This window comes from Vigna unguiculata, chromosome 9, assembly GCF_037176805.1.
Source record: "Vigna unguiculata cultivar grain cowpea cultivar isolate G323 ecotype 2 chromosome 9, ASM3717680v1, whole genome shotgun sequence".
In the NCBI taxonomy this organism is placed as follows: Eukaryota; Viridiplantae; Streptophyta; class Magnoliopsida; order Fabales; family Fabaceae; genus Vigna; species Vigna unguiculata.
The window spans coordinates 30,824,830-30,896,918 of NC_140800.1; the positions used below are offsets into that span (position 1 = coordinate 30,824,830).

The 72,089-nt window shown below is 30.5% G+C and overlaps 3 protein-coding genes and 1 pseudogene across 3 annotated transcripts; 2 read left to right on the forward strand and 2 right to left on the reverse strand.

Annotated features, from left to right (window-relative positions):
- Positions 1–6,529: 6,529 nt before the first annotated feature.
- LOC146883887 (uncharacterized) lies at positions 6,530–10,417 on the reverse strand (annotated as a pseudogene).
- A 10,275-nt stretch (positions 10,418–20,692) lies between these two features.
- On the forward strand, positions 20,693–21,642 carry LOC114162845 (RING-H2 finger protein ATL78-like). The gene has a single exon (XM_028046825.2). It carries the CDS (start codon positions 20,797–20,799, stop codon positions 21,475–21,477), a length of 681 nt encoding a protein of 226 aa, XP_027902626.1. The 5' UTR covers positions 20,693–20,796; the 3' UTR covers positions 21,478–21,642.
- A 7,367-nt stretch (positions 21,643–29,009) lies between these two features.
- On the reverse strand, positions 29,010–31,833 carry LOC114195887 (carbamoyl phosphate synthase small chain, chloroplastic). Its single transcript, XM_028086315.2, has 10 exons — positions 31,583–31,833; positions 31,239–31,371; positions 31,056–31,144; positions 30,905–30,965; positions 30,743–30,810; positions 30,507–30,635; positions 30,324–30,433; positions 29,888–30,235; positions 29,520–29,685; positions 29,010–29,359 (listed from the first exon to the last, which is right to left on the reverse strand). The coding sequence occupies exons 1-10, from the start codon at positions 31,701–31,703 to the stop codon at positions 29,271–29,273; spliced, it is 1,314 nt and encodes a 437-aa protein (XP_027942116.2). The 5' UTR covers positions 31,704–31,833; the 3' UTR covers positions 29,010–29,270.
- Positions 31,834–55,122: 23,289 nt separating this feature from the next.
- Positions 55,123–57,595, forward strand: LOC114163834 (trihelix transcription factor GT-2-like). Its single transcript, XM_028048187.2, has 2 exons — positions 55,123–55,623; positions 55,811–57,595. Exons 1-2 carry the CDS (start codon positions 55,394–55,396, stop codon positions 57,090–57,092), a joined length of 1,512 nt encoding a protein of 503 aa, XP_027903988.2. The 5' UTR covers positions 55,123–55,393; the 3' UTR covers positions 57,093–57,595.
- The last annotated feature ends 14,494 nt before the right edge of the window (positions 57,596–72,089 follow it).

The following is a 72,089-nucleotide window of genomic DNA, read 5'->3' on the forward strand; positions in this document are numbered from 1 at the left end:
TATATTGATACTTTAATCTTTAACTATAATCTTTATAATAAATTACCAAAGCAACCGTCTTATAAACAAAATTTCTAAATTAACATGACAAATATGTGTAGTTTTTTAATTTATATTTTGTTGAATAGCATGACAGAAAATGTGTAATATTACCCATGTTTTCTTGGACCATATGGACAATTGGAAACAATACATCATATATTGGTGGTGAGCATGATGAATACATTAGTTCTTAATTTTACTGTGATTGTCTTGTCATCTCATGGACTATTTAAAAAATTATTTACTTAAAAATAAATAAATAAATAGATTTTTTTGTGGGTTGGTGAGTCAACCCACTTAACCCATCAACCTGTGGTTACAAAATTTCTGGTTCACCATAAAGTGAACCGGATTGGATTCACTCATTTTTAACCCGACTCGTAGTGAGCCAACCCGTGTGAGCCAGATTAACTCACTTTGACATCTTTAATCAATACATAGCCAGACATCCAAAAGAAAATCATCATTCAAGAATTTAAAAGTTTGCTTCCCTCACCGGTGAAAAGTAGAATCCTAACTCTGACTTTATAGCTCTTTAGTCTCAACACTCTAAGAAGATCTAAAACACAAAAATTTCAACTAGTATTAGAAATCAAAATGCATTATTAAATTAACTATAGGTTGAGAACCCTAGAAAAACTAGGGGTGGCAATGCAGGCCGGCTCGCTCGCCCCGCACACTTTATGCGGGCTGAAAACACTGACCCGCCTCGCATACTCCTTGGCTTGCGGGCCCGCGAGCCGACCCGTTTTTTTTTTTAATTTTTATGATAAAACTTTCAATGTTTAAAAATTGGAAAACTTTAAGAAGTTCACAAAATTAAGTAAAGACGTTGGGGAATTAGATGATAAATTAATAATTCAACATTTTCATCATATTCATATTACGACATACACAATGTATTCTTTAAATTTTAGCACATTAAAAAGTACATAATACTTGTCTTTTTCAGTTATACAAGAATTTGAAACGTTAATACAAGACTCCATAAAAGATGTAATTAATATACACAAGTGCAATTTTTTTTAATTTTATGCGGGCTTGCGGGCCAGCCCACACAGACTGCGGGCCTGCGAGCTCACTATCCTAGCCCGCCCCCATTTTTCCCGCGGGCCTGCGGGTCGGCCCGACAAGCTAGGCCCTAATTGCCACCCCTAAGAACAACCCCAAGAACACATGCAGAGTCCATAAACTTCACATGCATGGGAAGACTCTTGACTCAATAAATGAGTCGAAAGAGAACTTACACTTTTGAAGGAAACTTGGTGAGGATGAAGCTCTCTCTATCTCTCTGGTGTAGGGTTGTAGGAAGCTGGTGGAAGAAAAATAGCAGGAGGGTGGCTTATGCTTGAAGAAGGTGGGAGAGGGAGATTAGAAAAAGAAAGGGAGAGAAAGGAGATAATTAGGTAAGGGAGGGGGTGGGTAGGTTTACAAATTTATTTGGAAAACAAAAATTTAACAAAAGGAAATCTTAAATTGAAAGTAAACCAAAAAAAAAAAAAACAAGATAAACAAATAAAACGATAATAAAAAATTGAAGTTGTGCATTAAAATATAATTTTTATAAGAAAAAAAAACAATTTTAAAATATGTTTCTTTTTCATTAAAATTCATGTTTGAAAAGTATGATTTCTTTATTTTAAAGTTGTATTTTTTAAACATGATTTACCATTTGTTTATATAATTTTTACAATTTGTTTTTTTGGAAAATCAAATAAAAAACTCCACTGGTTTAAATAAAAGACCTTCAAATACCAGAACCAAAAAATATAAAGTGATAGCCAAATTAATTTTTTCTAAAATTGTATGTAGTTGCATAAAACAATATTGGTGGAGGATGAAATAGCCCACCATAATTAAGTTAACCAAAAACATTACTATAACTTTTCCCAATTCAGGTCCAATATTCCTAGTAAATCACATGTATATAAATTCATAGTTAATTTTGGTGTTGAGGGATTTGGTTTTTCTACATTGTAGAGTTTAAATTAAAAAAAAAGTGTAAATTGTATTAACTAATCAAATTTAATCTTGTTTGCACAAAGTATAGGAGATTGGTGATTTAGTGGGTGGTCATATCCCAACCCAACCATTAACCAAGGTGTTGAGCGATGTTGTACCTTATATAATGTAAACCATAGAAATATAATGATGATTAATGAGTGAAACTTGCATTATTGTTGAAGCTATTAGGGTGGTAGAATATGCAAAATTATCATTGCAAACAAAATTACACGCATCTTAGTGAGGTTTATGGATGGGATTTTGGTATATGCTCCATTACAATTACCATTCATCCATCAATCAATAAGCATAATTGCTTCTCAATCTCTAACTTCATCAACTATTATTATTATTATTATTCATTTACTGTAAAAAAAAGAAATATATATATATATATATATATATATATATATATATATATATATTATCTGATCTTAGGAATACTCAATCTATCGTAAAATTATATATAATCAATTTGTAATTACTGTTCTTTTGAATTGTAATCAATTTTCTTTATAAGAAAATCAATCAAGTTATTGTAGTCTTTTACTTGAGATTCAAATCATTTTTATAAAGAATTGACTCCCATTGCATTAGTCACTACAATTTCTTTTATATAGGTTTTTCAAAGGTTAAAGGTTAAATATGTTTGTAGATCTAAACTTGGATGCAAAATTAAAATTTGTCAGTCTCATATAGTAATGTCAATAAGGCAGGTAGGGTACGAGTAGTAGTTTCCTGTATCCTATCCACTAGATAAATATTAGTCTCGTACCCGTACTTATATTCGTGCGTGTATCCATTATACAGGTACCTACATATTTTTTAATATCCAGGAGGTACCCACGAATATTTACAAAAGAAAAAATTAATATTTAAGAACATATTTAAACCATAAATTCAAATAAAAATACAATGTATAACATTCATAAATTTCAAACAAAATGCAAATAATCCATTTAAATAGTGTTGAATAAAAATTTACAAATAAATGAATATTTTTTTAAAATCAATTGATAAAAAATAACACATTCAAAATCGATATGTTAATATTTTAATAATGTTTTTTTTAATTTTTTAATTTAAATTAGAGTACAGCGGCTACGGGTATTCATGGGTACGAATAATATGATACCCGTACCCACTTCGTTAATATGCGGGTATAAAAAATACTCGTATCCATTACCAGCGGGTATCTATTTACAATATCTATTTCCTACCCGTTATAGATTTATTCCGCAGATACCCGCGTATATGAATTTTTTTGACATCTCTAGTTTCATATACTTTAATACATTTTGGTTCCCAAAATTTAAAAATGAATGGATATAGTCCTTGTAACTCAATGTCGTTAATATTTTTTACATGTTATTTGCATTCCAAGCTAGCATTTGAGTTGAAACGTGTCAAATAATATAAAGAGCTTAAATGTCTATTTATTTAAAGTTTGGGATCAAATTGTATGTTAAAGTTTAAGGACTACATATGTATTTAACCACTAATGGTTTAAACGAATCAATAAACTCACAGTGTAAAAGGAGTTTTATATATTAATTTAAGTTGTATTGGGTAAACTAAATTTTAATTTTTCATAAATGTAGAACCTTGTCTATATTTTTACTTATTTGTCTTCACGTGTTAAGAAAATTCTAAGTTTTTTGGAATTAATATAAAATAATATTACGGTTAATGTAAAATAATAAGTGTTTTTTTTGTTTTTATTTTATATTAATCATAAAATATAAAAATAATACCTAGGTTACTATGTGTAACAAGAATTAAATGATGGGTTTGGTGAACAATTAATGTAACTTTTAACTCTAACCAACATTTTAGTTCTTAAGGATCCTTATAAAACTTGATATCGATGATATATGTATTTATGTGAACAAATTATATCCTTTTGATTTTAGAGAACAAGAGAAGATTAACTTAAAATTTCAACTTCATCATTTTATTGTTGATGTTTCTAATTATCTAAATTTTAAGAATTTATCAATCATGCTTAAATTGTGTCAATCTATACCAAGATCAAAGAAGTCAAACCTTTTACTTGATTGATCACTTAATTTGTCTTATTTTAACTCTTCTTGTTTCTATCTATAACAGAAAAATTATTTTCTATAATGAAAATTATCAAAATAAGGTCACAAAATAAAATAAAAGATGAATTCCTTATCGACAATATGATTATTTACATTTAAAAGAAATAGTTGAGAATTTTATATCTAATTCAATTAATGATGAGTCAAATATTTAAAAAAACTATATATGTATATCAATCAGACAAACTTTACTTTTGTCTTACAATTTTTATTATGCTCTTATAATTCTTTACTTCTTAAAAAAAAAAGATTTAGTCAGTTCTTAAGTAGTAAGAAGAATAATAAATTTAAAATTTACTAAATGGAAATGAACAAAATAATTTAAAAATGTTATGAATTAATTATCGTTCATTGATTTGATATTGTTACTCATATGATTGGTTAATTTGTGATTTGTATCCTTTATGGATTACATTATATATATATATATATATATATATATATATATATATATAACTCTTTCTATCAATAATAAGACATACAGTAAAGTTATTCTACATTTTCTTTTCTTTATTTCCTTTTTCTCTTTATTATTAATTGTATTTTGTAACATGTTATCACCACAATGGTCAAGCCAACTGAGCATTAGTGGGAGCATTTTCTCTATAAGGACAGTGCTTTGTGTATCTCAATCGAGGTTCTTTCTAATCCTTTCTTCATTTAAAATTTTATCCTATATTCTTATTTTTGTGATAAGAATTGTTTGACTTTATCAATTTTCGTCTGTCTTATTATTATTTTTATTATGATAATTCTGATTATTATTATTATTACTATTATAATTATCATTTATATTTGATTTTTTTATAAAATTTAATATTTTTATATTAATTCATGAAATATGATTATTATTATTATTATTATTATTATTATTATTTTATGTGTTAGTTCTAAACATGTCAAATCTTGCAAATTTTGAATTTGTGGCTCTTGATATTATGAGGAAGAATTACTTATATTGGATATTAAATGGTGAAATACATTTAGATACAATGGGTCTTGGTGGGGCCATTAAAGAAATTAATAAAACATTTAAGAAATTAATTTGCTATTGCAACAATAATATCGTGAAAAGAGATTTCATAGATATTTTGAATTTATTCCATGTCTTCTTGTGGCTAAAAAAACAATGAGCTTTTGATGAAAAATCATGAGACCTGCCTAACTGGTTATGCTTCATTCCCATAAGTGAATGAACCGATATCTAGTTCATATTTTCATGATCATGGTGGTGACCTTGGTCGTCATCATGGTCGTACTAGTGATGATTGTGGACATGTCATAAAGAAAATTTTAAAGAGATGTTTTATCATCAAAAGTGGAACAATAATGTGAAAAAGATGAAAATAATGGCAAATAAGATGAAAATATAAGTTCTCATTGCAGTGGTAAAGGTCATTTGAGTCGTACTTGTCGTATACCAAAGCATCTTAAAAAAATTAAGGACTAGAACTTAGAAATACATTTTACTTATGGAGATGGTGATTTTTCTTATGTCCATATGGTTGTCACTCATCTTGATATTGTTGTTTCTTTCCTAAACCAGATGGAAGCATTTATCACCTCATCGGTTATGGGAGTGTTAAGAAATAATTTTTTATGTTTTTTTTGTTTTATATAAAATGGCATGAGAAGTCTCTACGTGATGAAGTTTTTAATAATTCAATTTAAAGTAAATTATATATATATATATATATATATATATATATATATATATATATATATTGGTTTAAAATATGCATGTCTAATGTTTGTATTATGTATAGAAATAAGAATCAATTTTACTTATGTATTATATAGAATGTATGTGTGAAATGGGTGTATGATGAATATTTATTATTATATAGATTTTATATAGTAATTGTTATAGAAGTGTGAATGGAGATATTCAATTACCAATATTATACATTTTACATATATTACAAATGAATATGCTTTAAGTTAATGATATATTAAAATATACATATTATGTGTAAAAATGTGAAATAAGAGTTTTGATATGGATTTGTAGTTTTAATTTTGTTATATTATACATATACATATATAAGGGTTCAAAGTTTTTCGGAGATGATGTTTTATACTTAGTTTTATTTGATTTTATATGATTATATATGTCTTACGGAGTTGATTAATTTTGGGTGGTACTTACAACCAGTGGCGGAACTTGACCAAAAATTTTAGGGGGGCCAAATTATATTTGTTATATATAAATTATCTTTTTTAATTAAAAAATAATAATTTTTTTACATCATTTTTTTATTCAAAATTAGCACTCATGACAATAGAATCCAAACAATATAACAATAATATATATGAAAGAGTAACATAAAGTTTATCATCAACAATAATATATAATAAAAAACAAAAGTTACGTTTAGTCAGAGTGCTCCTCTACGCTCTTTCAATGACTTAAAATCTTCAATAATTGAATCAGAACTGGAGCTAGTTGCAATATCCCTTTCAATATAGATTATCATAGTGCTTGCTAAAAATTCAGTCTCCATCTTATTTCTCAACTTGTTCTTGATTATTTTCATTGCAGAAAAAGATCTTACAGTTGTAGCTATAGAAACTGGAAGATTCATGATAAGACGAAGTAATCTATCAATCAAGTAGTAAACTCCAGACTTTTTTGTTGTTTCCAAACATGTACATAACTCTTGCATTGTTGATAAATTCTTCAAATTTGAATCTTGATGAGCATCAATAATGAAATGTTGAAGTTGAAAATTCAAACTAATCTTCTCTTGCTCATTGAAATCCATGGGATAATATTTGTTCACAAGAGTGCAAATTTTATCAATATTAAAAGCTTTATAAGCATCCTTAGGATCCAAAGCAAAGCTTAGAATTAATAACTCCATTGCTTGGTCATTAAATCTACAATTTAACTCTTGTAATTGCTTATCAATGGTAACAAAGAATATTTCAACTCTGAAATAATGCTCCACTGTAATATGATCTTTTTGGTGACGAGGTCCTTGCCTTGCTACATAAGAAGCCCCAAAATTAGGCACCTCAATGTCATGTTTTTCACAAAAAGAGCTCACATTTTTTAATAACTTATTGATAATGTTAATTTTTACCATTATCCAAGCTATATTTCATTAGCAAAATCATCTCTTCCAAAGCTTTTAACCTACTTAATCCTCAATTTTACCTTACTTTTGTAAATAAATACATTGTGAGTTGCATTGATCCAAATATACCACTAATCCCCATTTTTTTGTATCCTTTTTGTAGATTGGAAGCTTTGCTCCAAAAGTCCAGATAAATGAGTGACCCGGAATAGCAAGGAGAAGAGCAAAAATATCAACAGGAAGCGCCCGGCGACAGAAATACAACGCCAGGCGCAACAGGCCGCCAGCGCCAGGCGCCAGACAAGCGCCAGCCAGGCGCCACTGCTGGTCACCGCCTGGCGGCACCTGGCCACCGCCGGGCGGTAGATGAGGAATTTGCCCATTGTTTGATTGCTAGCGCCTAGCGGTGAGACCCTTCCGCCAGGCGCCCGTTTTCGCTGATGTGGCAAGTTGGCTCTTTTTCTTCTGTTTTCGCGAGGGGAAACCTATCTTGGACATTTTGGAGCTCGAGCAACGCGATTTGGAGAGCTTGGAGGAGTGCTAGGGCTTGTGGGAACAACTCCATCTTCCTCTTTGTATCTCTTTCTCTTCCATTTTCCATTTTGTAAGCTTGAGCTCCCCATGACAATGGAGAGCTAAACCCATTTTTGTTGGGGTTAGATGTAGCCACTGAACTCTTATGTATTTTCGAATGGTTTGAATATATATATGCTTCTTCCATTGATTTCTAGTATCTTTGTTTATGCATTTAAAGCTTGCTTTATTTTACCCATTCATTGCATGATATTTGGGTCATTAGGTATTGGAAAATATCTCTTGAAACCTTGAATTGGAACAAGATACCTAATGGAACTTGTATCTAGGAATGGAACTTGACCCATTAGTTGTCTTAAACCCTAATTTGTAAAGCGAGTATGTTTATTTAGGGATTCAAGGAATTGACTCTAAATAAGGAAACCTAGGCTCATTCAACTAAGGGATTAGAGTTTGAGTAAACTTGTGGGTTGACATTAGTAATTAATGGAGAAAAGTTTTATTGCTTAATATACATGAGAGTGAAGTAGGTGAAGTCTAACTCCAACAATATCAATCCATTGCATTTCTAGCCTTTACCATTTTCTAGAGTCTTCAAATATCCAAGTTCAATTTTAATTGTTTATGAAATATTTACTTTCTTGCATATAAAAACCCAAATCATGAATATATTCATTAGTTTAAATTAATCACTAATTACACAATTATTTAGTATACACGAGTCTCTTGGAAAACGATATCCCGGTCTTACCGGTTACTACTTGCGCGACTTGGTACACTTGCCAAAGTCATAACACTTATCCCAACCATTTTCTCTCAAGTTTTGAATAAGTCCTTTGTAGAACAAACTATACGCATAACATTAACTATATCCTGAGATTGTTGTTGTAATGCTTGACAAAGAACATATGTTATCCTCATAATTTCTCTCATAAAAAACAAGATCAGTATAAACTCAAATGAGGTCAAGCTTTTGTAAGCATTATCAACATCACCATGTTGTGAATAAGTAGATCCATCAACAGTAATTTTTTCTAGAACTAAACAAGTTGCATCATACATATTGATCAAGCTACAAATAGAAAAGAAATGAGAGCTCCAACGGGTATCCCCAAATAGTTTTAAAGTACCAATTTGATTTACCCCTTTACCCTTTTCAAGCTCATCAATTTCTAACAAATATGCAATTTCATCTAACTTGGCAGTATGTAACTCATCATGACGTTTACTAGAAGAGCAAACAATATTGACAATAAAAGTCAATTTTGAAAAGAATTGGTGAATTGGAATAACTTCTCTTGATGCAGCAACCAAGGCAAGTTGTAACCGATGAGCAAAACAATGAACATAATATGCATAAGGACAATCAGTCAAAAATAATGCTTGTAATCCATTCCATTCTCCTCTCATATTGCTAGCACCATCATACCCTTGACCACAAATATTAGAAACATTAAGATTATGTCGAGATAGTACAACACACAATTCATTCTTCAAAGTTATTGCTGAAGTGTCTTTAACATGCATAATATCAAAAAATTGCTTTTGAATAAAACCATTTTTATCAATGAATCTCAAAACAAGAGCCATTTTCTCTTTTTTTTTATTCATCACAAGCTTCATCGACAACTATACAAAACTTGGAATCCCCAATTTCCTCACGAATATGATTTTTCACTTTACTAGAAAGAATATTCAATAACTCCTTTTGAATTTTAGGTGAAGTATATTTGGAATTGAATGGAGCATTTTCCAACACAACTTTTGCAACTTCATCATTGTATGATGCTATGAGTTTTATCATCTCAAGAAAATTACCTTGGTTCCTCGATTCAGTACTTTCATCATGACCTCTAAAAGCACAAGCTTGAAGTGATAAAAAAAACGAATTGTGTCAATTGAAGTCTTGAGACATAACCAGTTCTTCATAATTTGATTTGAGCTTTGCACTTCCAAAACATTCCTAATGTGACAATTTTGATTTAACAAGTCTTGACAAGCAGACACTGCAATATTGTGTGGTGAACAAGGATCCTTCCCAATGTGTTTAAGGAAAGCACAATTTTTTCCATTATTAACTTTCCTCCAACTTTTAAAACCTATAAAAAACATTCAAAAAGTTCAAACATGTTGATGACAATCAACTTATTGGCAATTAGAATTCAATGAAAATAAACTCAATTACTTGTAACAATGAAAACATCTGAGCCAGGTCGTTCACTTGATTTTTTACTAAAAAGATAGCATGGTAAGCAATATGCAACATCTTTTAATGGTGAATACTCTAACCATGAAGGAAATAAACTAAACCATGTGTACTGAAATCTTCTTGGATGATCATCTTTACCAGACAACGGATAATTTTCTAGATGCATTTGATATGGACCCCATTTTAGATTAAGCCCTTCGTACCTAACCAATTTTATTTGGTGGGTATTGCCAAATTGGAAGACGCTTTCCCGGATCACTTTCTAAAGTATTTTCAAATTCATTATATGTAACTTTAGGAACCTTAGAAAGTTGTTTTTCGTTTTCTTCAATATTTGGGTTCTCATGAAGTTTCTCAATTTTAGATGACGTAGATGCATTTTTTTCATCTTCATCACAAGTCTTCCTTTTGAAAAAAGAATCAATTCTTTTACTCTTTATCATAATTTTTCTAATATAAATTTGTCACCTCTCACCTATTTACAAAAAGATAAAATTATGAATACCCCAAATTAAATCTTAAAAGCAATCAATATTTTAAGAAAACTAATAACTTATAAATGATTAGCTTCCTTACCTTAGAGTAGATTCCTAATCTTGTTCTTCTCTTACACAACTTCAAAGCCTAAAATAGCTCTATCTACACAAAGAAGATTTTGATCAACAATTAAAGCATAATTTTATGATCTCTAACACATAGAGATATTCTAGAGCGTAGAAAAGCCACATACAAGAGGGAAACAATTTGCTTAAAAAAAGGGAAAAATGAACTTACTCAAAAGAAGAAATTGTTTGGTCAAAAATATTTCTTAACTCTTCAATTTTGTCGTAGTGCAATTTGATTTTGAAAATAATAAGAAATTAATAGTGAAAAATGAGATGAAAATAAAACGAGAGAAAGAGATGGAGGCACGGAAGAGAGAAACTAAATAAAAGAGTATAAGAAATTATAATATTCGGAAAAAAGATTTTCCAAACTAAATTAATATAAATAAAATAATAATATATAAATAATGTAATAATATATAAATAAAGTAATAATATATAAATATTTTTTTTTAAATATATAGAAAATAAAATAAAATAGAAATTAATTAATATAAATAAAATAATAATATATAAATATTATTTTTTAAATAAATAAAAAACAAAGTAAAAAAAATGGTTGGAGGAGTCGTGGCTCCCCAGTCATAAGCATCTTCTGCCCTTACCTACAACTAGTTAAGGTTATTGAGTACATTAAAAGTTAATTATATATATATATATATATATATATATATATATAATCATTTTATCTGCAGTAGTGTTGTATAAACTAATAAATATATTGTCATTTTTTTATATATTTTAACAGCTCGTACAATTCTCAAGTGTAATAATATTCTTTTTTTTCTTGTTTTGTTATGCGAGAAGTCAATATTAACATGATCTCTAGTACTACAACTATATTTAAAGGCTCTAAAAGAGCAATTATATATAACAATATATAAAGAAGATTCTCTCTTTTGTGTCCGTATTTCACAATACTAGTTTTACCCTTAATTATCTTAAAAAATAATTATTTTATAAATTATTTACTTTTAACCGTTATTCAAAAACCTTTTTTTTCTTAAACCATTATTTAAAAAAAATTGTACATATCTTTTTTTTTTTAATTTTACATTTAACAACTATTTTAAAAATTAATTATATATTTATTATTGATCTTAACTTAAATTTCTTGAAAAATATATAAAGAGGATTCTCTCTTTTATGTCCGCATTTCATAATACTAGTTTTACCCTTAATTATCTTAAAAATTAATTATTTTATAAATTATTTACTTTTAACCGTTATTATAAAAACCTTTTTTGTCTTAAACCATTATTTAAATAAAATTGTACATTTTTTTTTAATTTTACATTTAACAACTATTTTAAAAATTAATTATATATTTATAGATCTTAACTTCAATTTCTTGAAAATTAAAAAAATGTGAACACACAGGTGCGCTAGAATAAGTTTTAATAGAAGTTTAATAGATACTTAATAAGTTTCAAGGATATTTGTCTAAACGATATCATATTGAGATATGAAATATTTTTATATCACTAGAATAGAGTTGAATAAAAAAAATGTGTATTGGAAAATTATCATCCTTATCTTATGGCTTGTACAACACATAAATTAATACAATTGAAATGCATGTCATTATAAGCTAGAAGCTTACGAATAAAAATGAATTCCTAGTTTGACATGATAAGTTGGGTCATCCTGGATCTATTATAATGCGAAAAATAATTGAAAAACTCATGTGGACACCCATTTAAGAGTAAAAAATTTCTTCAGTCCAATGATTTCTCATACTGCACGTTCACAAAGGAAAGTTGATAATAAGACTATCACCAAAAAAATTAGAAATGAGTCAATCTCATTTTTAGAACGAATACAGGGTGATCTTTATGGTTCAATACACCCATCATGTGGATCATTTAGATATTTCATGATTTTAATTTATGCATCAACTAGATTGTCACATATTTGTTTATTATCAACTTGCAATCAGACATTTGCAATTATTAGCACAGTTAAGAGCTCACTTCCCAAATTATCTTATTATGAAAATTCGTCTTGATAATGTTGGTGAATTTACATCTCATGCTTTTCAAGAGTATTGTATATCAATTGAAATTGAAGTTGAACACCAGTAGCACATGTTCATACTCAAACTGGACTTGCAGAATCATTAATAAAACATCTAAAACTGGCTGCAAGATCATTACTTATGAGAGCTAACCTTCCAATGGCTACTTGGGGATATGAAATTTTTCATGTTGGAGTATTGATTCACATCAAGCCGACAAGTTATCACAAATACTCTTATACAGTTAGCTTTTGGTTAGTAACATAATATTTCTCATTTAAGAATTTTTGGTTGGTGTACATGTTCCAATTTCCCCACCAAAAGGGACTATGATGGGTTCTTATAGATGGTTGAAAATATATGTTGGATATGATTCTACATCAATTATAAAAGATCTTGAACTATCAACATAAGACTTATTTACAGCTTGATTTGTAGACTGACATTTTGATGAATAAGTTATTCCAACATCAGGGGGAGAAAGAAAATAATTGAAAAAAATATATATCAGTTGGAATGAATTATTATTATCTCATATTGATCCTCGTATAAAAAGAATGTGAACTGGAAATTCAAAGGATAATTCATTTACAAAATGAGTTAGTTAATTACCAGATGCTTTTACTGACAAAAAAAGGGTAACTAATGCTCCAAGTAGAATTGATATTAATTCATAACACGTCTGAAGCGTGGTAGGCCTATGGGTTCCAAAGATACGCTTGAAGCATGGTAGGTTTATTGGTTCCAAAGATAAAAACTCTCGACTGAGATAATGAGCTAAAATGCAAGATGACCTAATCGAAAAGCTGGAAATTCCAAAAGATTTATTTGACATAATTAATTATTCGGTTCCAGAAAAATCTCATGTACATGAAATTGTTGAAAATGATGAGATCTCCATAAATTATGTCATGAACAAGATAATATGGAACAAAAAATGAAGTCAACATTGACGAGACTTTTGTATATAAATATAGCGATGAATGTTATGAGTAATAATGATCATCAAGAACTAATGATCATTGAAGATTTTCGACAAAGAAATGATTGGCCAAAATGATTCGCACACCTGATGGTGTAAAACACGTTGAGTACAAATGGATTTTTGCGCAAAAATAAAATAAGAAAGGTGAAATTGTTAGATACAAAGTACAATTAGTTGCTCAAGGTTTTTCACGAAAACATGATATTGATTTGTGAAAATACATATTCACTAGTATTGGATGCAACGATATTTCGATATTTGACTTTCCTAATTGCACAAAAAAGTTTGCATTTACATTTAATGAATGATGTTACAACCTATTTGTATGATTCTTTTGAGAATCATATTTATATGAAAATCCTTAAAGGATTTAATTTTCCCAACAAAACAAATTTTGAAGAAGATTACTCAATAAAATTGAACAAATCTCTTTGTTGATTATAGCAATCAGAACGTATGTGGCATAACCGTCTTAGTGAGTACTTGTTAAAATAAGGGTATAAGAACGATCCTATTTGTCCTTGTATTTATATTAGAAAATGAATTTTCCATAATTGTTATTTATATAAATAACATAAACATCATTGGAACTCCTAATGAGCTCGCAAAGGTAATTGCTTAAAGAAATAATTTAAGATGAATAATCTTGGAAGGACAAAGTTTTGTTTGAGATTAGAAATTGAGTATTTAAATAAAGGTGTTTTGTAGATCCAGAGGCTTATATAATGAAGGTGCTTTAAAGGTTCTAAATGGACAAGTCACATCCATTATGCACTCTATTCATTGTGAGGTCGTTAGATGTTTATAAAGACGTTTTTAGATCTTAAGAAAATAATGAAGAATTTTTTGGTTCAGAAGTCCAATATCTTAGCATTATAGGAGCACTAAATGTATCTTGCTAATTATACACAACTTGATATTGGATTTGTTGTAAATTTGTTAAGCAAGATATAGTTCTTCACCTACAAGAAGACATTGGATTGGAGGAAAACATGTACATTGTTACTTTAAGGGTACAATGAATATGGGTTTATTTTATCCAAATGATTCAAAATTAGATCTAATGGATTATGCTGATGCATGTTATTTATCAGATCCTCACAATATCACAATGGTTGACTACATACAGAATATTTGTTTCCATGTGGTAGCACAATGATTTCATATCGGTCTATGAAACAAACCATAACAATAACATCGTCAAATCATACGGAATTGTAACATTACATCAGGTAAGTTGTAAATGTGTTTAGTTAAGGTCTATAAATCAACATGTGCAACAAACTTTTGGTCTATCATAGGCAAAAATGGAATCAACAACCATATATGAAGACAATAGTGCATTGTTCAAATTGAAAGAATGATATAGAGATCTAAAAGATTTGTTTATGTGAAAATTTGAAAATTTTATTTACAAATTCTTTACCAAAACGAACTTTTGAGCAATTAGTTTATGAGATTGGACTTCGCCATCTTAATGATACGAGTTTAATATGGGATGGAAATAAAATATGCGATGAAAAATATTCTTTAATGTTGTACTATTTTTCCTTCACTAGGCTTTCATCCCAAATGATTTTTCATAGTAAGGTTTTAACAAGACAGATTCTCAATGGATACCCAAGGGGAGTATTATGAATTAATGGTCGTCCACTGAATTAATACAGTTACTCATATGATCAATTTGCTATAATTGCTCATATGATTAATTACTCTTTATGATGTTCAAATATGTGTACTAACTATTTAATTTGTATCATGTATGGATTACATTTTGTATATATAAATAAGACTTTTCCTATCAATAATAAAACACCCACAAATATTTCCTTTCATTCTCTTTTCTTCCTTTTCTTCTTTTATGAAACCCCTTTTGTTTAAATACTCACACTTCAATAAAGAGAAAACCAGTCTCCCTTTTCTCCACTAAACCTTTCCTTCCATCGTCTCCCATTTTCCCTCTCTACCTTTCCCTAACTCTCAGACCACTAATCTTTTGCTTCTCGTCTACATCTTCCATCCTTTTTGCAACAGAGACTGGATTTGAGACCACTACGGAGCTCTCCTCTTTCTTACCGAACGTCATTCCTCTCCAAAATCCTTAGGTTGAGTTTTGGGGTTCCTATGCCCTATTCAATTTAGGGTTTTCCTTTCTCAGAGTTGGTAGTTGTTTAAAGGTAAGGGAAGCTAGAACTCCTTCTTTTTCTTTGAAATTGATTGTACTTATTTTCATTTTGGAATGTGCTGAGTATGTCTGATTGATTATTGCACTGAATGGGGATGAATTTCACGTTTAGGTATCTATAGGTAAGAGAAATTTAGGGGTTTTGTTGAATGCATGTGATTAAAGATAAATTTGATGAAAATTATAATTGTAACATGAAATTGGAAATGTTTCTGACTTACATGGGGCTTAAAATTGGTTTTAGGTTCCTTTGACGTTGTCAAAATGCAGAATTCATGTTTCTACATTATGCAGACCTGTTAGACGAGTTGAGCTTTCCAACTCTGACTTATCTCGTGAAATTTTGAATTTCTGCTTCGTTAACCATCGGATCAAGCTGCAATTTTTACAGCATGTCCTAAACATATGATGCTTTGTTTTGACCGTTGTGATCTTTGTTTGGAAGTTTATAGTAAGAGCAGTTTTTTTTTCTCTTAAAAGGTTCCCTTAGATTAGGTTGTTGGTAGCTTTTGTAACGTCCCTACGAGAAATTACTTAATTAAATAAATAAATAAAATATAGAAAACCAATCGACATAATTTTATTATTCCCAAACGCGGGAAAATTCAAATTATTTTTCAACGCGCCATAATTAAAACATAACGAAATAATAATCTTTTAACAAGTCTTTAAAATCCAACAAAATGAGATCACATCACAAAAAAAAAGTCCCTATCTCAAGAGCCCCCAAGCTAGCCCTCTCTCCGTCTCTATCACCAGCATCACCTGTAGCATTATCTGCTCCTGTGTAAAGAATTACACGATCATCGCCAATCACAACAAAAAGGGTGAGCTTATAAATAAAAATAACATATAATGAAATAGAATAAAATCAATACACACATATGATTTATCCTAGTTAATTCTTTGCCAAGATCTTAATCCCCAAGGCTTTTCAACCTTCACAACACACAAACAATTAGCCTTGGATTCAGGATTTATGATGCTCACACAAACCTGCCCGTTCGTGGTCCTACCTCTACGAACCTCCCTGCTCGTAGTCCTGCTCTACGGATCCAACACACGTGATTCACCAGCTACGTACCTCCCCGAGAGACTTTCTCGCCTGAGCAAGATGACTTGTCGCCCAAAGCAGGGCTCTCCGCCTGAGCGAGATGCTCGAGCAGAACCACACAATCCTCACGATTTCTTACTTAGGCGAGACTCGCTCGCCTGAGCGAGATGACCTGCCGCCCAAAACAAGGGCTGTTTTAAGATTACCAAGAGCCTCCCTTTGGCTACTCTCCACAGTTCGGCTCTCACACATCTAAGACTCACACAATTGTTATGTAAAACCCTCTTCCCAGCCCTCACAAAAATGCAATCTCAATTCCTCTCCTCTCCCCAATTCAATATCTCTTAATTATCCCTTAAAAAGGTCTAATGGTCCAAAAACGAAAATTAATATTAATCATGTGGTTAATTGCTATTCAAGTCCATTATGGCTATGGTCTAGCTCTTTTGGCTACCACTATTTGCAACTAGGGTTTTCTCTACCCTTTCATATTCAGGCCACAATTATTTTAGCAAAAATAAAGAAGTTAATTTCATTCTTAGCAAGGTTTGAACACATAATCACTCAATGATAAAGTCAATACACAACCAATTCAACCAATTCATGTCTCGTGATAATTCTTATAATTTTAGGATTACATTATCACTATTCCCATTCAATCATAACCTTAAAATAATGCACAAAATAAAATATTATTCCCATTCAATCGAACCCAAATTCTCTCACACAATCAAGTACTCTCAACCATTTAAGCTAGTACTTTTTCTTGTCACAACAATTAACATTAAATGCCATAAAGGCTTCTACTACCTGCATTTATTAAATAATTATTAATTTAATTATTTAAATTTTTCGGGTCTTACAACTTTGACCTTTGTCACTTGTTTAGTGCATAACTTTTTTTATAGGTAGCCAATCAAATTGATTCCTTTTGCATCGAGTTCTTGATTCAATTATCTTTAATTTGAATGTAAATACAAAATTTTTGGAGCTTTACACAAGCTATAATTTTATTTTTAAAATTCCAAATTGTTTGCGTAATGTGTTGTTAAGTTAGATTGGATAAAAATGATAAGAATTAGTTATTTTCCAAGAGAGACATATGTTGTAAGGTTTCTAATATGTGTTTTCAAATGCTTGTGTAAGAATATAGGAGATTCCATGGGAGAAATCTTATTTGATTTAATTAGTAGTGTGTTCATTGATGTAAGGAGTCAGTACTGGATGTTTATCCTGATACTTTAATGCTCATTCAAAACTCATGTAGAGCTGAATGAGTCATGTGGTGAGAGGGACAAGAGGTCTTGTCTTTAAGAACAAGCCGAGAGTTCTTATGAAGATTAAATGGGCTAACCTTGTGTGGTATGATGAAACTCACTGACAATTTGCAGGTAGTAGAGGCCACCACAAGTGCAAAAACCACCAAGAATCATACATCAATGTATAGATCTGGATAATTGAGTTTAGAGTGTCATCATGTGTGATGGGTTAGTTGATATTGCTTAGCTTGGTGTAATTGGTGCATTGTTCTGTAATTCTTTTGAGTGTTATATATATATATATATATATATATATATATATATATATATGTGTGTGTGTGTGTGTGTGTGTGTGTGTGTGTGTGTGTGTGTGTGTGTGTGTTTCTTTTTCTTTTTGCAATTAGCTTACTATTTTCTCTCTATGTATGTTTCCTATATGGTTTTCCTTTTTGCAATGATCACCAAATTTTGGTGTGAGTAGATGTGGAGATTCATGGACATCGTTCTGATGGTTTTGGTTTTGATGTCGTTGTTTAGACTAGGTGGTAGTTATTATTCTTTGGAGTACCCTTTTGAAGAAAAGTTTTAATTATAATTCTCTGCTATGTTGAGCAATCCTTTTGCCATACTATTTCTTGTTTATGTGTCTATGGTACTCTTGCTTTGATATATTTTGGATAACTGTAGAAAGTTGATTTTCATATACTTTTTATGCGTGTTTTACTTTATATTATAATATGGAATGTCTTATCTCAATAGTTTTATACTACTGAAATGAATGATACATCTTCTTTCTATTATTACCTTTATTTTTTATATATAATATAAAATGATTATCTCATATCCTGATCCTAATCCTGATTGATGAGAAAGCACTCGTGTATGACATTTACTCGTTATTTTAATGCAAGAAAATCAACAATTTAATCACTCTTGAATCCTTGCTCATGTCATGGTTGTAAATAGATACTGTTTTTACTGATGAAGTTACATCTCTTTTTGCCCTTATCTTATTCTTTCTTAAGTGGGTCCACAACAAACCATGATCACACCGAGATCCAACCCACTAACATATTCATCCAGGTAAGTGGTACTTCGACCACTGCAAGAGCCAAAATGCAATACCTCACACCATTCAACTTTTTTCTGCTTATCTGCTATCAAACTCTACTGTTAGTAAAAATATTACCTTTACTTTTTACTTGGGTAATCATCATTAATTGAATATGTGGAAAAGTATGTTTGCATTCTAAAACACGTAAATCTTTATTTAATCATGTATTAATCGGTTTTATCATGGGACTAACTTCCGTACCATTAATGACTACAGAATCTAGACTCATATTTTATCCTGAGGAAGCAAAGGTGAGGAAAAGATAAAATAAGAAAAAGGGTAGAACAAAGGTATGACCTTTGTTCACCACTTTTATAATACCACATCGCTTAATGCAATTACTTTCCGCCTTTAATACGTGGGGTTTAAGCCAAAAAGTTTAGTCAGAGACAAACTAAATCAGATCCAGATCAGTTTTGGCTTATACATTTGCCCAATCACTTCATCAATTCATATCGTTATGGATGCTGCTTTTATCACAAACCACTACTTGTTGCCATATCTAACCACTAGCACACCATGTAAAGATTGTAAAACAAACTTCTGACAACGCAGAAACACACGGGACCATTTTCGATGTAAACGTCTCACGCTCTGATTCTGATAGATGGAGATACATCACTACTACCAGACACACAAACTGTACACAATTCACAATGTCAGATTCCAAATACAATAAATCATGCTCATACTTGTATTTCAATTTCCTTTTCTTGATCTTGTCTTTTGTTATGTTCATGTTCAGAACCTCCAATTTGTGGTGGCATTGCAACATGTACAGTAGCTCTAGGTTGTTACATTGAAGCATGATCAAAAAGCTAGGTGGAAAGAAAAGACGATAGATATCCTTCATCTGAACTCTTTCCTTTGGGCAAGTACGGATAAAACAAAAGCAATTGGCTCATCCTTTTTTATTTTGGGGCCCAAAAGATGGGACATAAATCAACATTTGAAGCTCATCCTTTTAGTTGGGACCCAAAAAGATGGGACATAAATGAACCTTGGAATCAAAAGCATAATTTTTTTCTTTTCAATTTTGAACTCATCTCCATCAGGAAGCTTCCCAATTCCTTCATGTGCTGGTGGGTCCCTGGGGGAACAGCATGATACAGTATATGAAAACATAAAAAGAAAAGCCTCATTGTGTTTAAGTTTAATAAAGGTAAACTATCCTTAGTTTAGTGAGCTAAATTTAAGAAAACCCTCCTTCCTCGTATGTATAATACGAAACTAAAGTGGCAGGTGGCAAATCGTGCTGCGTGTAAGGTGGGATTGAAATTGAATGGGACCATGTTGATTGTGAAAGCCAATCACAAAAGGTTCACAGTGAGTGGAGGATCCTTGTGCTAAGACATCTATCTATCTGCAAGAGGCAACAACAACTGATTAAAGACAAAGATAAAAACCCTTTCAACCTGACCACAACCCTTGGGAATATTCTAATTTACCATTCTCCAAAAAAACAATACTTTCACATTCCAATCAATGGTAGGCACCAAAATCTAACCATGTGAACTTACTTCCCTATATATAATTCCCTTAACCAACCAACCCCAAGAACCTCTAATACCACACCACACCAGAAACAACACCTTCAACTAAAATGTATTCTGCTGCTGCTACTTTCTTTCTCCATGACCTTCAGAACTTCCACTCAAGAAGGTTGCTTCTTCACTCCCCACTCAACCAATCAGCCAAGCCCCCAGCAACCCCTCACGATTCCACAGAAACATATCTCGGAGATGGAAACTTCGATGCAAATGTTGTGATGGTACTCTCAGTCCTACTCTGTGCACTCATCTGCTCCTTGGGTTTGAACTCCATCATCAGGTGTGCACTGAGATGTTCCAATTTCGTAGTGAGTGACTCAGTGGCGACCAACACCCCTCCAGCGAGAGTTGCCAACACCGGAGTGAAGAAAAAAGCCCTCAAAACTTTCCCCACAGTGATTTACTCAGCTGAGCTGAACCTCCCGAGTTTGGACTCCGAGTGTGTGATATGTTTGTCAGAGTTCACAAGTGGTGAAAAGGTGCGCATTTTGCCAAAGTGCAACCACGGTTTCCACGTACGCTGCATTGACATGTGGCTCAGTTCACACTCTTCATGCCCCAAATGCAGACACTGCCTCATTGAGACTTGCCAAAAGATTGTTGGGTGCACTCAGCAAGCTAGCTCCTCTCAACAACAACAACAACAACAACCCGTGTTGCAGGTGCCAGAAACCATTCTCACCATTACGCCACTGGAGCCAGAAGGTTTGGTGCGTAACTATAGGGAACTTTAGTGCTTATTGCTTAATGACATAACAGTTGCAGTGGATTGGATTGGATTGGATTGGACCCTGGTCAGCCATAATTGGTTAAGACCAGTCACCCACCACCACTCCATCATAATTAATGTAGTGCTTAATCATTAATGTATATAATTAATCTCCTTTCACCTCTTTCAATTTTACCCTCCCCTTCCCACCTCACCTAACTGTACATTCTTAACCTGTTTTCTGTATTCAGTAAGAACAGTCCTTCAAAGTTCTGATCAAGTTAAAAGTTTTAATATTTGAAAATTGTTTGTACAAAGTTATCATTTTTAAGATTATATAGGAGAGAGTAAAACCTGTGGAACTATATTTTGAGTTGATTGGCTACAAAATTTGATCTGCTTGGTAATTGAAGCAAGAGGGTGAGGAGGCAAGCACCATATTTCATGCCTTTTAAGGAAATTAAGTGTGTGATTGTTTTTGTGATGAAATAAATACAACTTTTTCTAGATTTTATCAGAAAATAAAAACAATTCTCCAAATAACAAGTTAATGCAAAGACGTGTAAGTTACTTTTTGGTTTTATGATGTGCCACTGCACTACCCTGAGTAATTCTAACCACATGTATTATTAGTAACAATAATACCTTCCTTATACTATATGTAATTCCAACCACATGTATTTGGCTCTGCTCTTCGCATAACATACCATTCTGCTGAAAATGCACAGTTTTATTAACTACTCAATTCTGCACCAATCATGCCACACCTTTTGTTTAATAAAATTAATGTCTTTTCCAAAAACAAGTCCACCGTTTTCTTTAATTAACGAGAAGAGCCTCATCAGATAAATAAATCTGTTTAAAATTCGCTTCCCCATTTCTCATAATTAAGTAGTGTTTTACTTATGCTTCCAAGAGATACCATTTTTTATGTATTTTGTTTGACCAGAGCCTCAAGTGTCATTATTTATATAAGCTTAAAGCTAATATGAAATCTAGCTGTGTTCCGACATCAGAAACATGATCCAGTATAATAAGTAATACGATGATAATTAATTTCTGTAACCAAGTTCATGCACGACCACGAAGTTGTGGGATAAGTATTTCAAAATTTGTATACCATACATACAACTTAACAGCAATATAATATCACTAGATAATTAATAAATGGTTTCTAACACACCCTCTAGTATAATATTACTTAAAATGATTTAATAATACAAGATTTATTAGAAACAAAAAAAATATGATTTGGTGGTGTCTTGATATGTCTCCATATGGATTAATATGTCTCCATATTCCATATTCTGGGAAAAAAAAAATAATGAAAAAAGAAAGAAGATTGAAAGTGGTGTACTTTATACAGTCAATGGAGCATATAATGAATGGAGGATGAGGGTGAAAGCACTAATGAAGTAACAAATGAAAGAAGTGTACAAAAAGTGAGGGGTTGTAGCATATAGTAGTAGCTGACAAAGAGTGTTTGGTTTCATTGCTAACACTGACTAACCACACTATCCCCAACGGTTGAAACTTGATTTGCTATAAAGCTCAACGCATTACTCATGCTAAATGTGTGTGCCTATAGGACGCCCATAGCATTATCGTTAAAGCAATTTCTGAGGATATTATTCTACCAATACTGCAAAAACAATTCCCAGAGAGAAAGGGAACCACCAAAGCCTCTCAGATAACAACATAAATAAATAACACTCCTGCATATTAACTTCTACATTCTAGGAGTATACAAATAAGATATGATGTGAGTGGATTACAAGTAATTTACATAACAAAACATTACATCACATTTAACTCAAAGACTTTCATAAGGATATTACAAGTAAATTTTATAAAACAAAATATTATATCACATTTAACTCACAACTTTAATACTTTTGTTGAGACAAAGAAAATCGAGAGAGATAAAATATATTGTTTGAATAGAATTTTCAAAAAAATAAAATTCTAAAAACTCAAGTAATTTGATTGTTTAAAAATAAAATTTAAAATTTTACTCTCAAAATAATAATTTGAAATTTTATATTATTTTTCATCTAACATTTATGTTTTTTTCTTTTTACATTTTCTTATTCTCTTGGTCTTAACATTGTCAAATCAGCATCAATCAATAATCTCTTGATAGAGCTGTCAAAATGGACTATCCAGCCCAGTTTCACCCGACCCACCACGGGTTGGTGGGTTAAATGGGTTGACTCACTAACCCACCTAATTAAAATAAAATATATTTTTTTTAAGTCATAAAATTATAATTCAAATTAAAATTTTAATAAACTTCAATACAATCTAAATACAATCCAAAATGATGTTAAACTCCAATACAAAGCAAAAAAACAAAACAAATTACTATCTAAGATCAAAACATTCTTGTCACTTATCCAACTATAATATTAGAGTCTTGAATGGATAAATCCACAACATTTTCATCTCTTGAAACATATCCTTTATCCCCATCTATTTGGAGTTGAAGCTAGGTTTCCATTTGTCAACCCACTAATGTGTTTAGTTTAAAAAACAGCCTATCATTGCAAAGTCCCACATAATGTGAGACCATACGGGTTGGTAGACCAATCTAGCTCACCACAAGTTCAACCCGGGTGAGCCGGGTCAAAAATTGACCTGTACTAACATTTGTAAAAAAATTATTTCAACCCAATCCGATCAAAATTCGTGGTAGGCCGGATTGACCCACGAGTTCTGACCCACTTTGATGGCTCTATCTCTTGACTTCGTCTTGATCAGAAAATAATCATTTCTCAACCTTGATTCACATATTGATTAAAAGATCATTAACTCAATCTCAATCAAAATATTGTTAGATCGCTCAAGAAGTCATCAATTGTACATTAATTTTGTTATATTCAACTCAAACTTAACATAAGTGTCATTAGTTTGACAATTTTTTTTCTAATATTATTTGATTATTATTTATATTGAGGTAGATCAAATATATATATTTATTGACTAATATGATTTCTCAACCAATATATATAATGCTTTTTTAACATCGTTGGTTTTTTTGTCAATGTCTAATACAATATTTTAAATACAAGAAAAAACATTTTTTCTCATTTATATATCGTTCAATTCCATATTTTGAAGGCAGGCTTTAACTGGTTGTTTAGATAAAAGCATATTAAAAATTCACCACTAGTTCATGACTGTGGTTAACTTCTTCTATTTTATTAGTAGAATATCAAGCTTCCTCGGTTAATACCGGGCAAAAAGGAAGGCTAATAACTTTTTTAAACCAAAAACATATTAATTGCTTAAACTTTAGAGGGTAAAATGAATTATGAATTATCTACTTTTGAGAGTACCTAAGTGAGATAGGGTGGAGTAATGGCGGCAGGATCTAGCTTATGATAAACCCTTCTATGAATAGATTCAAGTACATCGGAATAAAACCTCACACCACATTCCCTTTTCCCTTCTTTTTTTTTCACTTTTTACATGTCAAAATCATCATAACTTAATCACATATACCATTCATACATGTTTAAAACTATAATTAATAAAAAGGATACTAGGGTAGGGAATCATATGTAATGTGGATGAGATGACTCACACCTAACTCTGATCTATGTACTAGCACATAGAAAAAGGATCTCTTTATAATACAAATAATAGGGTAAATGGATTAGGAAACTAAATGCACAACAAAATACAAAGCTAATTAATAAAAGTAAAAGGTTTAAATATATTTTTGTTACTCAAATTTCAAAGTTAATTAGAAAAAGGATTAAATATGCTTTTATTCCTTATGTTTAAGTGAATTTTGAAATTAGTTCATTTTTGAAATTTTATACCAATTTAGTTCTTTATTTTTAGAAATATGTGAATTTAGTCATTCTTACCAAATTTTGTTATGTTTATTTGACATTTTAAACGCGTGATAATATTTGAGTTAACGTTGAAGCGTAAATATGTCAAACGGTATAAACAATTCAAATACTATCATGAAATACGCTTGAAACATTATATAAATTTAACAAAATTTTATTAAAAAATCTAAATTCACGTATTTTTAAAGATAAAGGACTAAATTAGTTAAAAAATTTAAAAAGAAACTAATTTCAAATTTCACTGTAACTTAAGGGAAAAAAAACATATTTAATGCTCACAAAAAATAATGTCGAAAATGATTCATTTGAATTAATCTTCTTTTTAGAAGAGTGGTATTTGCGGAAATGTTTCTTATAGACATGAAAAATCAAAAACCAGTAATATTGTGTCTAGAGATGGCAAATAAACCCGTGCCCGTGGGTATCACCCGAACCCGTCCCCGTTTTGACGGGGAATCCCCGCTTTGACTGGGTATGGGTATGGGTATGGGTAATACCCGAAATTTTCAACTGGGGATGGGGATATATATATACTCGCCCAAATACCCGTCCCCGCTTAAATTACTAAACTATTTATAATTTATTAAATAATCTAAAAAATATATATAAATAAATAATATATTTACACATAAAATATAATATAATATAATATAATATAATATAATATAATATAGTATATATACATATAAATAAAATATACTTTTATATATATATATATATTTACACATATACATGTAATATAATATAATATAATATAATATAATATACATATAATATATATACATAATAATATAATATAATATATATATAATATATACGTATAAAACAAATTAATCATTTAACTAGTGAGATCTTTTATAAACAAATTTATAACACTACAAATTTATAAAAATTTAAAAGAAATATATATATATATATATATATATATATATATATATATATATATATATATATATATATATAAAAGCATAAAATATCTACGCATATACATATAATATATATACATAATAATATAATATATATTATTATATTTATATTATTATATAATATAATATAATATATACTTAAAATAAATATATATCTATAAAAAAATATATATATATATATATATAAACATAAGATATCCACACATATAATATATATACATAGTAATAATAATATAATATATAATATAATATAATATATATAAATAATTATATATATATATAAACATAAGATATCCACACATATAATATATATATACATAGTAATATAATATATAATATAATATAATATAATGTAATATATATATATATATATATAACATATTTCTCATTCTCTTTGTTTTTTGTTATATAACATATTGGCAATTGGTTCAGTTTTAGATCCAAGGTACAAGATGGACATGTTAGAATATTATTTTTATAAATTGTATGGTAATGATTTTGATCTGAAACTTAGTAGGATTCGTCAAATGTGCTATGATTTGGTTTTGGAATATCAATCAAAAAAGAATGAAACTTCTTCTTATAGAGCTACATCATTGGAGTTGGGAAAGGATATTGATAATGATGCGAATGAATTTTTAGAGTTTATGGCAAAAAAGAAAAAATCTAGAACTACAGTTATGAAAACAGAGTTGGATTATTACTTGGAAGAAGATAATTTGCCGGTTACACAAGAATTTGATATCCTATCATGGTGGAAAACAAATGGGTTAAAGTTTCCAACCCTTCAAGCAATTGCAAGGGATGTTTTAGCTATTACAATAACAACTGTAGCTTCTGAATCTGCTTTTAGTACTGGTGGTCAGATATTAACTTCTCACCGTAGTCGACTTCATCATATTACTATAGAGGCTTTGATGTGTACAAGAAGTTGGATATGGAACTCAAACCATCTAGGTAAGTTACTCAAATTTATTAATATTTTTTGTTAGTATTTTTTGTGAATTCTCATCTAATATTCTACATTTGGTGTTTGTAGGTGTTAAAAAATTAAAAGGAAAAGATGTTCTCATGAGTGAAAATGAATCTGATGAAGAAGGTACATTATATTCTAGTAATTAAAATTTTCAATTTCAATTATTATATCATATCTAATTTTTCATTTTTTTTCTATGTGTAGGTGGATCGAATGCAAATGAAACCACTGATCATTTGTAAAATTAATAAATATTTTGGTTATTATAAAATTTTAGTAATGTGTAATTTTTTAGCTTTTATATAATTATTTGAATTTTATTTAGTTGTTATTTGATACTTTAATTTGAGATTTATATTATTATAATATTTTTCTTAATATTTGACATCATGAAAATCAAAAAGAGTATGTTATTTTAATATTGAATATTTTGATAGTATCATGATTCCGTTGGTGTGATTTTTAAATTTTTTTTATAAAAAATATTTAATTGATATATGGAACAATAAAAAAATGGGTATGGGTATGGGTATAAGAAAATACCCGTTACCCGGTGGGGATGGGGATGAGTCAAAAGTTGTATACCCGTTGGATTTGGGGATGGGGATGAATTTTTATTATGGGGATGGGGATGAGATCATGATACCCGTATCCGCCCCGCCCCGTTGCCATCCCTAATTGTGTCATACACTATTATTCATGCCGAATTTTCTCAATACCCATACTTTCTTATTCATCTTGTATATTATGAAAACCAATTATGTGGGATATTTGTTAAGATCTTTCAATAGGAAATACGAAGGGGAATCAATACTAATAAATTATAAATAAATCTGTATAAGATATTAAAATATTATATTCAATTTCTACCCTATATAAAACTATAAGACTCTAACTTGATTGTAACAGTTTTTATTTTAGAAGAAAAGACGGAGTCATTTGTTTTAAAACATATTTTTCGTGAAAATAACGTGTATTGATTTTCTTATTAATATAGATTTGAAAAATAAGTTAGGTCTACCCCCCTTCTTTGTATAGAAATATTTATAGCTTTCCAAAATTTTCAATTTTGACAACCTTTATAGTTTTGACGGTCGATTTGTTTCTAGCCACAAATTTGATATCTAACAAAATTTTATAAAAAAAAAAAAACATGCATCAACCCATTTTTGAACACATGAAACACATTAAAATGAATCCCCCATACATTTAAGCTAACCAGAGTCCCTTCGGATGGATCCTGACAAATATTTCCATAAGCATTTATTCTCATAAACACTTAAAATAAAAATAAAATAAATCTATTTATCTATAAACTTCACCCACTTTAAGAGTTTCTTAAAACCTGTATTAACTAATTTTAGTAAACATGTAATCAAAGTAGGTTATAAAGCTTATGCATCACTTGTAATAGATGTCAAGGAAAAAAGTGTATAGTTTTGGGCTACAGAGTGCTCCTTTTGGTTACTCCTGTCTAACTATGGTGCACGTATCTACTTTCATTTCTTCCATCATTTTAACAATATTTTGCATTTCAGTAATTTTACTTTTCTTTTTCTGTAAAGTTAGGATTTTTTTTTCCGTGAGTGTCGTATTTGAGGTTAAATAAGTAAAAGAACTTGAGGTGATATAAAACATGAATCAGTCCAAAGTCCAAACCCTACCATGCATACATTCAAAGTGTGCACAATTGGCCAAGATTTGAGGGAAATTTTTCTCAGTTTCAATACATAAGTTGGAGACAAAAGCCATTTTTAGTTTAAGGCCTGTTGAGATTATTTTAATCTCAATATTTTTGAAAAGGAAACAATTATTAATCTTAACATTAGTAAAGCCAGCAACCAAAGTTTGATGCTGACTGCGAGTAGCAGAATATTAAGCCTCATTGAGGTTTATGATAATCATGATCATGCTCACACTAGCACAGAAAATGAAGAGAAAATATTAATTGATCCTACAAAACCTTAACAAACTCATCTACAAAATCATAGACACTCATAACTTCTTAGCAGATGTTTTTATTCTTTCTGCCCGTAGGAGAGAACAGCATGCTTCAACTGCTATGCAGCGCAGATAATTGGGGTAGATTTTCCTTTGTTCTGTTTTTTCCTTGCTTCATTAGCTCTATAAACTCCTTAAAAGCTGCATTACCAACAAATTTTAATTTAAAATTTGCATTAAGAAATGACAAATGTTACGTACCTCACAATTCAGCTCTTGAAACTAACATTTCTCAAGACTAATCACATATGAATTGATGATCATATCAAGCCTAATAAACAGCAAGTTTTAAGTGTCTCACCGTAGTCAGAATCATGAGGTCCAGGAGATGCTTCAGGATGGTATTGAAGAGACATAAGTTGTTGTGCTGGGAAAGCAAGACCGGCACAACTTCCATCATTGAGATTGATATGAGTAACCTTCACTCCTTCCGGCAGTGTGGCAGGGTCAACAGCATAGTTGTGGTTCTGCCAATTTTATATACCAATCCATGAGCCATGAATAAAACAACAATGATTTCCTTGATAAAAACAAGAAAAATTCTCAAGTGACTATGATTTTATGAGGCAAAAACATACTCCCTAATGCACTCCAATGGAATTTTAAGTATCATTATGGTAGAACGCAAGAAGTAAGAAGTAACAGATAATCATCCATTAGTTCACATACCTGAGCACTAATTTCAACATGGCCGGTTTGAAGGTTACGAACAGGATGATTTCCTCCGTGGTGACCAAATTTCATCTTGAATGTTTTACCTCCTAAAGCCTGGCCTAGCAATTGATGGCCCATGCAAATTCCAAAAACAGGTACCTTTCCAATTATATTCTTCACTGTTTCAACAGCATATGGAACAGCAGATGGATCTCCAGGGCCATTACTGAAAAGAACCCCATCTGGCTTCATCTTCAGAGTTTCTGATGCTGGCCATGTAGATGGCACAACAGTGATTTTGCAGCCATAAGATGCTAGGCGTCTAAGAATATTATGTTTGATTCCAAAATCATAAGCAACCACCTGCATTTTCATTCATCAGCAATCAATATAAATTAAATTACCCAATAGTAAACAAAATTCAGTACTATTAGCATACACCATTACGTACATGGAAATTCTCTCCTGCCACTTTACCGGAACTAAACTCCCATTGTTGCTTTGTTTTATCAACCCACTCATGTGGACTTTTGCATGATACTCCACTTATCAGATCAACACCTGGAAAATGAAATAGCATCCATGTAATTCCAATTTTAGAAACATGTACATAAACTCAAACTCACATACTTACCAACAATGTCCCATGACTTAGACATCTGAAGCAGTTGCTCATCTGTTTTGGAATTGTCCGTGCTCAAGACACCAATAAGACTGCCATCTTCCCGCAATCTGCGTGTGATTGCACGAGTATCAACATCATCTGTTGCATCACAAAACAACATCAAAATCAGAAACCAGGACTTAAAGCTATGCAGATTCCAGAGAACAACATTCTTTGCAGAACATATTTTTACATAAACTACTCACAAATTCCCATAATGTTCCTTTCAGCTAAGTAATCACCGAGAGCCTTTGCACATCTCCAGTTAGAGGTACTGAATAAACAAGCATTACATAGAGATAGGGAGAGTGAGTGAACTAAGTAAACCTCAGTCAATCATGAAACATTTCAAAGCACAAGAACAGAACCTGATGCTCAAACTTCTAATTACAAGACCACCAAGGAAACACTGCACCGATTCCTCATCATCTGGCAATAGCGAACCAAGAGACAGTTATCAAATAGCTTACAAGCTCAACAATTCAGGACTCACTCAAATTATTAAAAGAAACCACCAACCAAAATTAACGCCAGTATTCCCAATATGAGGATTTGTCATCAGCACAAACTGGCCAGCATAACTAGGATCTGTCAAAATTTCCTGATACCTGGCAATCGCACACATAACAAAGACAACCACGGTTTAGCTTGAAAGCAAAGCCATAAAAAATGGACACATCCCAAGATTCATAGTTTCCTGACCCTGTCAGTGATGTATTGAAAACAACTTCGCCAACTTGTGTCCCTGAAGCACCAAACGATTTCGCTCTCCAGATTGAACCATCTTCTAGAACCAGTCTAGCATCTGAGTTTTTCCAAGGTCTTTCTCCATTACCTGTGTCATATGTAATACAGCAGCGTCGATTTATTTGAACCACGGATAGCAAATTAACAATACCCTCCAAAACCAAAAGCTAAAGAGGGGACATTCACATCAAAGGGGCAAAAGAAACAGTAATCTTCATATCACGAAATGCACTAAAAAAATGGGTTCTTTAAAAAAGAAAGCGTTTTGAAGGTGTTGAGGAAACCCATTGAGAGGTTACCCGAAGAGCATCTGACGGTAAAGACGGAAACTTTAGCTGCGGCGGCGGATGGTGGATTGGAGGAGAAGCAGTTGGCGAGGTCGTTGAAGGACAAAGCGAAAGACAAAGCTTTTGTCGCCATTGACAGTCACTACAGCACCGTTACTGATATGTCTGTGAAACCAGTACTGTCGTAGAGCACAGCCTTCCGTCACCTAGGTTTTTATTTTGCAATTTCATCACCTTCTTTTTCCCTTTTTTTTATTTTTTTAATAATTATTTTTTCACCATGCAACTGGTAACACTACTATAGTTGTTTTCCCTGAAATTGATACTCTCCATTTTAAATTTATTTTATTTTAAAATTTTCTTACATGAATTAAGAAGGTTATTTAAGCTGATAATATTCAAATTTTCTACCATTTCCTTTAATTTATAAAAGCATACTATCAAGTATTCTGAAATAATATTATTTATTAAGAAACAAGGATAAAAATAGAAATTTAAATATTTCGTTAAAAATTAAAGCTATGATTATATGGGTATTTAAGTTATTTTCTTGGTTCTTTTTACTAGTTAACAAAATTTACAAACTTTATTACTAGTTACTAGCGTCTGATAACAACTTTTTATAGTGATATCTGAAATGGAAACTACGCCCATCAATTTGAAAATGAAAATAATATTTTGTTTGGGAATTGTGAGGGGAAAATATGAAATTATAGTTCCTTATTTTAAATTGATTGATGTTTAAATAATTATAATTATATATGAATACTATTGCTAATATATATTATACAGATTATATATATGATTTATGTATCATAACGCTGTGTATGTTTTATATAATTTTCTATAAATATAATATTATAATTTGGGTCGTACTTAATGACTAGTGCCTTACTGTGTTTATTTCATATCACTAAAATTTGCAATACATGGATATTTTAAACATATAAACTATATTTTAGATTTTTTAAAATATTTATATTTTAATATAACATTATTTTAATTATTGATTAGTTCTCAATATATACCTATATATATATATATATATATATATATATATATATATATGCATGTATCCATAAATTTAGTTTAAAAATCATAAAATATAAAAAGATAAGAAAATTTTTTTAAAATGCTCATTCTATTAATCCGTCATTTGTTCAAATACAATTAGGATCAAATCTCTACAGTTTCTTATTTAAATTTTGTTGATGAAAACAAAATTATAAAAATAAAACAGATGAAATAGGGCCAGTCAAATTATATTAAAAATAATTTAATAGTAAATTTTACTGGATGAATATTAATCTTTAGAGGGGTAAAAAAACAGTAAAATGAGTTGTTTCTATCATATGCAGAACATTAATTTTTAAGAACAATATGAAGAACACTCTCAAGCACGGGAAATGTTTTTATTTTGTGATTCAATACCAAAACAGTACTGTTTTGGTAATACTAAAATATAACCACTAGTGGTTATATTTTAACTAATTCTTGAATATTTCGTAACTACAAAAACAAAATATATACTGTTTATATGGAGAAGTTAAAATCAATTTAATACAAATAAAGTTATTGGTGATATATTTTGAAGTTGTATTATAATTTAAAATAGAAAAAGAAAAAGAAATGGAAGTAAGATAATTGAAAAGGTGGTTATGTAAGTAAGTAAGATAAGTGGTGTGTTGACTGATAAAACAAAGATTTAGCATAGCATGAAGACTGCACCCATGATAGATTCTGGAATAATGCTCATCGCAATCTTATCACCAATTATTTCGGAGAGTCCCATATATAACTATTGCGTTCCAATTAATTTATTGGGCTCCTTGTCACCGGGCCCTTACTTTCAATCGTAGCTTGTACATTAACTCTTCATTCCAACTATCGGTATATATTTGGTTAAATTATTTTTTTAGTTTTTTTATGTGTCCAGTAATATCGGTAGTCTTTAAGTTTTTTTTTTTGTTTTAATTTATTTTTATTTTTTTAAAAATGATTCAATTTTATTATTGACGTTAATTTTGATCAAACAGGGTTAAAGTCATTGTCAAGTGTCAATTTCTGGTTTTTTTAATTTTTAAAACTTTTTTTAAAACTTTTTTAAAATTTTTTTAAAATTTTATTTAAATTTTTAAATTTTTTATTTATTTATTACACGTCTCACTCCATAGTTGTGTCACGTGTCAAAATGATTCAATTTGGTCCCTATATTTATTTTTTGTTTCAATTTAGTCCTATTTTTTGTAAGAATGAAGCAATATTGTTCTTTCTTAAATTGACACTCAATTTAGTTTTTGTATAAATCTTATGATGATATTCTACTAAAATTGACATTTTTATTAAGTATTTGTGGAAATATTTTTAAACAAGCTTTTTTTTTTAGTTTTATTATTAAACAAAGTTAAACCCCAACTTTAATTTCAACAATTAATAATTTTGTCATCATATATAAAGACATATCAAGTGTATTATATTATACAAACTTAGTGAAGATTAAAAATCAAATAACTTGTCACACATAAGTTTAGGAACTAAATTTCAAGTTTAAAACAAAACCAAAGTTTAATGTCTTGTTATAATTTAAAGTTAATTTAAAATATTTCTAGAAATATTTAATAAAAATGTTAATTTTAGTAAGAATATCACTATAAGATTTATAAAAAAATAAATTGAGTGTCAATTTAAGGAGGTACAATATTGTTTCATTTTTACAAAAAATTGGACTAAATTGAAACTAAAAACAAATATAGAAACCAAATTGAATCATTCTGACACGTGACACAAATGTAAAGTGACACGTGTAAAAAATTAAAAAATAAAAAAAAAACCATAAATTGACAGTGACATTGACTTTAACATCTGATCAAACTAGCGATAAGGACTAAATTGCATCAGTTTTAGGAAAATGAGGACCAAATTAAGATAAAAAAAGCTTGAGGATCAAACTGATATTACTTGACAAATAGAAGGATAAAAAAGTAATTTAACCTGTATATTTCGTATAACTTTCAAAATTATAAATTTAAAAATTACAAATATATCTATTTATTATTCTTTAAAAATAATACTCACACCTACGACTAGACCAATATATCCCGAACAAGAAGAATATTTTCCTTTACCCCTATACCACAAAATGGCAAAATGTTTAATTCTTAAGTTACTAAGATTATTAACAATGTGTGAATAAGTTTGATGTAAATTAGATAGTCATAAATACATTATCAATATCCTAATTTTTTTTAGTGTAAAACTGTAGATTAAACAGGTTGTATTTGAGAGTAATTTACTATATACACCACCCTGCTATATCTCAAAGACTAAACATAATAATATATTATTTTCTATAGCTTTCATAAACGGCTTTCAAGCACAAACAAAAATTAAAAGAACGATTCAATCGCTTTAATTATTTAAGAATTCAATACAATATTTTTACACTATGACTTACCTAAGTTTCATCTATATTCAATTTAATATAAATACCATTCTTAAGTTAATTTCTAATCATATTCTTACAATAAAATAAAATTTTGAAATGATTTTTCAAGTAGAATTTCAGACATAAAATATATTTTAACGATCTCGTCAAAAAAAAATCATATCATTTCACTTTTTCTTAAATTGGAAACAAATTGTCAATATATATCTTTAACTTACAAACAGATTGTCAATATATCTAAGATTGAGTTTGATTAAATATTAAATTTTTGTTAACGAAGAGTACTATGTGTATCGAGTAAGAATTCCTTACATGTATTCAGAACTATTTTAAATAAGAGCATTATTTTCGTAAAAGAATGTTCTCAACTTAACTTTAACATCTTATATCTTCTACGTAAGGAATGAGATAAAAAAAAAAAAGTGTTATTATCTACCTACATGAAAAGTTAATACGGTGGAAATCTCAAAATTATCCATTGTTTTTTTTTTTATACATGGACATTTTTGTGGTTTTTGACTCATTTCCTAAGTTAATATAATACGGGTTAAAATATTTTTTTGGTCACAATTAAGTTTTATCAAATCAGTCTTAATTTTTCTTTTATGTTCAGATATGTTTTAATTTTCGTCAATTTTGTTCAATTTGGTCCTTTTTAGTTAACACTGTTTAAATCATTAACGGTCATTAACAATGACTCTCACGTGTCACCTCGTGATTTTTTTAGTTTTTTTATTTATTTTTTATTTTTAGTTATTTTTATTTTTTTAAAATGTCCACGTGTAAACCTAATAGCATGTCACGTGTCATAGGCAATGTTTTATATCTAATTTGATCTCCATATTCGTTATTTTTTTTCAATTTAGTCATTATTTTTGTTACCATGAACCAATTTTGTTCCTTTCCAAATTGAAATCAAATTTAATTTTTATATTAAAATTCACATTATTATAACTTTTATATAAAAATTAAATTTAGTCACATTTTAGATAGTGACAAAATTGGTCAATTTTAAACAAAATAGGGACTAAATTGAACAAAAATAACAAATATAAGAACCAAATTGAATATAAAACATTGAGTCTGACATATGGCACGATGCTAGGTTGACACGTGGACATTTTAAAAAAATTAAAAAAAAATTAAAAAAATTAAAAAAATCATGAAATAACACTTGGAAGTCACTGTTCATGATCGTTAATGATTTAAACGATGTTAACAAAAAATGACCAAATTGAACAAAATTAGCGAAAATTGGGACCTATTTGAGCCTAAAAACTAAATTAGGACTGAAAACTTGACAAAAATTGGGACCAAAAAAGTACAACCTATAATATATTGTTGTATGTTTTATGTCGGTGTAGTTATTCAAAAGTGGGTTTTGTGTTGCCAGCCATTGTTTTACTACAATGGCCTTCATTAATTCTATAAGAGTTCAAATTTGTGTTGGGATTGTCAACACCCAATTTTGCCTAAGTGAATAAATTTATTTTAAAAAATAAAAAAGTTTTTAGTTAATGGTATACAAAGACAGGTGAAATAAATTTTCTTCAAACTTCAATTTTATAAAAAAAAAGGAAGAACCTATTTTATTTTTAATTATCACACTCTTTTTCATGAGCCTAACAACCCAACATACACTCTTTGATTTTTTTTTTTACCCTTTGTTCCTGATAGAGAAAATAGTGATATGATTCTAATGATTAGAAACAATATTTCTTCTAATGATTAGAATCTTAGAATCAATATTACTGATGATTATTGATATTATGTTCTGATTTGTTGTGATTTGGTTCTTGTAATATGTTGGTATTATGACCAATTTCTTTCTTATATTGTTCTTTACAATTAAGGTTAGGATTACATTGGAATTGAAATGGGTGAATAGGTGGATATAAGTACACACTATATATAAATACACAATCTGTCATATGAAAAGGAATCGGAAAAAAAAATTCTACACTTCTCTCTTTTGTTCTTCCTCATTAGCACTAACATAGACACACTTTATTTTTACTTGAAAAAAAATACAAAAATCTTAGGGAAGGGGGCAGAACTAGAAAAAAGAGAGGAGAAAAAGTAGTTAATAAAAGAGTGAGATTAATGGAGAAAAAGAGAAATTGAAAAGTCCAGAAGGTACATCACTGCCATTATTATTTTTATTTATTTATGCATTCCCAATTTTTATTATATTTTCTTTTACTATTTGACGCATTTTTGTTTTACATGTACCTTCGACCTTTTGCTTTAGTGATATTATTTTCTACTATTCATAAATATCTTATTCTAAAATGCATAAAAGATAGTTTTCCTTATTTCTTTTAGTGTTTGTTTGGCCTCTCACGTTGCTTGACACAAATTTTAAATTTTTTTTCTAGAAAATATAAAAAGAATATAAAGAGATGCAAAAATAGTTTCCTTTATTTAATTTTAGTGTATGTTTGGCCGCTTACGCTATGTGACATTTATTTCCAAATAATTAAAAATACCATAAAACATAAAAAGATTTTCAAAATTATAGAAAAATAAAAAGTCAAATCAACAATTTCTACTAAAAGTTTCTTTAAGAACTACCTAATCCCTTAGAAGCGGGTCAATCCTTGTCGAATTCACTGAATAAAAATTAAGTAATTCTTCATTTAGGACTATGTGGTCAATGATTTTTCATTTTGAATGAAAATACGTAGGAACGAGGTACATTGGACAAAAAAAGTTATATATTTTTGTTTATTTTTTAAAACAGTTTTATTATTTTTTGGGAAAAATTAAATATTTTGAAAATTACATAATTTTTGCACATTTAATAATTAAAGGTACCGTCTTAGGACGGGTGTTGTAGGGTGCTAACACCTTCCCTATGCGTAACTAACTCCCGAACCCAAAATCTGATTTTTGCAGACCTTGTCTTATCTTTTTGGTTTTTCTGTAGTTTTTTAAAATAAACTATGGAGGCGACTCCAAACTCTGCTTTTTAAATTTTGATTTTTTGTTCGTTGTCCCGTCGTGATTTCGGTGGGACAGGATTTATTGTCTTTTGGTCCAATTCTCTTATGCTTATTCTTTGGCAAGAGTATTGTTGTTGATGGACAACCTCTACTACATTTTTTGTCTAGTGTACTTATAATGGTTGTATTTGAGTTTGGTTTTTGTGTTGCTTAGTCACCGAGGAAAAAAAGGGGAAAAAGTGTTATTATCTACTATACCTAGATGAAAAGTCAATATTATAGAAATCCTAAAATTACTCATTGTTGGACTTTTGATACCTGGACATTTAGTGATCTTTTCGTCATTTTTCATTTCCTTTAAGGTGGAAAGCCCAAAACTACACATTGTTATTCTTTTGATACATGGACATTTTTGTGGTTTTTAGCTCATTGGATAAGTTGATACATTAGATTGTTGTATGATTTGTGTTGTTATAGTTTTTCGAAAATGGGTTTTGTGTTACTAGCCTTGCATTTTTACTTTAATAACCTTCATTGATTCTTCGGGAGTTTAAATTTATGTTGGGTTTATTGTCTTTTGGCTTGATTATCTTTTGTCTGTTCTTCGACAGGAGTATTGTTGTTGATGGACAACCCCTACTACACTTTCTGTCCAGGTACTTATAGTTGTTTTGTTTGTGTGTTTGGTTTTTGTGTTGCTTAGCCATTGAGGAAGAGGAATACAATTGTGTTTACTGTGATCATAGAGTTAAAATGTCAAATTGTTGAAGATATTTTGATTTTGCAATTTGTCTCCATATTCTTGGTTTCGTTTCTTGGTTGAAGATATTTTGGTTTTTTCATCAGTCTTCATATTATTGGTTTCCTTTTTTGGTTTTTTTATCATTGATTTTTTTTCTCATTGATTTTTTTGTTGGTTTGCTGGATACGGAAAGGATGATATTGATGTCTACTACAACTCTCGATTTTAAAGTTTAGATTTTTTTCGTTCATTATATTTTTGTTTTTGTCTTATTTATTTGGATTTCTCAAAGAACATTACTTTGTTGACTAATTTGTTTGAGTATGTTTAATTAGTGATTGTTAAAAAGTCATTGTGTTTCTGTTAGTATCAATATAACACCATAACAAGGTGTTGACTTTGGGCTTGAGTTGTGTTTTATAGTATATTATGTAATATTCTTCATTTGTTGAGTCAGGACATGCAACTTTCTAGCTTAAATATCCTGAAAGATCTTAAATATAGTTTATTTTTCCATTTTTTATGTCAAGATATATACTAAACGACATGGCAAAGAAGTTTGATGCCATCAAGGGTGATGATAATGGGGATACGTTGAAACTAACTGTTAGGATCATTGATTTATGGGTGGTGGTTAATCGTGATTCCAGTAAATATATGGAAATGATTTACAAAAATCATGATTTGTAAATAACTTTTTGGATTTTTGTGGCAGTGATAACCTTATTGAAGTAAGTTGTAGTAGTAACAACCTCATTGTAGTAAAGGGAAATTTAAAAGTTTTATGAATGGAAATATAAAAGTCATCTTCAATTACCAAAACCTTTGATGGCATATAAAACATTCTAAAGTGCTACCTTTACTGTAATCATGGAAAAAAAAAACCCAACAAAAATGAAGTTCAATCCAATAACGACGTCAAAATGAAAATTTTGAATTTGCTTGGCAATGCGCTTTAATATGTTGCACAATTCTTAAGCCAAATATCAATTGCATATTGGCCACAAAGATTCGCCTAGTTAGTTTCATTTTGGAAAGTTCATAGAATGTAAGAAAAAGCATCTTCAATTGTTCACAAATTTTTAACTCATTCAAGAAAAGACAACTCATGTTTTAATTAATATAACATTTTCATATACCTTTTATTTATTTATTTATATATATATATATATATATATATATATATATAAATCTAATTTAATAAGAGTGAACACTTTCAAACATAAATAAATAATTAAATATTTTGTTACATATCTTTTTTAAATCAGTAATTTAAATAATAAATTTAACTTAAACATTAATATATATTTAATGTTATTTGATAAGATAATATTTACTATTTGAATATTAACTTGTGTTTTAATTTCAAAAGTCATATTAGGAATACAATCAAAAATATCTAAGTGGTACATCTATAATTTTATACAATCTCAACACTCATTTAACTTTTTGTCAACATCACAATAGAAAAGCTGATAAATATTTTAAAACAAACAAACCAAGTGACTGAGTTCATACCTAAACAAATAAAACAGTTTAAATGTAGTACTTAGAAATTATCACAAGGTCGTCTTCTAGTGACCAATGGATTCAATCAAAGATTTCAATATAGACACAACACACAAGGGGGGTTGACAGATTCAATCGAAATTACTCAAACAGATTTAATTAACAAATAGATTAGAAGAACTGATTCCCAAATTCAAATGTAACTTATCCCAAGTTCTAAACAGATTACGCTGTCAGGGTTTTGAAACATCCAAAAATAAATAATATATATATATATACATTATTTAAAAAAATATTATTATTGTTATTATAAATAACAATATATCTATAATAATAATTTGTAAGCATATAAATAAGGGAATTATAAATATAGAGGACTAATTAACTAATAATAAGTTTATACTGCACATTTGGTTTTATAGGCATCAATTATTTTAATTATAAAAGTAATTTAAGTGCTAACATCTTCAAAATTGCCATTGTTATAAAAGAATTTAGTAACATAAACTAATAATATTGTATATATACTATAAATTTATTTTTAACATAATTATTAGTTTATGCAATTAATAAAAGAAAAAAAAGTGATAAGGTTGCACATGTAACTACGATCCTTATCTATTATAATGATCATTAATGTAAAAGAAAAAAAAATATCTAGAACCAAATGTTAAAAACAAACCTAAGGGAATAGTGTTTACAAAATATAATTAAATTTAAACTAAATGTGATGATTACTTTAATACATATAAACAGGGGTGAGACATGAATGGAATGAAAGTGTGAAAAGTGATTCAACGTGACAAAGGAAAAAAAAAACAGAGAGAGTTTAGTGAGGTGAATCAAGTTCATGCAATATAAGAAATATGTGGTGTGAGTGCAACGAAGAAAAAAAAAAGAAAATATATCATCAAAAGTCTCAATACAACCTTGATATATCTTCCACAATAAATAAGGTAAGGGAAGAAGACATGTATCATTTTATCTTTTTACTTTGATTTTATTTTTCTGTTAATAATTATTTTTATCTCTATATTTACTTTAAGTGAGGTGTCTCTAACCTCATTCTAATTTATATTTAGTTCATGTTCCTATTTATTTCATTATATTCATCTCTAGTTGTGCACTGGTCCTATTTATTCATTTTATATTTACTCTCATTCACTTATTTATATTTATCTCCAGTTTCGTACTGGTCATTTTTATTTATTTATATTTATTTTAATTATGCATTGATCCTATTTATATATTTATTTATATAATTATATGATTTAATATTGAAATAAAATTTATGATAAATAAAGATTTGATTATTGTAGTGGGATGTACGACCTTGTTGAGTTACTTCGTTGGCCATGAGCTCATTTATCCTAACTAGTCAATACAAAATTAATCAATATCTTTATAAAGTATGATAAAATCCAGTTTTATGGATTTGGTAGAATTTTCATTTCATTTTATCTTATTATGATATGTTGTATATTTTTTTGTGTGATATTTGTCTCACTTCCCTATTTTATGATTGTGTGTGAAAAACAAAATTTTATAACCTTATCATAGATGGTTGCTCCCAACATGCCTGATCCCTTCTTCGCCAACATTGTGGTTTTTTTCCCAGGGAATGTGTTAAGACTTTGGAAAATGTACCAAGTCGCGCAAGTAGTAACCGGTAAGACCGAAATATCGTTTCCCAAGAGACTCGTGTATACTAATTAATTGCGTAATTAGTGACTAATTTAAACTAATGAATAAATCCATATTTTGAGTTTCAATGTATGAAATTAAATTTTGCATAAATAATTAAAATTGAACTTTGGAAGTTAAAGGCACTTAGTGAATGGAAAAGATTAGAAATGAAATGACTTGATATTGCCGGGGTTAGAATTCACCAACTATGCTCTCATGCAACTACAATTTAACATCATCTTCATTAATATGCTAATGTCAACCCACAATTTTACTCAAACCCTAATTCCTTAATGGATTGAGCCAAAATTTCCCTATTAAAAGTCAATTCCTTGAACTCTTAATAAGCAAATTTGCTTTATGCACTAAGGTTTAAGACAACCAATGGGTCAAGCCCCATTCCTAGGTACAAGCTCCATTGAGTTTTCTTATTCCAAATCTAGGTTTCAAAAGATATTTCCACACCCAATGAACCAAAAATCATGCAATGGATGGCTAAATCAATGCAAGCATTAAGTGAAGAAACAATAAGACTAGCAATTAATGAAAGAGTCATATATATAATCAAAACATTTGCATTTACACAAGAGTTTCGTGGCTACATCTAACCCCAACAAAAATGGGTTTAGCTCTCCATTGTCATGGAGAACTCAAGCTTGCAAATGAAAGAGATGGAAGAGAAAGAGATACAAAGAGGAAGATGGAGTTGTTCCCACAAGTCCTAGCACTCCTTCAAGCTCTCCAAATGTGTTCTTCGTGCCTCCAAAATGCCAAAGATCTGTTTCCCCTCGCGAAAATAGAAGAAAAAGAGTCAACTTGCCACATCAACGAAAATTGGCGCCTGGTGGAAGCCTCTCACTGCCAGGCGCTAGCGAGAAAACAGTGGCCAACCTCTGCATCTACCGCCCGACGGTGTACAGGTGCCGCCAGGCGGTGAGCCACTATGTCGCCTGGCGCCTTTATCCTACCGCCAAGCGCTGGCTGCATCTTGCGCCTAGCGCTGGCATTGTGTTGCCTGACACTTCCTGTTGACATTTTCCTTCTTCTCCTTGCTATTTCGGGTCACTCATTAGTTTGGATTGTTGGAACAAAGCTTCCCATCTACAAAAAGGACACAAAAATGGGGATTAGTGGTATATTTAGATCAATGTAACCCAAAATGTATTTATTTACAAAAGTAAAGTAAAATTGAGGATTAAGTAGGTTAAAAGCTTTGGAAGAGATGATTTTGCTAATGAAATACAGCTTGGATAATGGTAAAAATTAACATTATCAGAATGCATGACAAATCAATGCAGTGAATAATTCTGTGACATTTCAGGGAACAGGAAACTCTATTATTACTTTCCTCTCTGCTCCAAACGTGTCGATTGTCATCGAAGGACAAGTCATAGTTACCTTCTATTTACCCCCAACAGTCCAAGTGAACCCTATCCATAACCTTTTCCTTCCACTTGTTAGAAAGCCAGTATATGAGGGGGAAATTGTAGATAAATAACACTTCTTCCTCTTCTAGTGTAGGAAATATAAGATGTACTAAATGGTGTGGATATAAGATGCATACAATATTGTAAAAAAAAAAAAATATATATATATATATATATATATATGTGTGTGTGTGTGTGTGTGAATATTTTAATTATAATTATATGTCATTGTATAATTTTGCCTCTAAATTTTATAAGTAATTATAGAAAATAATAATAATAAATAAATAAATAGAATTTTTTTTTGTCGTCACAGGTTTACTCTAAATCCAGTCGAAATTAACCAAGTAAGGAAAGATTAACCGAGTTTCATCATACCATTAAGCAAGGTATAGGTTCAATAATCTCAACAGCCAACAACAAAACTCATTAAGCACGAGTTCAGTGAACAAAGATGTGTATTGGATATTAAGCATGCCTAGAGTAGAATCATTCAAGCACCGAGATTAAATAACAAAGAGCAAACTCAACAACAATGAACATTTGATGAACAAAACCTCAAATTTGCATTATCCTTAGGAAACCAAATTCGAAATTTAGCTATCCATTAACATTGGAAAACAAAATGAAAATACATCATGCAAATGAAGTAAGGAAGAAGGAAACTAGACCAAAGGAGCTCCAAATGTCCGCTTGAAGAGGGAAAACAAAATGGGTGCTACCTTAGTTGCAAAGAGAAGCCAAAATGTGAAGAGAGAACTATGTCTTACAAAAATGAGAGTTGGGGCGTGGTCACATCAACCCCTCCACCTAAACCATAAATTACTATTCAAAGAAATTAAAAATTGCCATTGCTCAAAGAAATTACAAAATTGCCACTACGCTAAGATCAAAGCTGGCCCAACGTCAATAATGATATGGAAACAAGGGCTGATGTGGCTCAAATGATGTGGCACTTAGGTGGCACTCTTCTCTTCATAAAATAAACATCCAAGCCCATGGTTCACAACAAAACTTGATTTTAATTACGAATGAAAATTAGACCAAGTAAATCCAAATTAGTGAAAATTTGAATCACTAGCCCAATGAGACCCAAAAGATTTAACTTGGAAAATTGTCCATTGCCTTCACATACATCCGTAAAAAAATTATTATACACAAAAATTAGAAGTCAATAACAATGACAAGATATTAGAATCAAACCAAATCCTTCTTCTTACTATTGATTTCATGGATCCATCATTTAATTTTTCAATTATATTATCATTTACGCAAACTTTCTTAACTCTAAAAGACTATTCAAAATGGAATTTTAATCATTTCTAGACTCAACTTTGAATAGAATACTCTTGTCCAACAAATCTACAAACTCATTTGGTAATTTACCATACAGTGTTCTAAAACCACAACATGATTTAAGTTAATCAAAGTGAAATATTTAATTTATAATTGAAAACAAAAAATGGATGAATTACTTTAAAACCTAACCTTGTCCTTAGATTCAAGGATCTTTGCACATAACTTTTTGAGGATTGTGGTTGTGTGTTTGTCAAATAAGACAACAAATGTACAATTTGTTTTATCAATGATACGAACTTTAATCCTATACTTGAAAAAAATAGCGTTATGTTAAATATCCTTGTAAAACTAAAATAAAATATTGTTAACAATTCAAAATACAAACCTAACTAGGCATCACTTTCATAACATGTTTATTACACTTCTCACATAAGAGCATCTTTGAATCTGGGTACATTGCTTTGTTACAAACGCAAGTAGTGTACCAACAATCATCATCATCAATAATATGTTTAATGGCTCCAAAAACTACAAAAGCGGTTACCTTTAACAACACAACTCAATTTTGAGACTAAGGTATATTTCAATGTCATTTATAATCTTTAATATTGCATAACATTATAATAGATTATACATCATTACCAATTTGGATTTTTTAAGTCCTTGTATATTAGTCCTAGGTGTGATATTAAGGAAGTCTTCCTTATGGCTTTGTTTAAAACTCTCTTACAATTGGCTTAACCCCTGTGATGATGAACCAGAACATTCAGACACCATATGCAATATAAAACAAATCATTAAAACTACATAATATTTAACAATAATTTAGTATCCAAATCATACATAGTATGAAATAACCTTTCTTTAAGATTTGTTGTTTTTAAATAGTTGTTGTTGTAGTCCTATTATGCTCGTGTTGGTATAATCAATAAAAAAAGTGTTGCTAAAAGTATAAATAATCAATGGACTTTAGTGAACCAATGTCCTCTCATACAAGTTAAGAATATGAGATTTGAATTATGAATATTATGTGCAGTGAAGGTATATATATATTATTTGAATTTTCTTCTCTTTTTATTCCCTGCAACATAGTTCCTCAATATAGAAAAACTGCCTCATGAGGGGAAGATGCAAATGCAATCAACAAAGAGAATGTGCAAAATTGCTAGAATTGCTGAATTTGTTGAATATGCTCAATCAATCATTTTAGTTGTAAGCTTGTAAGGAAACGATTATGTCAATCAATTATTAGAGTAGTATATATTGTAGCTATGTGGTGTATATATATACTTCCTTAGGCATAGCCAAACATTACTCTAATTTGGTTTGTATTGTATACAGCGATGTGGCATATATATATATATACATATATATATATGTATATATCTATATATATATATATATATATATATATATATATATGCATATATATGTATATACATATATATGTATATATATATATACATATATATATATATACATATATATATATATATATACATATATATATATGTGATAGTGGTACATTACAATTTTGAGTTCCTATAAATATGTAAAATTGGGTTTTATTATTACTATACATGTACACATACAAAGATTTGAATTATAAGTATTATGTGTTGTTATATATATTTGGAATTTATTTTCTTCTTTTTTTATTTTTTTTTGGTTTGCCTTCTATACATTAAATATAGGTATATAAAAAAAAATTGTTCATCTAGCATTATATACGAATTATTTCGTATGTAACTTATATACGGATCATTTCGTATATAAATTTTTCAGAATTACATACGAAATAATCTGTATGTAATTTTCTACGGATTCAATTATCTATGGATAATTTCGTATGTAACGTTACATTCAGATTTTTGTTTCGTATGTAAGATTTCTGACGCCTATTTTACATATGGATTTCTTTTCGTATGTAATCTGTAGATAATATTCAATTACATACGGATTTTATGCAATACATATGAATTTTGTCCGTAGAAAAAATTAATTTTTTTTGTAGTGTTTTCAAAATCAACATTGTGTTGTACCTCTGTATAATAAATACAATTATGAACAGGAAGATTATTTAAATATAAAAAAATACATAAAAGAAATAAATAAATATAAACAAATCTACCTTGAGAAAGATTAACCTTGACAAATTGTATATTTATGACATTTTGAATTTCACCATATGCAAGAAAAGCATCAAGTTCACTTTACTGTAAAATAATCATTTTAGTTAAACACATTGAACCAATTTCAATTACAAATTTAAAAATTAATATTGTTCATCAATTTATATGGAAATGACATTCATTTTTGTTTTTTTCCAAATTTTTCTAACCCTCTTTTTGTTCCAATACTTATGAGCACTCTTAAAATATTTATATATAACAACTTAAAATGTGTAAATGTTTATCAATTATTTATGAAATTAATTAACTATAGTTTATGAAATAACAATAAAACTTTAACTTAAACTTCCAACTCACCAACCAAGTAATGTGTTAAATCTAGTAATAGATAGTGCAAATAGAGATACATACTATAACCTTGTTTCAAGAATCAAGTTACTATCAAGCAAAGCAACCTTAGTACTATACTAAAAGTTAATCTTATAAGGGTGGTGTGTTATCCATAAGAATCACCATTCGATGCAACATTAAAAGATTGTAATTTATAGCAACTTTGGTACCATACTGATTGTAATTCATTTTAGAATTTATAAATTAACATTCGTCTAGGCATGCATTCAAACTCCTTGGATTAGTAAATGCAGAATACAAGTCTTCACTATAACTTATAAGTATTACAACTTAGAAAACAATGAAAACATAAATAAAATGTACCTCTTTGTCTTGTAGAACCAACTACATAGAAAATGATTTTTTTTGTTAGTAAAATATGACACAAACAAACATCGTAAACCTTATAGATGACATTCCAGTTCTCCTTCTTCGGAGTAACTTCGTTAATGTTGTGTACTTGCTTTTGCATTTCCATGGACAATACTAACATATTGAACTAACACCTCTTATTAAACAAATTTGACGTTTGAAGAAAATCATAAAGTGGTAACAAAACATTGAACACACACACACACACACACACACACACACACACACATATATATATATATATATATATATATATATATATATATATACGGTAACAAAATGAATGTAGGTTCAAATTTGAACACATATAAGGAAAAAATAAAAAATTATTTCATACCCTAATTGTGAAAATCACAAACTGAGATTGACATTTCTTTGCATGGAAATCTTATTTTCCTTAAAAAAATAACCTTAACACCTCTGCAAAAAAAGAGATAGAGTTTGTCACCTTAGTGCATTATGACAACGTTTTAGAGAAACTAAATAAATTTCAAATAATAGAGCATCGTATTATTAAAATGCATTTTAGCATGATTTTGAGAGGTATTGGAATAAAAAATATAGCATAATAAATGAAATAAGAAAAACAAAAATAAAAATTAGGTTTGTAATAGTTCAAATTAAAGTAAGGAAAGAAGGACAACATTGCATAACACATTGTATCACGATTTGAGAAACCTTTAAAGGAAGTTTGAAGCCAAATCTCTGAAAAGAAGATTCACAAAAACATTATGAGCAACAAAGTTGGGATTTTAACCAATTAAATGCATCAAATAGACAAACCTAACATTTTGAATGTTGAAATTACAATATTTGTGCAAAATGTGACAAAAAACTTCAGACCATTTACATACATCAAATATTGGCAGATTTAGATCCAAAATTCTAGGTGTATGTAATATACAATGTCTAAAATGAATGATACAAATGTTCAAGTAGTACCATATATAAGAAAGAAAACAAAAATAAAAACCTAATAGGAAATATTTTATTATAATAAAATGACATTTGAAATGTTACCGAGTTTGTTGTACTCCAAAAGCACATCAACACCTCTACCAAGTTAGCAAAGCACTTTACCACGTAACATCCTTTGCACAAACCTCCAAATGCTTAGGAAGAAAGTAGTGGAAAAAAACTTAAACAAAATGGACTACAACGAACATGCAAAGTGGAAAAGGAAGAATGTTGTGTTATTAATGAGACAAAGAAACAAAAGAACGCATGTTTGTCAAATTAATACACTGAAATAGGCAAAGTATAATGGAGTTGATTTCTAATATAGGGCTATGTGTGGAAGAAATTAATCAAATTTCAAATACAGGGCTACGTGTCATTCAATTTTAATATTAATATTAATATAAACATATATTTACAAATAATATTTTAAAAATGAATTCAATTAAGAAGAAATAATTTAATATAAAAAAAGTTATAAATAATATATTACAAAATAATTCAAATAAAAATTAATAATTACAATTCAAACCAAAAGTAATAATTACAATTACAAACATCACTAATCTTCTAAACACGCAATTATGGTTGTATTAAATTATTTAAATTTTTGGAATGAATTTGATATTTGTTATGATAAGGTAGGTAAATTTCAAAATATTGGTACATGTCATTCAATTAAAGCTTTTGATATAAAATTTAAAATCCAAATTTAAATACATTATATAAATTGCAATTCTATAAAATTAAAAAAGTGAAAAAAAATAATGTAAGAATATAAAAATAGGATAATATTTTAATTTTGAAATAGTATTGTATTAATTAAAGTAGTTTAACACTTAGAATATCTTATAAAGATATAACACAATTAAACATACCTATATAAAAACATAGTACATTAAACATTAAACATATACTTGTCTGTCATTGTCTTCCAACATTCGAAATTATTCAAAAAGGTAAAAACATATAAACTTAAGAAAAAAGGCATCCATGTAATATGGCGATGTTTGAAAATATGCAAAGGAATTTAGAAAGAAAGAAATTAGAAGGAATGTTTTGTGTACCCTGAGTAAAAGTTGAGGCGGGAAGACTAGATAATGTCATGCCTCATCAAATGGTGCATCCAAGCATCATTTAATTAAAGTGTATGGCATTTTCCATTTCCATGTAATATTTTTTTTTTATTTTGTGTCAGAACTTTAAATTTGTTACCCCCGAAATTATACGTATTATAGATAATATTGGAAGATTACCAAACTTTTTTAATTTATTACGCATTGAGCAAAACTTATAATTAAGCATTTACCTATTCTAAAATTGAACGATTAACACTTCCATTGTTAAATAACTTACAATGAAGAAAAATAAGTTACTACAAAAGTAGTCCTCAATATTTTGAGATGAAAAAAATATTAAGGTCTTCTATTAGATTATTCAACACAATATAAGTTAATACAACATAAAATTAAGTTAATCCACAGGTACATCTAGATGGATAACTTGCTCAACAAAAAACATTTGACCCAACATTTGGATTCAAGTACCTACATAATTAGTTACATAAATTGTCATTCCTTAAATCTCATTACTCTTATGTTTTGGTTTGACATTTTCTTGTCAGCCTTAAACACAATTGTCACACCTTTTTGTATTCTATGGTAGTTACAAAATTCTCTCTCTACTACCAAACTTGCTTGACTTTCTTGGAAAATTTCTTAATAACAGTTTGCATTTTACTGTGCTAAATGATCCATAAAGAACAATATTTTTGAATATTGCGAAGATGCTTTGCAAAATATGAAGGTAAATCCTTCAAATATATAAGATAATGATTGAGTGAGTAATACAATTATGGTACTTAAAATCAATATCTTAAGTACAAAATCAAATGTATTTATTGAATTTTGAGTAAAAATATCATAAAATGACTTGCCTCACTTTGGTATTTGGTTAGGGTGACAGTGAAATTAATTATTGTTGTCTAAATGATCAATTCACATCTCCCAAGATCGGTAAAAAAATTGCAAGCACATTCCTTTGGAAACAATAATTTGAAAGCAAGAATTGCCTACGTATCAAAACAAAAAGGATTAGTGTCCTTCAAAATTATAGAATGTTCTCAAGTCTACCGACCTTCTATCAACATTGTCTTTTTCATATTCATGTTGTAGGTAAGAACACGAAAATTACCTTTATGGTCAACCAAATACCACTAATAACAAGTTCCGTAGAAAAAACAATGGCAAAGACATAATCGACGTAACCAACATCCTTCAAAATTTAAAAAACTTAAACGTTACTATTCTTAATAAACGGATTAGCATTGAAGATGTTTAACAAAATATTTAATAAATCCACCTAAATTAAACTAAAAAGAACATTATACAAAAATAACCAGAAAACCTTAAAAAAAGCATATACAAATTAGGATGCAAAACCATAGAAATACGAGTTTCGAAATACTTGAAAATTATATTTTTAAGGGAGAAATAGAATTTGTGGTAGAAAATAAAAAAAAACACAAATATATGCAAAGAGAATTACAAAACCATTCACAAGAAAAGTACAAATATACAACTTTTTTTTGGCTAAAAGAAACAAAACATTCAAAAACTAAAGTATACAAAACAGTACATAAAATCAAAGAAATTATATTTGTAGCATTCTGCATTTTGTTCTCCTTTTATAGAAACAACAAGGAGGGGAGAAATACAGAAACACAACTTTTGTAAAACATGAAAGACTACAAATTATGTGTTATGTAGACAACACACTACAAAAAATGTCTGATTAACAACCAATTTTAGTGATCAAAAGTTGTTAGTCACTATAGTAACCAATTTACAAAATAAAAAATTATTGATAATAAAATAGTCATTATTATGAATAAAAAATTATAATTAGTCTCTAGATTGATTTCTAAATTTAGCTACCGAGGTTTTAACTACCAAAAGAAATTAGTCACTAAACATTAATTATCAAGGTGTTTGCTAAAGGATTTGGTTTCTAAATTAGTCATTAATTAATTAGTAACCAATTTAACAACTGATTATAATTTTTTATTGATAATAGTGACTATTTTAGTAACTAATAATTTTTTTTATTTTGTAATTTGGTATTTAAATTGGTCACTATAATGACTAACAACTTTTGATCACTAAAATTTATTGTTAATGAGACATTTTATTGTAGCAACAACTCCAAACATTTGAAGTTGCTATAAAGGAAAAAATAGACAAACCATTCAATATTAAAAAGACCTACCATTTCCTGAGATCTATAAGAATGATTATGCATCATCACTTCATTGAAATTAAGATATAAATCCAAAGAAATAAAATAAATAAATAACTAAACAGAAAGAAAAACAATAAATAATAATTTATATTTTATCTAATTAATTATATTATATTATATTAATGAAACAAATTAAAAATATTTGTTAAACTATTCAATTATTTATATTAAATAAAGGCTTAAATATTGATTTGGTTATTCAATTTTTTCATTTCAATTCTAATATTCATCAATTTTGTTCAACTTGGTCATTTTTGTTAACGTTGTTTAAATAATTAACGAAGGTGAACAATAATTGTCACATGTCATTTTGTGATTTTTTTTGCTTTTTTTTATTTTTATTTTTTAATTTTATAAAAAGTGTTCATATGTCAAGTCAATATTGTGTCACGTGTCAAGTCAATATTGTGCCAATTGCCAAGGTGAGTGTCACATGTCATGATTAATTTTTTATTTTCAATTTGGTCTTGATATTCATTGTTTTTGTTCAATTCAATCTCTTTTTTTTTTTTAAATTGAGCAATTTTGTTCATTTTCAAATTGAGACCAAGTTTAATTTTTATACAAATGTTATACTAATATTTTTATTAAAATTCACAATTTAATTAAATATTTTTTGTTTAGGGTTATAGTTGGTTTAAATTAGAATGAAAAATTTTAAATGTGGAGAATAATATCATTGGTTTAAAATTTTGAAAGCTTAAAAACAACATAAATTATTAAAAATAACATAAAAATGGCATATAACATTATGTTTTTATGTTGTGTGTGTTAAAAGGTCAACTATGTTTTTAGTTAATTATCTTTCATAGGAAATTATATTTTATTCATGTTCTAATTTGAATCATTTTTATTCTTAAACTTTTTTAATGAATGAATTTAGTCCTCATGACCAAATGACATTAAATATTTGCTTATGTAGCAAACAATATTGTCAAGTGTGTTTCCATGTCAGCATAAGAGATGAAAATGATTCAAAGGTTAGAACAAAGTCAAACATTTTGTATAAGAATTATATAACTCAGAACATAATATCCTTATTTTTAAATAACTATATTATTTATTTTATCCTTACTTTAAAATTAAGAGTTCGAAACACACTTGTTTGGTATACTAAAAAAATGTTTCGTATTCTATGTAGGTAAAGATGTATACCGAAAAATAAATCAAGTAGTTTTTAAAAAAAATATTGTAATTAAATAAAATATAAATAACAATAAAACATATAATACGAAGAAAACAAAAACAAATAAATATATATATATATATATATATATATATATATATATATATATTAAAAAACAATCATAAAAGAGATTAGATGAAGAAGTGATAATGCTGGTCTCTTAAAGTCATAATATAATTAGATTTACACTACAATCATGAATAAAGTATTACATTACAAATACTATTACACTATAAGAAAATCTTTTATTGATGACCAATTTTAGAGATAACAAATAATTGTTGGTAATTAAAATAGTATCAAAATTGATTTCTAAATTGGTCACTATAGTAAATTGTTATCTAAATTTGTCATTAACATTATCTATCAAAGTTTTAGCTACCAAAAAAATTAATCTCTAAATTTATCCCATTAGTGACCAATTTATATACAAATTTAGAGACCAATTTTTTTGATAGCTAAAACCTTTGTAGCTAATGTTAATGACCTATTTAAATATCAATTCAGTATAGTGACAAATTTAAAAACTATTTAGTTACCAGTAATTTTTAGTTTATAAATTAATACCTAAATTGTCACTATAATATTTAATTATAATGCATATATTTACGTCTATACGTGTCTTTTTTTACTTTATGATTATAAAAAATAAAAAAATGATTATTATAATTATTAATAAAATAAAATATTATTAAATTTATAAAAATATATTCTTAAAAAATAATCATAAAAGTTAAATATAAATTTTAAAAGATAAAATAATTTTTATTAGTCAGATAAAATCGATAATGAAATACAAAAGCAATTCCATATTTTTATTTAGTTATGTAAATATGAAAATTTTAGGATGCAGTTTGGTAGGCAGTGGGTTCCAATGCGTTTGAATGTTGCGACGAAGAGGAGGAGCGTGGTGGCACCGTTGTTCAAGATAAGAAGCCTCGTCAACCTTCTATATTACTTTTGTCTTTCTATTCAATTTTCAAAGTAAAATTTTGGGATTTTTCGTTTTGAACCCTCGTAAGACGAAATTAACATTAGCTAAAATAGTTGAAGTGTTTATGTAACACGTAAGACATGATGTTTAAATGTAAAATTTATAGTTAATATTCTCTTATGACGTGGTGTGTAGTTGAACGCTAAGAGGAAGTGATAAAGATAAAAGGCGAAAGAGTTTAAGAAAACGACGAGACTAGACCTCCTGGCGTGAGGAGTGTTGGAGAGGTTTACGCAACTCAATGAATCAATGTTGTCGTTTTCTACTGTAACAACGGATGGATCCCATTTTCAAAATCAAAACCAAAACTCACTCTACCAAACAATAAGAACGGGTTAAAATCACGCCGATAAATTGGACCATCAATTACACAATCTCATCTCGAATATATACACTCTTTACTTCTTAAATTCCCCACTTTATAGTAATGACAAAATCATAACCTCCACTCTGCTTTCACTACATACTGACATGGTTAATTCTCCATTTCCACACATACCTACCTCTACGCGTTTATATTCGTTATTTAACGAACTCAGCCCTATAAGTCATATAATAAACAGGATATTTTGAAAGCACATTTGAATTTGAATTTCAAATTGAAAGGGGTTATTTATTTTTGTTGGTCAATTATGATACTATCCGAGACTCATGCACTGCTGGTGCTCTGCGAGACTGTGACACCCAATTGTGCCCTAATTGGCGCAATATAATTTAAAAAAAAAGAAAAATTAGGGTGAGGATATTTTTGTTTTTCACCGACGCAGAAAAATGCGGTGGCCGCAACTCGTAAGTTTACGGCACACGTAAATGAGTTGTGTTGTGGTATGTGTGGAGTGGGGCAAAGCCAGCGGGGAGGCAGAAACGTACAGAACAAGAATGTGGGCTCTGTGGGCCTCCCTTACGAACCCAACACCACACAATAAAAGAAACCCACTTTTCTTCCCACCACCATGTTTTCTCATTTACCTTAGAAAAAGCCCACAAATATTGACCCTAGCTGTCAAATTTTAATTTGCCTCTCTGGGTGCAAAAGGTCAAACTTACACAAGTGGGAAGTTTTGTAACGAAGCATCAACCAATGCCACGCCGCCACGTATGGGCCTCTTCCTCCATGGAATCTATCTGATCATATCCATTTCACTTCTTTTTAAATTTTAAACCTTTTTTTTTTATTATTATTATTCACCTGTCAAAATGCTCGCCCTTTTTAAACTTGTAAGTAACAACAATGGTATAGTTGCCCTTGAAATTTGAAATACCACAAACAATTTCAATCCCCTACATCAAAACAAACACCAGTCGTCACAACCCAACCCCAGTTATTACAGTACCTTTATTTTCCTTTTTTCCGTAACTAGGTTTCACCAAGGTTGTTTTTTTTCCACTCTTTGCCCCCCACCCTCAACTGTTTCCCAGCTGTAACTTCGGTGAAACCGATGCTGGAAGTCTATACTTCCCCGGAAACCCCTCTTGAGAACCCGGAGGGAGGCGCCGCCGCGGTCTCCGAGGGGATGAAAGCGGAGGACGGCGAAGGCGGTGACCGGAATTCCGCCGCGAGTCGGTGGCCTAAAGAGGAGACAATGGCCTTGCTCAAGATAAGGTCTGACATGGACGTTGCTTTCAGAGATACAAACCCCAAAGCCCCTCTCTGGGACCAAGTCTCAAAGTAAGTCTCTCTTTTCGTTTCCCCTCGAATCCCCATTATTCTCAAGCTTATTCCTTAATTAGTAATGCTAGTGTTACACATAAATGTACGACACAGTATACATTCTAGCTGGACATAGTTAGGTTGAACCATTTCTTTTTGTCTAATGTAGTGATTGAATTGATTTGAATTTCTTTTGTATATTCAGGAAATTAGCGGAGGCGGGTTATAACAGGAGTGCGAAGAAGTGCAAGGAGAAATTCGAGAACATTTACAAGTACCATAGGAGAACCAAGGAAGGTCGTTGTGGCAAATCCAACGGTAGCAAGACTTATAGATTTTTCGAGCAATTGGAAGCTTTAGAAGGACACCACTCACTTCTGACTCCCTCTGTAAGCGCTCCAGAAACAACAACGACGACGACGACGACCCACGTGCCCGACAACAACACCAACGTTGATGTTATTTTAGATGCGGTTCCGTGTTCCGTGAGTGCGTACGTGGGGGAGCATTCTAGTTCGACGACTTCGTGCTCGGGGAAGGGGTTTAGGAAGAGGAAGCTGACGCAGTTTCTGGAGGGGTTGATGAGGGAAGTGATAGAGAGGCAAGAGACGCTGCAGAGGAATTTCATGGAGGTGTTGGAGAAGTGCGAGAAGGATCGAATGGCGAGGGAGGAAGCGTGGAAGAAGGAGGAGCTGGCGCTGATCAAGAAAGAGCGGGAGCTTCTGGCTCAGGAGCGGTCCATCGCCGCGGTTAAAGATGAAATGGTCCTTGCTTTTCTAAGAAAGTTCACCCAAGCTGAAGGCATGGTGCAGTTGCTGGAGAAAATCCAGGGTGAAAACAACAGCCACCGGGACATCCAGCAAAGTGGGAATATCAATGTTACTGCTAATGGAGGTGGTGATAGTGATGTGAGTGATATGGATAAGCGAGAGTGTGGGAATAATATGAGTGTTAGGAATTTGGTGCATATGAGTAGTTCGCGGTGGCCGAAGGATGAAGTGGAGGCTTTGATAAGGTTGAGGAGTCAACTTGATGTGCAGTCCCAAGGGAACAACAATAGTAGCAGTAATGGTGTGTCGAAGGGGCCACTTTGGGAGGACATATCTTCGGCCATGAAGGGTCTCGGGTACGATCGCAGTGCGAAGAGGTGCAAAGAGAAATGGGAGAACATAAACAAGTATTTCAAGAGGATGAAGGAGAAGAACAAGAGGAAGCCTCAGGATTCGAAAACCTGTCCCTATTATCACCACCTGGAGGTTTTGTACAGCAAGAAGCCTAAGAGGGTTGATGTGAATGATTTTGGGAAGGAGTTGAAGCCGGAGGAGCTGTTAATGCATATCATGGAGAGTCAAAGTCAAGAAGAGAGACAACCTGAGCAACAACAGGGACAGAGTGAGTCATCGTCTGAAGAGGGGGAGAAAGATCAAAATGGGTTTCAGAATGTGATGGTTGAAAATACTCCTTCCATAGCAATCATGATGAGTTAAAAGATTAGTAATGTCCAGAGATTCTTTATTGCTAAAAATTGAACTTCTTCTCTGACAACCAACATGGGTTCCTTTGACTTTCCAATCATTTATGGAATCTGGGTGGAAGTCATGAAGGAGGAGGAGTAGGTTTAGTTTAGGTTGTGTTGTTGGTGGCCTCCGGTGGTAATAGTAAATAGGAATGAATCTGAAGGGTGTTGTTTTTGTATGTATTACACTGTCTCTTTTGTAATTTTCATCATATTTTTTGGGGGAAGGAACACGCGAACAGAGAAAAAGAAAAAGAAAAGAGAGGGATTTGACTGTGTAAAAAATAAAGTGACTGGGCGTGTTATTTAATAGTGAGTAATTTTTTCCCTAGAAGTTTGCAAACCCATGTGTGGTCAGGTGGGAGAGGGTTGGATTTGTTTGGTAGTGACAATAAAGAATGGCACACTGTACTTTCCCATCACACCCTAGTTAGAGCTGAACTGCAACCATAATGAAAGTGCATTTTTGTTTTAGTTATGGTGTTTTTTACAATTCTTTCTTCATTTTCTTTACCATTTCACTGTTCTCTTCACATATTTTATCCCTTTTAATTCGAAGCTTTTCTTGGGTGAATGATGTGGTTAGGAATTTATGGCGAAGACTACATTCTACTATTCACTGAATTTCCTTGGCGTCATCATCTTGTTAACTCCAACTATTACACCCAGTGGAGTAAATTTTGAGATATCACAAATATTTGTACTTTTTAGAATTATTGTTCTACACCAATTCTAGCTCTAGTAAAGGCCAACATCTACTCTCACTTACATTAGGGATCACAATAATTCTAGTTTAAATGTTATTTTAGTTTATTATCTTGTGTTTAAATTAAGGACAACTACCGCGGTTATATATATATATATATATATATATATATATATATATATATATATATGATAGGATTAGTATCATATATTTTAATTTTAATAATAAGTAATTTGATGCATCCATAAAATATAATTTATTTATTTTATTGTTTATTTCACCTCATAAACAATTTTTTTTTTATAATTCTTCTTGAAAGTTGAGTTAAAAGATACTAGAATATGAATAGGAGAATTGACATCTGAAAAAAAAAAATTGTTCCACAATGTAATCGAATATTATTCACAAATTATATATGTAAAAAAAGTCGTATGTAAAACAGGTGTCGATAAATTTACATGTGAAAAAATATTTAGAGGTAATATTGTATACGAATTTCATCCATTAAAATTTACACAGGAAATAATCCCTATGTACACAATAATCCGTAAATAACACGATAAATTCATATATGTGTGAATTACATAAGAATATGCATGTAAGGTCAGGTGAGTTACATACAGAATATTCGGTAGATAATGTTGGGTGAGTTATATACAAAATAATTTATAAATAATGTTAGATGAATTATATATAAATTATTTTGTATCTAAATCTGTGTGTAATGTAATTTTTAAATTAAAAATTATTTTTTTTATTTCCAATTTTTTTATATTACCAGCCAATTGTATCGAAATTTAAATTAAACGAAATAATTTTTTACCAACATATCATTGAAACTAAAATTTGATACCAACAGTTCACTTAATCCAAATTAAAATTATAAACAATATAAAATCCAAATGAAAAGTAACAATATTTGATCTATTATAAAAAATAAGTATTGACAACTTATAATCAAAATTAAATTTTAGTGCCTAAGGAGGATGTTTTTAAAATTTAATTTTCTAATATTGAAATTATTTAAAACTTGTATATAAAACTCATGCAATGTAATGCATGTCTTTATTAGCCCACGAATACATACAACATTGCATAGGGTATATATCTTCACATAATATCCTCTATTACATACCGAAGAATTTGTATGTAACTTTATTTTACACATAATACTAATCTATAGATAATAACTGTATGCAAAGTTTAATTTATATATGGACTAAATTTTGTACATGTCCTTCACAAAATATCCCTTTATTACATGCCAGATAATTTGTATGTAACTTTATTTTACATATGCATACTAATATGTAAATAATATCTCTATGTAAAGTTTAATTTATATATGGACTAAATTCCGTATGTATTTATCATTTTTTTAGAATTAATTATCAAATAAATTGTCGATGAAAATATTAATTACTAAAAATTTTAAATTACAAAAAAAAATATTATCAACAACAAAGTAAAATCGGTCGATAAATTTAAATTTACCAACGGTTTTAACAAAAATTCATGTTGAGTTTAAATTCATAAGTTCCGAATGAACATACAAAAATCATTAATAGGTGTGATTCATTGATTTTAATTTTTTTTAATCCAATCAATCTTGTGCATCTCTTAATTTATGTTGATAAATATGATCGAGTGAGTCACTTAATTCACACGTCACACTATAATCCATTTTATTATTGTAACACCCAATTTATTTAATAAAGTTAAATAAAGGATATGTCACACAATATAATATAAGAAGCGAGAATAAAAGAGTATGGCGTCACTCCTACAGATATCTCAAATACTTAAAGGACGAATGAAAGAGGCACACCACGATATCAGGTATAAAGTAAAGTAAGAAAGTGATAATGACTTAAACAAATTCCCAGAGAAAGCAATACACGGACATTAGCCATAAATGAAAAGCCCAAAAGCAGAAGTCAGTCTAAAGGCTAAGCAGCGGAACCATCACCTTCCTATTGACCACGGGTGTTTCTCGCATCTGCTCACATCAACAAGTTGATGATCATCGCAAAAGAGAGTACCACACAGCAGAACACACAACAACAACAAAATGGTAAGCTAGAGCCAAAAGCGATTTTATCATGCAATCAGATATATTGTCCCAGTCAATTATACATACATCACCCAAACATGTTATGACCTTCCAAACAATACACTAAGACTCGACTCGACTCATCCGGATACATATAACCTAGTCGGATTCAGCAGATGCTTGCACTTGTGGTGGATACCTCTGCTCACCCTCGAGCTGCTCACCCCCGAGCTATGTGTTACAAGTGTTACAATGAATCAATTCCCTCACACACAAGGTTAGCCCTTAATGAGTTTCATGCCTCCTGTTACTCTCACCACAGGAGTCAGTCCGCTCTAAGTGAGACTAACTGACTCCTTAAAGTGTCAGGATGCAATCCTTACCTTGAATCTTTACTAAGTTATATAGATGAGGCACCACCATGGACACCCACTAACAGGGGCCATGGAATTACGTCCCGACCACTGAAGCACGACCCTGAAGATCTCACCTAGAGATCCCAAGGAATTACGTACTGACCACATATCAAACATATACAAACAACCAAACAATAGATACATATATCATGCATAGGAACCTCATACCAACATTCATAACCAACCTTCATTAATCATATGTTGAATAAATACCAACTCATTATTCCCAACCGTGAGTAAAGTGCTTCTTCTCATACCAAAACCATGCCACTGGATTACCAACCATCATGTCCATTGTTGCTCATGTCAAATTTGTGACCACGTACATATATATATATATATATATATATATATATATATATATATATATATATATATATCCAACCTCTCATGTATAATTCATATAAAGATCATGCCAAACTCACAATTCCCCACATATAATCCTCTCCCAATCATGCATAATCGTTCCCATTAAGCCATCATACAATAACTCAAACAAGCATTAGCTAAACATCCAAGCACAGAGGGAAACCAACTTGGGACGCATTCTCGCCTAGCTTTTCGCTCAGGCTGGAGGGTCTCGCTCAAGCGAGAAGGACTCTCGCTCAGGCAAGCTCCTCTTCGTCTAGGTGAGAGCTCGACAAGGAGAATAGTAGCTCCTACTGATAAAGGATTGATCACTACCAAGGATGATGGCCCATGGCACATGCTTAGAAGAAAGGGAGTTCCTTGATCCCTTCCTTTGCTTTTATTTTCTTTAGTTTAAAATTCCTTTAAATTGGCTTGGTTGACTATTTTTGAGTTGACTTACCAAGGATGATGGCCCATGGCACATGCTTAGAAGAAAGGGAGTTCCTTGATCCCTTCCTTTGCTTTTATTTTCTTTAGTTTAAAATTCCTTTAAGTTGGCTTGGTTGACTATTTTTGAGTTGACTTGTTGACCTTGACTTTGGGTTGACTTGTTGACTCAAAAGATTAGCTTAACCTTAAACCAACATGCTAATCCTTAAATTGCTTTTGTAGGAATAAGAAAGGAGGAGGACCACATAGGAGACACTTGGCGTCCTAAGGAAGAGAGAGAAGGAATAAGACTTTCTAGAAGCATCTAGAAAGAGGAGGCCCACATGCCTTGGACACCAAGTCTTCTAGAATGTTCTAGAACCTTCCTTTGGGAGCCTTGGCCATGAAGACTTGCCACCTAGATGGCTTGGACGAAAATTCACCCATGTGCACCCTAGGATGACCTACTTTCTAGAACATGCTAGGTTTCTTTTGTAATCCTTTAACTTAGTTGTTTTGCTAAGGGGCCCCTAGACTTGTCTATTTAAGGGGACCTCTAACACTTGTACAAGGGTTGAACATTTTGGAGAAATTATACACTTTGTGTTTCAACCTTTTGTGAGAGCATTCCTCCTTAGGGAGTGGAGTTCTTTCAAGCCTTATCTTGCCTTGGCAAGTGGCGGCATACACCACTCATCTTCAAGGTTGCCATGGCTTCTTCTAGCCTAGCCTTGTAGTGGCGTGAATCCTCCATTCCTCCCATTTCCCTTGCTTTTCATTTTATGTTTCTTTACTCTTCTTGGTTTATATTGTTTCTATTATATGTTTTTCCTTTTGATTTCTTACTCCTCATCAATCCATTCTCCTCCTCTCTAGAACCTTGGAAAGGAACCTTCACATCTAGATAGCTTGCTATCTTAATGTCCAGTGGGGATTTCCTTGGTTTTCTTAATCAACTCACACCATATTCAATAATCTTAAAAAGGAACAAGATAATCCTTCATCATTTGGTATCTAGAGCTTTGGTTGTCCTTGAATATGGTGTTTTCATGTTCTAACCTTGTCTTGTGTAGCTATCTTTGAATGGTCCACATAAAAACAATGTTGGCAGAAACTGTTCACGATTTTAAAAGATTAAACTGCACCTGCTCAGTTGTCCAAAAATTACGTTCTTGATGTCAAAAGAAAGCTCTGTTAGTCTAGTTTTTAACAAAAAAAGAACCAATGCATTTGGAGTTCTGTGGAGAGAGTTATGATTAAAATAGTAAGCAAAGGTCAGAGCTGCCAAGATCACCGCGAATCAACGTTTTTCAGGTTATGTTGGGCAGTTTTGGCTACTGTTTTTGTTACTCTTCTTACTCCTAAATGTTGTTGGATAACATGTCTTTGTGTGCTTAATCATTGACCTTCATTTCCAAAAGTTTAAATGCATGATAGCTACATGTTTGAGTCTTTAAATGTGCCTAACTTTTGCTTGAGTCATATGTCATATGTTAGCTTGAAGTTTTCTTGTTCTTGTTATTCTAAGTATTTGATTATTGCATTCACCTTATGTCTTGTTTGATGTATGCACCTTGAACTTGATTTTTGGCCTAAAAATTTGGGAACTAAGTGTCCAAGCCACCCAAAACACCTTTCTCATCATTTTGTGAAACTAGTTTTAGAAAGAAGAAAAATTTTGGTACACTTTTACAATCTTACCGAGAGAAATATGGCTCTTTGATGAACCAAAATTGTGTTTCTACTAAGTGTTATGGTACTAGTTTTCATATTTGGGTGTTGGGTGATATTGGCTAATTAGTTTCATGCTTAAAACTTGGTTATGATCTTTCTTGGTGTATGCACGATTTGAGACTTGGTGATGCATAGTTCAAGTATTTTTCCAATAGAGTCTTTTCATGTGCTTTTCTTGCTTGTTTTGATTTAAAGTTTTGTCACCTTGATATCCTTTCCTTAGAGTTTAGCTTTCTTGGCTTAAGTACTTTTATTGCTTGTCTTTAGGTTCTTTGTTTTGTCTTAGTAGTTTTCTTCCTTTGCTTTCTTTTGAGTGTAGTGGCCAAGCCACTTGAACTTGTCTTGAAAAGGTTTCCAAAAACTTTGAAAGCATTTCACTCCTTGGAGGAGCTTTGAGTGTAGCCTTGCCTTGTTACTTTGGGAGAGTGATGTAAACACTTGGGTCACATTTTGGGTTAGAATTGGTCTCGGTTTTCATGTTGTCTAACCCCTAATTCATTTATTTTGTCTCGGATTTGAGTGTTTTTGTTGTAGGAATCATGGCAAGTTCATCAAATGCATCTACACCAAACAAAAACAATACATTGATGAGATTGCTTCGGGATTTGGAGTTGTCTAGGAAGGAGGCCTTTGAACAATTGAGAAAAGACAAGGAGCAAAGTGACCTAAGAATCCAAGAGCACATTCAAAGGCTTGAAGCTAAAGAGCAAGAAAGAGGGGCTAGGAAAAGAGGGCATTTTAGGCGCAACCCATCACAAGAGAAGCAAACTCCAAAGATTCCTAAGTTCTATGGAGGAAGTGATCCCAAAATCTTCCTTGATTGGGAAGCTAAAGTTGATCAAATTTTTAATGAAAATCATGTAAAGGATCAAACACAAGTTGATCTAGTAATGTTAGGATTTTTTGAGTATGCCAAAACTTGGTGGCATAAAGTTTGTAAAAATTATGACCAAGGGCCACCCGCGGCTTCTTGGATGGACATTAAAACTCTTATGCGCGCTAGATTTGTTCCTCCCTCCTATAGGAAGGAACTTCTTTTGAAGCTCCAAAGGCTTCACCAAGGTTCTATGTGTGTGAGTGAGTACTTTAAAGAATTAGAGTCTCAAATGTTTAGGGTTGGAATAAGAGAAACTAACAAAGAAAAAATGAAAAGGTTTGTGAATGGTCTTAGGAGAGACATACAAGACCAAGTAGAGTTGTATGAGTACTCCACTCTTCAAAATGTTTTCACACTTGCTCTTAGGATTGAAACTCATTTGAAAAGAAAGAATAGGGCAAGGAAGAGTTACTCACCCAACCACTACTATAGTCACTCATGGAAGGGAAAAGCTAAAGAGAAACATGATAAATTTCCTTCTAAGTCTCACCAAGCACCATCAAGTAAAAATAAGTTACCAAGTGGTCACACTCACCATTCCACTTCTCAAAGATCAAGTTCCATTAAATGTTTTAAATGTTTGGGGTATAAACACATTGCTTTGAATTGCCCAATCAAGAAGACAATGATCTTAAAGAAGAGTGATGATGAGAGTGAACATTTTTCTTCCCCTTTTCCCCAAAATACTTCTTCCCACACTTCTTCAATTGAAAGGACTAAACCCTTTGAAAGTGGATTGTTAATGGTAAGGCGCCAACTAGGGCAAGTTCCCAAAGAACTTGATCCTTCTCAAAGACAAAACCTTTTTCATGGAGGGTGCCTTATCAATGACAAGATATGTCACTTCATCATAGATAGTGGAAGTTGTGTAAATATGGCTAGCCCAAGGGTGGTGGACAAGTTTGGCTTGAAAACAATTCCTCATGTCAAACCCTACAACCTATCATGGCTTAAGGAAGAAGAAATAAAAGTAACTAAACAAGTCCTCATTAACTTTTCAATTGGCAATTTTAAGGATGAGGTATTATGTGACATTGTGCCTATGGAAGCCAACCATATTTTGCTAGGTAGGCCATGGCAATTTGATAGAAAAGTTGTTTATGATGGCCATGCAAACACTTATGTTTTCTCCTCCCTAGGAAAGAAGTTCACAATCCTACCTCTCCCACCTCCACAAGAAAATGAGGACAAAAATAAAATAAAAGATGAAAAAGAAAAAGAAAAGGGGCAAGCTTTCACCAAGGAGTTACTTGCCTACAAAAAGAGTTTTTCAAAGCAAGAGGTGCAACACCACTCTTCATTCTCTTCCCAAACAAAGAGAGATGAACAAAAACACAAGCAAGAAAAGGAGAGTGACATTAAAAAGAAAGAGGGCATCTCCAAGACTAGGGATCAAATCATTAAAGATGAAGAAAGTTCTCATAAACTCAAGTCAAGCTCCATCAACAAAGACTTCAAGAATTTGAGGTCAAATTCTCTCCAACAAGGGGAGAATGATAAAGGATTGATCACTACCAAGGATGATGGCCCATGGCACATGCTTAGAAGAAAGGGAGTTCCTTGATCCCTTCCTTTGCTTTTATTTTCTTTAGTTTAAAATTCCTTTAAGTTGGCTTGGTTGACTATTTTTGAGTTGACTTGTTGACCTTGACTTTGGGTTGACTTGTTGACTCAAAAGATTAGCTTAACCTTAAACCAACATGCTAATCCTTAAATTGCTTTTGTAGGAATAAGAAAGGAGGAGGACCACATAGGAGACACTTGGCGTCCTAAGGAAGAGAGAGAAGGAATAAGACTTTCTAGAAGCATCTAGAAAGAGGAGGCCCACATGCCTTGGACACCAAGTCTTCTAGAATGTTCTAGAACCTTCCTTTGGGAGCCTTGGCCATGAAGACTTGCCACCTAGATGGCTTGGACGAAAATTCACCCATGTGCACCCTAGGATGACCTACTTTCTAGAACATGCTAGGTTTCTTTTGTAATCCTTTAACTTAGTTGTTTTGCTAAGGGGCCCCTAGACTTGTCTATTTAAGGGGACCTCTAACACTTGTACAAGGGTTGAACATTTTGGAGAAATTATACACTTTGTGTTTCAACCTTTTGTGAGAGCATTCCTCCTTAGGGAGTGGAGTTCTTTCAAGCCTTATCTTGCCTTGGCAAGTGGCGGCATACACCACTCATCTTCAAGGTTGCCATGGCTTCTTCTAGCCTAGCCTTGTAGTGGCGTGAATCCTCCATTCCTCCCATTTCCCTTGCTTTTCATTTTATGTTTCTTTACTCTTCTTGGTTTATATTGTTTCTATTATATGTTTTTCCTTTTGATTTCTTACTCCCCATCAATCCATTCTCCTCCTCTCTAGAACCTTGGAAAGGAACCTTCACATCTAGATAGCTTGCTATCTTAATGTCCAGTGGGGATTTCCTTGGTTTTCTTAATCAACTCACACCATATTCAATAATCTTAAAAAGGAACAAGATAATCCTTCATCACCTACGCAATCTCGCTTAGGCGAGACCCCCTCTGCCTAAGCGAGACATCTGCTCGCTCAAAACGAGGGTTTGGTCGCCTGAGCGACAACTCGCGTAGAAAGCCCTGGGCGAGCCTTTGCTCATCTCACCTAGGCGAGGCAAGCTCACTTGGGCGAGATTATTAGTGTTCGCCACTGTTCACGCCTACATCACACATACACATACCAAACAGAAAAATCCAGACAGTCCAGGCATCCATGACAGCATACAAACTCGAGAAACAATGAAACTAAAATGGTACAAGTCACAATCATACCAGACAAGGAGGTTCTAGCTTCCCTTACTTAGAACGAGCTAGTTTTAAGGCCTCGACACCGAACAACGGAGTACCACAACTTTAGGAGAAGATTACAGAGCTGGAAAAGTGAACAGAGGGTGTTTAATACCAGAGCTCTAACACTACCCACGGAAATAGGACCAGAGATTGAGAAGTATGGGTTGGGAATACTTACATGAGCCAAAACGGGATCAAGCTGAACGTGAAACTGAGTACACTTCGGAACCCTAGCAGAGGCGGCAACAGCTCTAAGAGAAGAGGATCTGTTTTTTTTTTTTTGAAAATGAGCAGTATGGTTAGGGTTAAGGTATGTTAGGTCTGAATCTTCCTTATTGGACCAGCTCTTAGGCCCACTAGACGAGATAGCTCTTAAAATAAAGGACAGAGAAATTAATTGGCCTTATAATTATTACCTCTAATTTTTAATAATTTTTTCATGAGAGGTACTATTTTACATTATACTTTACATTATTTAATTCTTACAATTTGATTTGAAAGAATTAGTTTCGTTCCATTTTATTAGTGATTTATTTGACTAAGCTTTTATTAACTTTTGTTCTCAGTAACTATTTTAAAACAATATTCGTCATTTAAAATATATAAAACTATAATTTTCTGTTACGCTTCTTTGTTTTCTCTTAAAATTTTCGAACGATTTGAAATTTACACTACCCCGAAAGAATGTTTCTCATACATTTAGAAAACATAAAAGATAAATCATCAAGATTTGTAAGAATGATATTTGGTAACTTTGAATAGAAAAAAGAGTCATGAATTTAAATGTAGTGAGTTAATATAATAAGAAGAATTTTGTATAAGTTTTAGAAATAAGATATTTCATAAAATAGTGTAAAATATAAATAAATTCTAGCAATTTATGATACTCCCTTTTCTCCATTCTTTTACATAGTGTGCTTGAATGAAGTGATTGAATTGTACAACCTTTAGATACACAAAGATTTCTCATATTTTTCTCTTGTAATGATGCTCTCTTTGGTTATATATATATATATATATATATATATATATATATATATATATATATATATATATATATATATATATATATATATATATATATATATATATATATATATATATATATATATATATATATTCTGAGAACTTTTGGCCTTAATGTCTATATGTATATTATGAAACAAAAAGTAAAAGAACCATGGTGCCAATTAAATCATGTCAATGTGTATACATATCATTATTGGCACAATCATTTAAAGAAGGGATTTTAAATTGTTAAAATTAAAAAAATATTTGGTCCTCCATTAATTTATGCCCGAAATTGTCTATGGTAAAAACCAGTTGGGAAGCCAGATAAATTGAATAAAACTTTATATAAAAATAAAAATTCATAAATATAATGACTTGTCTTATGTTGGCATGGTAGACCCATTCCCATCATGCATGTTTAGTTTATAAAAGGACTAAAATTATACTATTGTGTTATCTCATATGCAATTAAAATTTGAGAGAACTAAGTTACATGTTTACCATGTATGGAAAACCCGATTAACACAAGATTTAATACTTAAGTGGCATAATTGTACTAAAGTGTGTGTGTGTATTAAAAAGGTTTAAAAGTAACATTAAGAAAACATACAACCCAATTTGGAATTGTTGAGCCCAAATTCCATTGGGTTACACTTTTCAACTTCATGTTTGTGGGCCTATATGCATTTTGTCTGGGTCCCCTTCTCGTGGGCCCTCCATCGTCTTCTATCGTTATCGACTTAATTAATGCGAGTGGATTGTTGAAGATGAAGTATATATTTGGAAAAATAAAAAGCATGAAAAAGTTACAGTATTTAAAATGAAGATATTGTCTGCCATAATTATAATAAAGTATAAAAATAACTCTGACATAAATTAATATTTTTAAATAGAGTATATTAAGTCAATAAAACAGTCCTCTATTATTACTTATGAATTTATGGTACGACAATAATTTATCATCATTCATTGTAGAAATAACTCTGTTTAGAGACCAGTTTCTCCTCTCTGGGAGAAATTTCTGAGTTTGAAACACAAAACTCTAAAGTTTCCTTGTCTTCTTATATATGAATCATTATTGTGTAGTAATTCATGAACAATTTAATATTTTAATATTTTAATAACATTTTTTAAATACTTGTTAGATAAAGAAAATATTTTATGTTATTAAAGATTATTTTTTGTATTAAATACTAAAAAAATATAAAATTAAAAGAAAACATGAAACTGTTTTACTTAGAATTAATTTTTAAATAAAATGTAACTACATGTTAATCTCTTCATTATATAATTAATGTATGATTTTGTTCTGGTCAAGAAAAGTGCCAGATAATTCTTAACCAAAAACAAAAGGAAAGAAATATTTTTAACCATAGCTTAAGACTTGCTTAGGTCAAAAAATCTCTGTCCCTTAACTATGGGAGTAATTCTCTTATTTATATCATAGTTAGTTACAAAATATTGATCCCAAGATTCATCAAATAATAACTAAAAGAAAACCCCTTATCTAATTCTAAAATATTTCTTAAAAATAACAACATCTCTCAGAAACAAAATTATCTTCTACTCCTAAAATATTTAAGGATATAACAACCTCATTAACTCCTAAAAACGACACCAAACACAGAACTTAATTCAGTTAATATTCTCCCTCGGTCGGTGCCTCCCCGACCTGATACCAAAATCCACTTGTCCTCTCAGTCTACAACCGAATCACTCCTCTGGTCCAGTACATAGCTCTCCAAATTTTGCACGGTCTCGTCTTCAAAACGAGGCGAGCAGAATTTGTCTTGTCAATAACTACTCCTCACCACTTTCCGTAAAATCATCTTTACTCCCTATCTTCACGCTCCACAATTTCAACCTTTTAAATTACTTTAATCAACCGTTTATAAACCGAGCTCTCACTCCTGCAAATATCAAAACTTCAAAGCAAATAATGACTCGTTTATAAACCGAGCTCTCACTCCTGCAAACACCAAAACTCCAAAGAAAATAATAACTCGTTTATAAACCGAGCTCTCACTCCTGCAAACACCCAAAACTCCAAAGAAAATAATAACTCATTTATAAACCGAGCTCTCAATCCTGCAAATATCAAAACTCCAAAGAAAATAATAACTCGTTTATAAACCGAGCTCTCACTCCTGCAAACACCAAAACTCCAAAGAAAATAATAACTCGTTTATAAACCGAGCTCTCACTCCTGCAAACACCCAAAACTCCAAAGAAAATAATAACTCGTTTATAAACCGAGCTCTCAATCCTGCAAATATCAAAACTCCAAAGAAAATAATAACTCGTTTATAAACCGAGCTCTCTATCTCGCTCATGACCCGAGCTCTCAATCCTGCCAACACCAAAATGAAAACTTCTTTTAGCCTCGAGTGTATAAACTCGTAATTTTATCATCGAATGTATAAACTCGGAATTTTATCATCGAGTGTATAAACTCGGAATTTTACATCGAGTGTATAAACTCGGAATTTTACATCGAGTGTATAAACTCGGAATTTTACATCGAGTGTATAAACTCGGAATTTTACATCGAGTGTATAAACTCGGAATTTTACATCGAGTGTATAAACTCGGAATTTTACATCGAGTGTATAAACTCGGAATTTTACATCGAGTGTATAAACTCGGAATTTTATCATCGAGTGTATAAACTCGGAATTTTACATCGAGTGTATAAACTCGGAATTTTACATCGAGTGTATAAACTCGGAATTTTACATCGAGTGTATAAACTCGGAATTTTATCATCGAGTGTATAAACTCGGAATTTTACATCGAGTGTATAAACTCGGAATTTTACATCGAGTGTATAAACTCGGAATTTTACATCGAGTGTATAAACTCGGAATTTTACATCGAGTGTATAAACTCGGAATTTTATCATCGAGTGTATAAACTCGGAATTTTACATCGAGTGTATAAACTCGGAATTTTACATCGAGTGTATAAACTCGGAATTTTACATCGAGTGTATAAACTCGGAATAGAACACATAGGTTCTTTTAACCTCAAGCACATAGGCTCTTTCATCTTATTTCCAATGAAGCCAATCTTTATTGATTTAAACATGATGAATAAACTTTTAATATATCTACGAAATTCCCGTTAATAATTCACATAACATCCCATGTATATATATGAGAATTGTAATATTTATATATAAAACATTTTATAAATTTCTTAATTTTAATTAAATAATTTTCACTTATAAAAATCATACCAAATAAATAGTGAATTATAAGATATCATCAAAAAATTTAAGCTGATTAAAATAACATACTATTATAAAATAATTATGTTTGTTATTTAAATAAAGTAACACCAGAACACATCTATATCTAGTAACAATAAATTCATTTTAAAGATAACTAGTAATATTTACTATAATACTCACATTTTAACATATGTATCAAAAACTTAGTTTATATATTTAAACAATCTTATTTTATAATTCTAGCATCATATAAAATAATTATATTGATATTTTGAAACAACTTTACGGTAGATTAAATCTTCCTAAATTGTTAAGAATATTTTCTTAAAACTCCTCTAAATATAAAATACTTCACACTAAAAGTTATTTATTTAATAATATTAAATAAAATATTAATGAGAATCATACATTTTAATATAAATAACACAACACATTTCATTTAATATTTCAAAGGCAAACTTTAATGTAAAAGTCATTTAGTTTTATGCATTGAAAAGGACGACGAGTAATTAATTCATAAAACTTGTATTATTCATTAATTTCACTATTTTACTCTTTTTCTAATAAAATGGTAAAAAATAAAAGGTACAATCGATAATAATAATTCTTTTATATAAATATATTTTATTATCTTTTAGCAAATCAATTTATTATTCCTGTACACATAATTAAGATTACATTATCCGACAATATATTTAAGTAAAAACAACATAACAATGTATATTTTATAAATTACAAAAATAATATTTTTTTTTAAATTAATCATTCTAGCTTTTTATTTTTAGTGCCCTAAAGAAATCATTTAATCAAATTTGTAAAACTATTAAATTTATACTTGTGACCCCTACATAATATAAGAAGAGTAGAATGATTTATGACTGTGATCAGGAAATTGTTTAGATTTTCTGGTTTGTAATCTTTGTCAATTTTTTTTTTATATCAAAAAATAGCAACATACTTGGAACTTTGGGTTTTTTCGTACCTGTATCGAGAAGCGTAAGCTTCAATCGCAATGAATAATTGTTGATCTGTAAGTAGAGACTGAGCATAGATCGATCATCTTCTCATGATTTGCATATGTCAAAAGTTTCTTGTGAGTATTGCAGAGGCGTAATCTGCTACTGCATGCTTTCATTGAGTTTTTTCAATTGCTCTTGATGACGAAGGGCTTCCTCCAGCCGATGATGGGTATCCTCGGTCTCCTTCCGAAGTATCTCCCTTTCTTTAGTGTTTCTTCCCTTAAGAGTCGTAGATCTTCTTCTGCCTTCTTGCGTGATTCATCTCTATTTTTTGTTGTAGCGTTTCTTATTGAAATTTGGTGGAGTTGGGATCGAGTTTTACCGAGCCCCACGGTGG

Excerpts from the sequence above, each read along its gene's own strand:
- LOC114162845 (XM_028046825.2), top strand. The coding sequence starts at position 20,797 with ATGTATTCTGCTGCTGCTACTTTCTTTCTCCATGACCTTCAGAACTTC.
- LOC114195887 (XM_028086315.2), bottom strand. The coding sequence starts at position 31,703 with ATGGCGACAAAAGCTTTGTCTTTCGCTTTGTCCTTCAACGACCTCGCC. Across the intron at positions 31,372-31,582 it reads TACCGTCAGATGCTCTTCGG|GTAATGGAGAAAGACCTTGG; the intron begins GTAACCTCTCAA and ends CATATGACACAG. Across the intron at positions 30,434-30,506 it reads TAAGTCATGGGACATTGTTG|GTGTTGATCTGATAAGTGGA; the intron begins GTAAGTATGTGA and ends TTCATTTTCCAG.
- LOC114163834 (XM_028048187.2), top strand. The coding sequence starts at position 55,394 with ATGCTGGAAGTCTATACTTCCCCGGAAACCCCTCTTGAGAACCCGGAG. Across the intron at positions 55,624-55,810 it reads CTCTGGGACCAAGTCTCAAA|GAAATTAGCGGAGGCGGGTT; the intron begins GTAAGTCTCTCT and ends TTGTATATTCAG.